Below are 72,089 nucleotides of genomic sequence, written 5' to 3' on the forward strand. Positions count from 1 at the left end.
CCAATAATTTTCCCAAGCAGGTTCACCACTAAAGCATGTTCCCACGTGCCACATACACACACCTTTTGAACATTTCCAAGGCTGCTGATTCCACCACTTCCCAGGGCAACCTGTTCCAAAGCCTGGCCACCCTTTCCAGGAAGAAATTTTCCCAAGTATCTAATCCAAAACTCCTCTGGCACAAATTGAGTCCCTTTCCTCTGGGTCCTGTCACTTGTTATCTGGGAGAAGAGACCAGGAGTCCCTTGGCCAAGGTGGTACCACACCATGACCAGATCTGGTCCCACAAAAGGAAACGAGTCGCTCTGTCCTTCCTGTGGCCTTGATTTATATCCCCAATAACTTTCTTTTCTTTATTGCCACCCTCTCTCATTCTCTTCCAAATATCATCATCATCCTGTGAGATGAAAGACATGCTCATCTAAGAAAAGGAGCATGCCCACATTCTTCCACAAATACCTATGTGTGTATGTTCCAGCAAAACATAGGATTTTTATAAGGGGGATATTTCCCTTTTGATTGGGTTTTTGTAAAATTGTGTTATTTACAGACAAGTTGGCTAACTTTTTTTTCAATAGCCCTTTATAAATTTTGAAAAAATAGTACATTAAAAATATGAGGGTAGGAGACAAAATACCAAATGTGTTATTAGTAATGTTTTAGCACATTGTAAGATCCATTTTCTCCTGCATTTATAATTAGCAGTATGCAATACATTTCTTGAGTAGTAGCCTATATCATGAAAGGATTAATTTCATAGAGATTTATTAGCCCTAATAAAACTGTGTGACCTGCGTAGCATCTCTTAAAGGAGAAGTTTACCTTAGAGCACAGGAAAGGGCTCTCTTGAATAAATCAGTAGCTGTGAGGAGGGAAGTGCAGCCCCAGCTTGCCTGTTCGAGTCCACAGGGTGGCAATATAGACAACACCTCCGAGCACCTGTGGATCATATTGGAGCTGGTGTCACTGCTACTGTAAGTCCTTCAGAAAAAGGCACAGTGCCTTCCAAGGTCATTAGCCATGCTATTTCACTGATAAAGACATTCGAGCTAGATGCCAGAAGCATATTCACTCCTGCAAATGTTTAACAACTGATAGATAACTAACAACCACTGGCACCTTGCATTACCAGAGCAAGATAAAAGTCTTCAGAAAGAGGATTTACTCAATGTAAGGCAATCATGACTGTATTTTGGATCCTGATAGAAGCTGCTTGCTCATGAGACAGCAGAGAGAAATTTTCAGTAGACCAGTTGCCACCTGACCACAGCTGGATGTATTCATTGAACTAAATAGGAGATATAACATGAACACAGAGTTGCAGTTGACACAACAGAAGGAAGGGATGCCATCCATGGTGACCTGGACAAGCTTGAGAAGTGGGCACATGAGAACATAATGGAGTTCAACAAGTCCAAGTGAAATGTACTGCATCTGGATCAGGTCAATCCCAAGCACAAATATAGGCTGAATGGCAAATGGACTGAGATCACACATGCAGAGAAGGACTGTAGGGATGTTGGTGGACAAAAACCTGGATGTGAGCCGACAGTGTGCATTTGCAGCCCAGGAGATGAATCAACCAACTTCTGCATCAAAAAAAGCATGACCAGCAGGCTGAGGGAGGTGATTCTCCCCTGTACTCTGCACTCGTGAGTCACCACCTGGAGTACTGCATCCAGCGCTGGGGCACAAGGAAGATGTGGACCTGTTGGAGCAAGTCCAGAGGTGTCCACAAAGATGATCAGAGAGCTGGAGCACCTCTCCTGTGAAGACAGGCTGAGAGAGTTGGGGCTGTTCAACTTGGAGAACAGCAGGCTCCAGCGAGAGCTTAGAGCACCTTCCAGTACCTAAAGGGACTACAAAGAAGCCAGAAAGGGACTTTTGACAGGGCATGCAGTGATAAGACAAGTGGTAATGGCTTCAAAATTAAAGAGAGAAGGTTTAAATTAGATAATAAGAAGAAATCCTTCACTACAAGGGTGGCAAGGCACTGGGACAGTTGTACAGAGAAGCTGTGGATGACCCACCCACAAAAAAAAGCTGGGTGGGTGTTTTGAGCAGCTTGGTCTGGTGGAAGGTCTGCCTGCCAATGGCTGGGAGGTTGGAACTAAATGACCTTTAAGGTCCCTTCCAAAGCATTCTATGGTTCTGTGATGGCTCTGGGAACAAAGAACTAGGTAAAAATCTAATTATGATAGTAAGCTGTGCTTGAAAGCAGAAATGGTTGTCTATGGGGAGGTTGCTAAGGCAGTTCCTGAAGGATCAGTTTAGGAATTATGTTTCATCATTCTTCTACTAATGATTAAGGACAAAAAAATAGTAGCATGGTATTTAAATGTTCTTGACATATTCTCAGAAGGATTGGGGATGCTGTAATAATATCATTCAGGAAGAGCTGTGCAGCTCAATGCACTGGAGTAGCAGAAATGGAATGAAATTGAACATATGCTTTCAACAACTTAGAAAAAGAAGTTCTGCCACAAACTAGAAAATCCTTAGTTGGAATCAGTAAAGGAGAAGAAAGTTGCTGCCCCAATGGTTAATCAGGAGATAGCACATCCACAGACCTGACAGGGTGGTGAAAAAGGCAGGTGCTATCACTAGCCAGAGTGAGAGGTATTTCAAGTCACATTAGGGAAGTATTAATACCATTACAAAGACACTGAACAGCCTTTGGGATCAACTTTGAATAAACATGATAAGATTGCAAAGGGATGCTACCATGTGTTCACCTCTTTTTCCAGGGGCTGGACTTACAAGATCTCTCCTAGTTCTTTACTTTGACCACCCTTTATCACTGCATGCAATGAGCCTGCAACTGACATTTCTTACGGCATTTACAGTGTTGGAGTTTAGATATAGTCTTCAGTGACAAGTGATTTATCTTTTGGAAATGACCAGGTTCAAAGGGAACAGTTTTGTTATGATTGTGCTGAAATAATGAGGATAGGAATAGTATCTGTGATATTTGTTAACCAGTGTCCTGTTTTTTTATTTTTGACCACGATATCTAGGGTCACTGAAAAGGTGAAGGGATCTTTGATTTCAAGCCCATTTATAAGAAAGACATGATGTTCTTCAGACCTTGTTCTGTACTGATTAGAGGTGTTGGGGTAAGCAGATTATGCTTATGACTTTAAAGGTCAGATTTTATAATCCCTTTCATTCTCCATCCTTTTGGTCAGAACATTCAGTAGAGTATAATCTATTACAGAGAAACATACAATTTTGCAAGCATACACAATTGGAAACTGAACGTGATGGTGAGTCACAGTCAGTTTATCTTCCTAATAAAAAATTATATGAACTCTCTATATTTAGTCTGATGCCAGTGGAATCCTACTATTCCTCATTTGCTAGGGCTATATTTGTATTTAAGTGAGTTTAAACAGGGGAGTGGCAAGGGGTGTTACAGATCCTTATAAGCGATTAGGGTTTATAGCCGAATTATCTCCTGAATTACATTAGCTGAAATCAATGTATTCTACTGGATGAACAGGCTGTTCAGTAAAAACCTTGGCAGATAAAGCATTAATAAGTGTCAGAGCTGACTTGGTCAATCGAATGATTTGCTGACGCTTCTTTTTACCACAAGCCTGCACTTACAAGTCCAGTGCCAAAGGTTCAGTATTTATAGCTGAAGACAGCAAATAGATGGTCTCTTTTTGAGCAGGGTTCTGACAAGCTGCCTTTCTCATTATTCCTCACTGGCAGCACTTTCAGGCAGGAAATTTAGAACATGGTGAAGCTGCAGCTGCCCAATCCTGGCCTGGAGGACAGGATACCTTCCCATGCTGAACTTGAGGTGCTTGAGAAAGAGGAGGCAGACTCCAGACCAAAATGGGACAACAAGGCACAGTATATGCTGACCTGTGTAGGGTTTTGTGTGGGCTTAGGAAATGTCTGGAGGTTCCCATATCTCTGCCAGAGCCATGGAGGAGGTATGTCTTTAATACATCTTAACTTTGGGTGTAAACCAGGTTTATTTTCTCTTTTGGTAAGCAAATAATGGAATATGTTTAGAACTGTTCAGGTCCTGTGAGAACAGTGATGTTCTCTCTAGAAGACTGTATAACAGAGAAGGCAATTTCACAGGTCATGATCATCCACACATTAGTGATGGAAGAAAAGGAAGGGTCTGTTTATATTTCAGGACACAGGATTGGATAAGTGAGTCTTTCACTGTCATGTACATGGTTTATTTTCTCAATCTAAACCTAATCTTGCTTTGCATACGTACATATATATAGTGTGTATTTAAAACATTAATAAACTACTTGGGACTATGATTCTGATCATAATACCAGATGATCTTTTTATAATAGGTTTTTCATTGGGCTTGGGCTGATCCACATATCACCTGTAGAGCCAGTGTTTGTGTAATTTGTGCTAGGATTAACACCATGAATGAAGTTAATATTAAGAATATTTGTTTAGCAGTTGGTGTTATTAAGTCATTTAAAATACAAGCGTATATTATTTACTGTATAATTTACTGGGACTCCTGAAGGTTTAGGTAAGGACTGAATGACCTTGTTAAAATTTTTATTTTCTTTTGCTGTTTGTTTTGAAAGATAATTTTAAGCTGAACCATTGCTTAAATATTTTACAACAACCTTAATTTTTATTTTCTTACAGACTTTTTTGTCTACTATCTGATTATTGTCCATGTTTCACTCTGGGATAGGTGAAACACATATTTGTGCTTTGTAATGTTTGGTCTTGGAAGAAAAATTTTGGCATAAGGAACAGAATTTCAAAGTAATATTCTTTTACATGTGCAGATGTGAGATGTTTAAAAATCGTTCTCCTAGTTAGAGTAGGGACAAGTGAGGGCTCTGTGGGGAGTTGCCCACACAGACTTAGGGGCATGGAACAACAGGTGGCTCAGCTGCAAGGAAAGATGCTTTTATCATTAAGATTTCTCTAGCATGGGCTGGTATTTAGAGTTGCAGTGTAAACTTGAGGTCATTTGCAGCAAAGTCAGCTCTTGTAGCAAAAAAGGTACAAAACACACACACACACACACACACACAGAGTCAGAAGCTATTTTCTATATTTGACAATTTTAATTCCTTGTGTTTTAGTCATGTGAAATGCAGCTGAAAAGCAAGCACCCAACAAATGCAAAGAACTTTGTATGGATCATGGTTTTATCACTGATGTCAATGAAGATTTATTAATTGCTCGTGTGTGTGTCAGTCTTCTGTCAGCAATTATTTTTCTTTCTCATGATCCTGTAACCTGTCCTTTCTCCTGTCAAGAACACTGACAGCAGTTAACCCTGGCTTCTTTTTTCTCTGGGACTGTCTCACTCAGATTTTAGGCAGAATTTTAAAGGGAGCACATAGCAAAGGAATTATAAGCTGATACACAGACATGTGTCCTTCTAGCTAGACTTGCTACCTTCTCTAATATTCTTCTGCACAGCACTAAATGCTGTGACTCATATCAATAAACACAAGAAAAATACCTTCCTGTGACTTCTTAGAAAGGGCTCCCTAATTTCATCGCACATGAGGATGGAGAGCTGTTGTGCAATCCCTCCTCCCTCTTCTCTTTCTCCTCCTCTGCTGTACAGTGCACCTCAGCCTCTTGTGCTAGGTCTAAATCCAATTCTTGCCACCACTGTCCTCATCTCTACAGTTTCTGTTCTCAAGCTTCTCCCTTAAATCAGGGAGAAAAAGAAACTACCTGCTTTTTGGATGGCTGCCTTTGAATTTGAACATGTGATTATTTGTATTGTAAAAATATAAGATAATAAGATCTCAACGTTTTTATTTCTGAAGGTATTTTGGTCTTGAGACAATTTCTGCCTTATGAGATTTTCTGTTTCCTGCATCTCTAATTCCTCATTCAGCGGTGTTTGCAGCATACCAAGCACCCAGTAGAGGCAGCACTGCAACACCTTGGATTGCAGCTGTCAGACTGCTGAAGGAAACTCCCTGACACCACTCCAGAGCAGGATGCTTGTGGCAGTGTTTGTGTGTGACATCCTACCTCAGTCGTGCTCCCTCTGTCCAGTTTCACCAGCTGGAAATGTGTATTTACTAGACATTTTGGGCAGGTTTTGCCTTAGTCTTTGCCCCTCAACATGGTGGCCAAGATGAGTCATTCATCTTTGCATTTGTGTGGTCCATCCAGGGGCACAGATGTGCCTCTATAAGGGTAGGGTAAAGCTGTGACATTATGCACTTTCCAAATTATCCACTAGAAAGCAAACATGAGTTCACTGAGAAAATTCCATTCTGCCCCAGTAGTTCAATTGCCTTTACCCTGAATGGTGTTTGTCCTCATACTTTGTGTCTTCAAGATATGTCTTCACTGAATCCTGGGTGCAGAACAGCAGGAATTCCTGTTCCTGCTCTCCCACTGGAAATGGGGATTATGGTCCTCCTCAGATTTTTCCTGGAGTGATTATTTTAGAGTCCTAAAGCTCAAATTGGATGTGATGGTGGATTATGGTTGTGCATTAAGAAATTAAAAAAAAAAAACCACACACAAAAAAAAACCCCACCATAAAACCAAACCAACCAGCTATTTGCTGTGCAGGGATTTTCTGCAGTGGATGAGAAAAAGTTCTGTGTGACCACATGTCAGATATCAGTGTGTGCAGAATCAAGGTTACATAGATTGTCTCCTGAAAATTGTTTCTAATTTCTCAGGACTGGCTTTGGTATCTTAATTTCTTTCTTTTTGAATATGAGTTATATTGATGAACATTTGGATCATTTTGGATGGTGGGGTATGGTAGCAATGATGTGGAGAATATTTCAGCCAAGGACACTCCTGAATGAGGCTAGATGTCCATTACTTTGTGAATCGGTGCTTGTGCATGTTACATCCCTTATGCAACATAAATGGACTACAGTGAAGTAAAAAATTTACCCTTGTGTGGCCACTTGGACTTAAAAAAAGGGGGATCTTTTCTCTGCAAATTGTCTGCAGTGAAAGTAGTTAGGAGCTCTGAGTTTATAAGTAATGCTTATTTTCAGATGTTGAACTTAAATCCGGAATTATTTAAGAGCTGCTTCTTCCTAAGCACAACACTCTGATAGTGTTTTCTGAGATACCCAAACACACAAAAATAAATTGGTGGTTGCTTACTTTTGTTGTCATAGATAATGAGTTTATATATTTTAAAATGGAATATTTACTCCAGTGAAAATTAGTAAAGCCAAGCACATTTTATCCTTTAATGTCTTAAAAGTTGACAATCCATTATTTCCAAAGGTGAAATAGAGTCCAATATGCACACAGTTTAAAAGGTGTGGTGTTTGCCTCAATGATTTCACCAGCTTAATGAGATTGAAATTTCCCTTCATTTGATAGCTCTCTGACATTGCTCGTAGCTTTTGTTTAATCTTTATTGAGCAACATGTCATTTAATCAACTGTTAAACATTTTCATTTTATCCCTGATGACCATTATAAAAAAGAGGATGCATATTTAATGTTTAAACCATTGATTATAAAAGAAGTCTCTAACTCTACAGCTCGCATGTGGAAACCTTGCCACTGCATGAGGGAGAACTTTTTTATCTCTGTGCATGCCATACTGAAAGAAGGGACAGTAATGACATCAGCAATTCCTCACTTAGCAGTGGATGAAATAACATGTTGCTACAGCTGAGGTCTAAGAATATATTAGTTCAGTAAAACATCTCCATCTGAAGTCTGCCTGCCTTCCGTTTGTGAGGAACTGTGTGCAAGCAATAACGATTTTTTTCAATTTGACCAAAGAATCTCTTAGATTAACGAGCCAATGACAGCTATACAGATGTTCAAACCAAATATTATTTGTTTTGAAATAGAGTATTGAACCAGGATGAGAATCTAATATCTCAGTTGCAAGGTTTTGGAATATCAATCATTGTTTGTGTACATCTATACAGTGTCTATTTTCAGATTTGTTAGAATCATAAAATTGTGGCAGCTTAAAAAGTATTAGTTTAATTTTTGTGCCCCATGTAAACCTGGAAGTGTTCTAAAGAAGTGTGGGTGTGGCACCTGGGGCAGGATGTAGTGGTGAACACTGTGGTTAGCGGTTGAACTCCATGATCTTAGAGGCCTTTTCCAACCATAATGACTCTATGATTCTATATAGCAGCTTTTCCAAGTCAAATTATTGTTTTTCCATTATAGCTTCTTTCAGAAAGGCTGGGGAGAAACTGATAGAAAGGGAAAATGCAGAAGAGATGGATTTCTGAGCTGGCTGCTAGAATTGAACCCTAGAAACCAAAGTTCCCAAGAAAGAGAAGTGTCATATATAATTGGGAGCTATCATTTAATTTCTCTTGAAAATATAACATTCCTACAGCTAAATATTGGTAATTTCAAGTATATAAAATGCTACTCAAAATGCTGAGTCCTTTGTGGCACATGCCACACATCATGATGAATGACTAATCACTGAAAATTGATTAGTGCACCAGAAAAGGTTTTTTAAGCTGGTTGTCAAAGGTAGGTGTTCAGACATGGTGTTCTCAGGCTTCTATAGAGCATGTCATTTATCCACACACAAAGAACCTTCTTACTAAAAAATTACCAATTTTCAAAGTCAGAGGGTTCATCTTGCTTGCATTAAAACCTAGCTACTACTGTAAAAGTTTAGACTGACAAACTGAAAACATTTCAGAGGAAAGCCTGAAGAAAAACGGAGATGTACTTTTTGTTCGTCAAAGACTGAAGGACTCATTATGATTTTGTATTTGTAGAGATGTTAAACTTCCAATTTGCTGACTATTCCTCTCTTCCTTCTGTGTCAGTCTATCCCTTCAGGGAAAGGACTATGTGGGCATCATCTCCAAGAAGAAGAGTATCTCATTTATTTTCTTCCTCACTTCTCACATCTCAGCTACATCCCCTTCTCAGGAGACCATTTGGTCCTTGCAAGAACAGCCTTGCATTAGTGTGGAGCAGCTCTGTGATAGATCTAGGAACCTCAGGCTGGTGCTGTCTCACTTTGCAGAAGAGTGGCTATTTTGTAATGCCCGGAAAGAATGAACTATGATAATCCACCCTAGTTTGAGAAAAGTGAACTCCCCTAGTTGCAAATTCAAATTTAGCGTTGTGGTCTCCGTTGAGATATTGTTACAAATGGTGTCAGTGCTAAAGCAGGCAATTCCTGACTCATGTCTTTCTGACTGTGTGTTTTCATGTCACAACCTGTGAAACACTGAGGACTTATTCCAATTTGTGAGGACCTAGGATCTCTTCCAAAACCAGGTTCTTTCCTCTGTTTCCCACCACTCCAGGGACTTCTACAAATTTACTGACTGCAGGAGCTACTACGCTGAGATGTGCCAGGCCAGCCCTCTCTCCATGCTTTCTTGACTGGCAGCTGAAAGGCTTCTAAGCCAGAAATGGCAAAGGACTCCTCATCCACCTGTGCCTGGCATCACTGTTGACAGTGCAAAGGTTTTGCTGTGTTGACAGAGGTTCTGGGACTCACTGAAACTGTGTCAGACTCCGTCACTGCAAGGAACTGACTGTCTTGTCCTTTCAGTTTCTAAAGGCTTGTCCCATTTTGTCTTTATAGGCTTCCTGAGATGTGCTGGAACATGCAGTAATGGGCATCTAAGGGCCCTTATTGATCTGATTAGACATGCAGTGCATGCAATTTTGGCTTCAAGTACTTTGTTCTCTGCTGATTCTCCACCCTCTTTCTGTGAATAACACTTCTCATAACTGTTTTATTTTTGCTTTCGTAGTAAACAAGATTTTTGCAGTGTATGCAGTAAGGACACCCTCACTGTTGCATTCCATCCCCTTACGTCCTGATGGCTTCCTTTCCTGATGGGAGGGAACCCATCCTCCCCCTCCTGATGGGATAGCTTCCACACACAGCCTCTGGCCTTTCACAATTACTTACAGTGCATGGAAGTGCAAGCAGCCAAAAATATGCCCAACCCCATGTCAGCCTGACACAATTTCCCTCGTGTCACACTCTGACCAGGAGCTCTCATGAGGGTAAGATCAGAGAAGGACACAATCATTGTGTTTAGACCAGCAGTTTTAAATTCCAGAGTATTCTCTCTGTTTCAAGCCCAAGACACCTCATAAGAGTCTGAAACCTGACCCTACAGAGTTTTTATGGATGCCTCATCTGGATCTTTTCTTGTTACCTACTCCTTCAGATGCCATGTAGGTCTCTGCTCTACCACACTCTCAATTCTCTCTGGTAAATTCTCAATTCTCTCTTGTGCAATGGTAACTGTTAAATCCCGAAGATGGATCTGTACAGCTACCTAATCCAAACTCTCCCCATTTGCACTGAGGATAAGTCCTTGTCACCCTTTGAAACTCAGGTTGCAGTGATTTTAGATAATGCCTTGAAACTTAAGCATGGGCTGGCAGTCAGCTCAGCTAAGGTGCTCGTAATGGAGACACATCACCTTTTTTTGTCAGGTCACGGTAAGATCACTTGAGGATTTGATTAGAAATTATCTCCCTGGTCAAAGATCTTATTGAATAAGGAAATGTACAACCTTTATAGTGTTTTCAAGCTATGACCAATCGCTCCTTATCATACCTATCTAAGAAAAATCTTTTTTGATAGCTACCATCTCTGTTGGCAGAAGGGGTGAAGATCAGGCTGTTTCCTATGCAGCTTTAGAAAACATTCAAAGGTAGTCTGAACCTTTTCCTTTCAGTGGACAACAGGCAGACTGATATTCTGATTTAAGCTCCATTTTTTTCTCACTAATCTTAAGTGCACAGTTCACCTCCCCTCACACAGTTCAGCAGTATGGGCAGATGTGGCTTTCCCTCCAAGACAGGGAGATTCAGCAGCAGCACAGTCCCAACACCACAGCTCTCCCTGTCAAGACCACAGTGTGTAAAATTTGCTGCAGGACTCTCAGAGTTGGACCATCTTCTATGGTGGACATGGCAAGAGTGTTCTATCAGCCTCAGGGAATTTCCTCCAGGTGATTACAGAGGTACCTTTTTGAAGATGTGTAGAAGATAGATATATTTAAGCATAATGTATCTATGACAGAGCAGTCAGATAAAGGGATCCCATGACCGTCCTTGCATAGACACAAAAAGAAGAAAGGAAAAAAATTAGAAAGGTGTGATGTGTGCTCACAGCTCAGCAGCTTTCTTGACAGCTTGGAATCCCTAGGAAGTAAATTTTAGTTTCTGGAATGGTTTTCATTCTTCAGATTTCCACTTTCACTTGCTATCTGATTTTCATTGCACACATGAGAAAAAGTCAGTAAATAACCAGATCTGAACCCTTAACATTCTGGTCTGCATTCTTTTAATTGCATTGAGATTACTCACTCCTGTTTAGATCAGGAAGTTAAAGCTGTTTTGTAATTACAGATAACCATAATTCTAATGTGTAGCAATATTCAGGCATTTGACTCTGCACTTTCATATTCCAGTGTAGTGTTCCATGTTAACTCCCATATCCAAGGTACACCTTGTTCAGGAAAAATTAATTAAGAATGCTTTTCCTACCCTAACCAGTTTTATTGTAATTAACAGGGTTTGAACCCTGTACTTCAAATATCTTCTAATCAAACACAAAAGTTGTAGGACACAGATGCCAAGAACTTATTGTTGTTTCAGGCAGACAGCCCAAGGCTCCTGCCTAATATTTAGAGGTACGTTGCTTAGCTCATCCAACTATTTATATACTTTTCATGAATCACAGCTATAAAACCATAATCTTTTGCAGAAAAAAAAAGGGGGAAAGTAATTAAGTAATTCCAGGAGAGTAGCTACCTTTCCTTCACTTGCAACTCAAAGGTGGCTTTTTCAAATTTTAACCTGGAGGGTGTATAATTTCTGTTTATGTGTGTCCCTTGGGAAGAATAAGAATTCCTACCTGAAACCACATATGTAATTGAGTGCCCTAACTGGGCAATCAGGAAAAGCATTGCTCAAAAACAGGGAAGGGTTTCCACAAAGATGCTTACAGGCTGCTTAACATGTCAACACCTCACAAATCTGATGGTTTTGGTTTGTTTTAGTAATTCACTGATCAGAATCGTTACTTTTCTTATGCATTTCAGGAGCCTTCATGATCCCTTTCCTGATTTTGCTCGTCCTGGAGGGTATCCCCCTGCTTCATCTTGAGTTTGCCATCGGTCAAAGGCTGAGGAAAGGCAGTGTGGGTGTATGGAGTTCTGTCCACCCTACCCTGAAAGGAGTTGGTAAGTCAAAAAGCTGCCTGAGAAAGGACAAGTCTCTGAACTGATGAGCTAAAAAACAAATCTTCCAGGTTTTATTGTGGCGTACCATGAGAGATTTCAGGATCTATTAATTTCCCCCTCTTCCTAATTCTCCATTGAAAGGTGAAATTAATAATGATGAAGCACAATGACAATTTTGTGTTCACATTCCCAAGTACGGCGGGCCCTGTTAAAACCCTTCTGTAGTCTGAGACCAATTTCAGGCTCAGATATTTTCTGTGTCATCCATACTGGCTGTTTTTACCATTGAATGAATCTTTAGGTGTGACAAAAAATTGTGCCGTAAGTGTTCTGTGGATAAAAGTGAGTTGAATCTTTACCTGACAGACCTCAGATCCATCTAGTTTTAAATTTTTTGCATCTGAGAGTTACCATTCCAAAAGCCATAGAAACACTATTTTCAGAAAATACTTCTTCACCTCTGTACCAAACTTCTGAGTATTGTTCGAGTACATTTGAAAATATAGTAAAAGCACCATTATGCAGACAGCATGAAAGTCTCCACAGCTGCCTCATTACACAGGAAACACGGGAGGTGCCTCTGGACATCAGGAAATGGCAAGGATGAGCAGGCGCTGGCACAGCTACCCAGGGAGACTGTGGAGTCTCCAGACTCAGAGACTCAAAGTCTGCCTGCACATGATCCTGGGAAACCAACTTTGGGTGGCCAGGCTTGAGCAGGGGCTTGGGCCAGGTGATCTCCAGAAATCCCTTCCAACCTCAACCACACACTTGAAAGAGAAGAAACAGGACTGTTTTGGCATCCACTGCATTTGTAAATCAGTTACGAAAGATAATTGTTCATTGCATCTGGAATTTTTCAAGATTCTTTAGAACCTCAGAGCTCTCAGGAGCTAATGATTAGCATTTACTGTCTGCCAGAGAAGTCATCAGAGGTTGATTACTTGGGAACAGGCAGAGGAGGACAGATACCAGCGTGAATTCTGTACCTGGTCACAGACCATGCCTCCTGGCAGCCATCCATTCCATACCAACAGCACCTCTGCTGACCTTTGCAGGGACATTGTGGAAAGAGATATTTCAGACTCAATTAATCAAAATCCCAAGTCAGTTGAGCTTTTCATATGCCCGGCATCCCAAACTCCCTGGACATCAGTTGCCAAGGCTGTGAATAGGATTGTGTGGTGTCTGTAGGGAGTTAGTCCTCTCATAAAGCTGGCTCCTAAGTGGGCATCACCTTCAGTGTCAGAGAGGTTTTAGGATGTAACTCTGCACAGGACTCACCTCTCCAACCTTTAGACAACAAATTCACAGTGATAAACCTACATCCAGAATGTAGCAGGCAGGAAGGAAAGGTGGAGTCTGCTGCCATATACTTTGATATATCTTGAAGATGAGAGTGTTGCAATTTACACGGTGTTCTGTTTTTTGGTTTTTTTCAGGAATAGCATCAATGTTTGTGTCTTTCCTGGTGGGCTTATATTATAATACTATTATTGCCTGGGTGATGTGGTATTTCTTCAACTCCTTCCAAGAGCCCCTGCCTTGGAGTTCCTGTCCTATCAGTGCAAACAGAACAGGTATATTTTATAAAATATTGTATTTTGTTGCACAGCACAGATTTCTGTTTCTAACAGTCACCCTAAATGAGTCTTTCTGTGAAATAGCAGTAAAGCATGGCAGTCCTGTCAGGCACATTGCACTATTTGATACTTGTGTTTTATACAAACTCACATTAAATAAAATGTGGCCAGCACTTAATCTTTGAGACAAATTTTGGTTTTTTAATGAAACTTCATGGTAGACTTTGACAGACATGTTCCTATACAGAATATTGCCTAAGTGCAGATCTAGTATAAACATTAACATTTTCCAGATTTAGCCAATGTGTTTCATCCATCTCTTCACCAGCAGCCCTCTGTTAGCACACTGAAAAGGAAAAAAAAATACGCATAATCCATTTGGAACACCTGTATCTGTTAATATGACACCTCTAAGCTCCTTGGACACTGCTTGGTGACAGCACTTTGTTTTCCACAGTCAGCCCTGCATGACGCTGTGTGAAGCAGGCTTTTCTGCTGGGTCTGGGAACAGCTGTTCAGGGTGCTCTGCTCCTCTCCTCCCAGGATAAGCATGGAAAGTCTCATTTAAGGCCAGGATAGGACAGAATATTGCACAGGCCAGCACCGTGCAGGGAGCTGAGGATTCAGCTTGAGCTAACAAGACTTTGAAAAATGTCCCACAAAACAGAAGACAAAATATAGCTGAAGGAGGTGCAGGAGAGGAAGAGCCATTGTATTAAAATAAATCTCTCTTTTAAATCTCTCATTTTGCCACGAAACTAGCCTCCAAAGATCTGAAAATTTGCTGACAATAAATCCATTGACATTAAGTGGAACAATTTAAAACACTGATGTTTATTATTGAGCTTCCTTTTTTCCAGGTAAATAAAAGACACACAGAATGAAAACCATTTTGTGGTTACAGGTTATATAGAAGAGTGTGCCAAGAGCTCTCCTGTAGATTACTTCTGGTACAGAGAAACACTGAACATCTCCACTTCCATTGAGGATTCTGGCAGTATCCAGTGGTGGCTTTTGCTGTGTTTAACATGTGCATGGGGTGTGCTGTACGTGTGCACAATCAGAGGCATTGAAACAACAGGAAAGGTACTCTATCTTGGAGGGACATTTTATGAGATGATATTAATCATGCTGTTGTGATCCCTTATTTATACAGAATTAATAATGCTGTAGAAACTGTCTGGTTTTTGAGTGAAAGCATGTAATATCATCACTGGGACTGCTTTTTGAAGAATGGAGGTGAATGAAATGGAATCTGACTTAATTTGATTTATGTGGAGATTTTTGTGACCAATTTGTTGTGAGTCTTCCTTGTCCTTACAGGTCCTAGTAACACATTTTTAGGTATAATCACTTTAACACTAATACTAATTTTTAATGTAGGATCAAGGGACTGTCTTTTTATCATGGCTATTCTTTTCAAAACATGCCTATACAGGTTTATTTGGGTTTGTGCAAGTCCTACATATTATCTCTATGGAAGAGTGACCAATGTTCTTGTGCCCAGCAAAGCCCTGAGAGCCCATCCTCGCATCAGTCTGGTCTCAGGGTGTAGATTATTTTTGAATGATCTGAACTGAATTTCAACAATGACAATTTCTCTTAAATAGACTACCATTGTTAAAAGAAATGTTTATTGTCAAAATGTACCACAAATACTATTTCATTACTGAAAGTATGCTAAATTACTGTAGTATGCTAACTGTGACTCACTTGAAACTTGCCATTATTGTTAGTCACCACTCCTTGATTATTTCCCTATTTTCTTCTCTTTTTTTAATTCAAGTGCTTTGTTTTATTTGAGTGGTTTACTTACTTTTTTTTTTTGGTGCAGGCTGTGTATGTGACATCAACTCTCCCATACGTGGTGCTTACCATTTTCCTGATCCGTGGCTTGACACTGAAAGGATCAACCAACGGAATTGTGTATCTCTTCACCCCTAATGTAAGTTACTGTCTGGGTCATTGCTCAGTGAAACGTGGTGTAGTTCTTCCTGTAATTAACAACTGATTGGAAATTACTCCTCCCCACTGGTGCTTTTCTAACTATCCCTCAGACACCTTAAAAATCTTGATTCTGTGAAGTGAACCGTCTGCATTGGATATAACAAGTGTACATATACACAAATATTTTTTTTCTCTCTCTCCATCTTCCATCAAAACATGTTCTAACAAATTGAATGATCATCACAGAGCAGCGGGGTTGTCATTTTCTTTTTTGCTTGATTTATTTTCTTGCATTCTACCTAAGAACCAGCCTAAATTTACAGCATAAATATTGTATTTGGGAGTAGCACCCACATAACTGCCATATGAACAAGAACCTGAGAGAATGGTTTAATCATACAACAGTATTTAAACAAAATTACAAGTGGCATAATTTTCCATAAGCAGATCTCTGAATGATCATTATTAATGCTAAGCAATAAACACCTTTTCTGAAAACAGGCATGGCAGCTGTCAGCTATGCAAAGTATTTTTAAAATCTTTAAAATTTTTAAAAAGTAAAGTAAGCTTGACAAAAATATTGGCCTTTTTGTTGAAATTCTACAAGAGCAGTAAGTTTTGCATGGTTAATGTTCTTGTTTTAATGGTTGCTTTAAATGTCTCATGATCAGTTTAAATAGCAGTGTTGGATGTGCTTAAAGTTGTGTGTCTGATGCCTCAGGTTACCGAGCTGGCGAACCCAGTGACATGGCTGGATGCGGGAGCTCAGGTGTTTTACTCCTTCTCCCTGGCCTTTGGAGGCCTCATTTCATTCTCCAGTTACAACTCTATTCAGTAAGTAGCCAGGCAAAACCCAAATTTTATATGAATATTTCATTCTTTCAAATAAACCACCTTTATTTTGCCCCACTACTGTGCTACTTGGGACTGGGACAGCCTCCCCTGAGACATGTAAGGTGTATCTCCTCTGGCTGCTCCTAGCTCTCCCAAACCAAGATTTCAGGTGCCTGTTCTGGCTGACTTGCTAGAGAAAGATGTGGTGAAGCAGGATAGGAAGAAGGGGTCTGGCTGCTCACCCCCAGCTGTTGAGCAGGAGTTTCCTCTGTGGGAGTGCTCAGTGCATGGCCCTTGGTCTCAGAGCAGGTGGTAAATCACATATTTCAAATCGATTCCCATAACACAGTTTAAAACTTTAGGTTTGAGATTTAAATTCAGTTCCTTTATATGTGTGCTAGGGGGCCAGGGAGTGAGAAATCCCATCACCCAGAGGCTGACCCAGCCTGCAAATTATGATGCAGTGCTATATTCTACACTCTCCCTCATAAGTATTGGAGCAACCACCAGTGCCTCTTGATGCCTGCCATCCCTTCAGCACTCTTGGAAGGAAAACTGTGTGGCATTCACTGAACCTATTATTTTTGATAAACATCTCTGAACTAAGTTTTGGATGTGTGATTTGGTCATGAATTCAGAAATCTGTACTTCAGTTTTGGCTTGGGTTCAATTACACCACAGCAGCATTTCAGTCACTGAGGAAGCTCCTTTCCACCACGCTTGATTTTGGGTGTTTTTGAAAAGATCACCTGGAATTTTTGGTGCCTGCAAGTCTTAGTGCGAGGTGTTTCAAGTCTCAAGCCTTGCTTAAGGTCCAAGTCAAAGTCCCACAGCCATGGGGTCAGAGAGCATCCACCTTCCCAAAAGACACAAAGAAAAGGAGCAGTGTCCTCTCAGTTTTCCAATACACAGGGCAGTTGCATTCAGGCCAGGTTCGTTCAATGCTCAGTTATTCGTGACTTAAAGAGGAAACTGAACAAAGTCATTGAACTCCCAAGAAATATAATTTAAAAATCCCCATGCAAATTTCACAGTGTTACACTGTGGTGTTGGGTCACCTCAATCCAGCACCAGCTGGACCAGGTGTCAATGACTCTGCACCTGGATGGTTTGGGAGTACAAAAACACCAGAAAATACAATAAGGTTTTAAAATAATAAGGTTTCAATGCCATCAAGGATTCACTAATTCATAATAAGAAGGAGCTTGGGCATCTTACTTTCTTTAAAAGAAAGAAATATTTTTCAAGCCTGTCATTGAGAATCTCATGTTACATTGCAAAAACTGACACAAGACTACAGCAAGGAATTTCCATTCAATACTCTACATCCAGCAGAAGCCTGTTTGCAATGCTATAAAGGGGGAAAGGACACAGTGTGATAGGTCTTGGTTGGACAGGCTTGTCTCTCCTCTTGGACATGTTCAGAAAATTAAATATGACAACATCAAGTTTATCTCAATACTCCTGACTCGCCCAGGAGAAATAAGGCATCTACCGTTTTACAGCCTTCTCTTAAAACCATTAACTAATTTAATATTGATATTTTATTTTGTCCCTCAGATGAAAGTCTGTTTCAGGCTCTGCAAATTCTTTGTATTAGCACAGGCACACTGCCAAAAAGTGCTTGCAGCAGAGACATTTCCACACAGTGTTTTCCTGTCCCATCTTAACAACATAACATTTCACTGTTTTTCCAAAACTTGAGAACATTTTGAATCATCTTTTGTTCAACAGTCAGACAAAACTGTTCCTAAGTGCTCTTGGCTACTGCAATTTCACCATACCTAAGTGCTATGAAAAGGTAACTTGTGCTCACTTTTCCTGTCTGAGTATTTGAATTCAAGCCCCAGTCTTCCACCTTGCAGCACAATACACCAGAAGTGAAGGCACAGCCCATGGCAATGTGTTTCTGCACACATCCATGACAAGCTTGAAAAGGAGGGGACTCTTTTGCCCCTCACATTTTAATTCCCATAAGACAAACATGAAAACAGCTCAGACAATTATTCCTTATGAACAGGGTTATTTGAAGGGAGAAAAATCACCAAAAGAAACCAAGACCATAGCTGTTAAATTGCTTAAGGCATCAAGTTTCAATTTACTGAATCTAACAGCACTACTTGTGTGCTTTCAGAGGGTACACTGATGTAACTATGCATCCTAGACTACTTTTTTCTTAGTCTTGGCAGCCAGTTTTACTATTTATTTTGGGAATGTGATTGACATCCATTGTTTCCTCTCTTTAAATTGCAGCAACAACTGTGAGAAAGATGCTGTGATCGTTTCAGTGATCAATGGTTTCACATCCATCTATGCTGCCACCGTCATATACTCCATCATTGGATTCAGAGCCACAGAGAGATATGATGACTGTTTTGACAAGTGAGTTATTGGGAAAAAACCCCCACAGAATATGCAGGTGTTTGTTTGACGGAGGTAGCTCAGTTAGCCTGCTGATAACAGATTTATCATTTCTGAATAATTGCAGCTCTTGACCCACATGGCATCAGAACCAGTCATTACTTATAAAAATATGGAATTTTGTGGAACAAATCACATAGAAAGTGCTAATTGTTTAAGTCACCTTATTTCCTACATAAATGTTGCATAAGCAACTATATTTTACATTATTCTCCATGCTGACATATAGTATGAATGCAATATTCCCTGGTTCCCGTGTTAGCTCCATGTTTAGGTTTCCTCCTGGAGAGCTCAAAAGCTTAGGTCTCATCAGAGATTTTACCAGGGCAGTCAGACTCTGTGGTTTCCAGTCTAGTTCCTCCACATTGAACTGTGAAACTGCATGATTCACAGCTGCAGAGAGCTTAGACAGCCCCATAAGCTGCCCAGTCTGGGGACTGGTGTTTAGTCTGCAGTGCTAAGACAGGCTTTCAACTCCTGCACAGGTTCCTAGAGTGTACATTCATTCAGAATCATCCATGCCATGAAAGAGTGTTATATTCACCTTGGAAGGAAGAGAATTGCACATGCACATCTGCTGGACTTTCCAATGTCAAATCTGATCTTGATATTGTACTCTAAATAAATTGTTCCATGATGTTAACGAATCCTGATGATGCTTACAAATCAATAATTTCAAATTATTTACATTTCCCTTTTTTCAGAAATATTCTTACTCTGATGAATGCATTCGATTTGCCAGAAGGTAATGTAACCCAAGATAACTTTGAACAAATGCAGCAGCTGTGCAACATGACTGATCCTGCAACTTTTGCAACCCTCAAGTTTGAAACCTGTGATCTGGAAACTTTCCTGAATGATGTAAGTTTAACACCCCAACACATACTGATACCTTAAATATGGTAGGAATGCATAGCAACTATTTAATTGTGAGTCTAGTGACTACCAATGCAAATTTAAGTGCTGTGTGATGTTAATGATCCTAAATCTTCCCCAGGGAGCTGAAGGAACTGGCCTAGCCTTCATTGTCTTCACTGAAGCTATCACCAAAATGCCCGTCTCACCTTTGTGGTCCATTCTCTTCTTCATCATGCTCTTCTGCTTGGGTTTGTCATCTATGTTTGGAAATATGGAAGGTGTGCTCGTACCTTTACAAGATCTCCAGATTATATCCTCCAGAGTGCCTAAGGAACTTATTACTGGTAGGTGCTTTTTTAGAGACAAGTGACTGCCCCACCCTCCCCAGAGAGCAGCTTGTGTGTTGAAAAAGCAGCCCACCCCGCTTCTACCTTCTCATCTGGAATGGTCTTAAGACTCCCAGATAACCTACTGAAGATTTTCCCATGTTCCCAAATGGGGCAGCCCATGTGATGCTCCTTCTGAGCTTGCAGGCAGCTGTTAATCCTTAGGTTTACTCATCAGCCTGCTCATGATGACCACTGTCTCCTGCTTTCGAAGGAACTTGGAGAACCTGAATCCTTCACCCAAGCAGGTTTCTCTCAGAGCAGCATTATCCCACCAGCTATGAGGAAGAGGACCTGTTTTATCTCCTCAGTTTTCTCCCTTTTTGTTTGCAACATCTGCCACCTGTGTAATGTTAGGAGAGTTTTACCCAAAGAGAAGCCAGCCTCCCCAGAGTGCCATTAAGAAATAAAGTGGTGGCTTTCAGGGTGCAAGAGTTACTTTTTAAGCTTTATAGCTGGGGGAAATACTTTTCTTTCTCATTTTGGTTTTGCCTTCTTTGTTTAAGTGTGCTGTTGTTTTGGTTTTTTCCCCACAGGTATCGTTTGTTTGGTGTGTTATCTCATAGCTTTCATTTTTGTGCTGAATTCTGGTAATTACTGGCTGACTCTATTTGATAGTTTTGCTGGCTCTATTCCCCTGCTGATAATTGCATTTTGTGAGATGTTTTCAGTCGTCTACATTTATGGAATAGACAGGTATGAAATACAGCTTAACCATTACTTAGTATCAATGCATAAAGTGATTATTGTTGTATAGCTGCAATTTTGCTGCATCTCTGTGCGCAGTATTTCTGTTGTAGAAATCAATGAAATGATGCAGCTGTAATTTTGGGTTGCTTATGTGTTTCAGGTTTCGTAAAGAGTTCTCAGCAGAAAGAAATAATGCTTGTTAAGAATTTGTATATAAAAGCTTTCCACTTTATTAATACATTATATTAAATAATGCTCTTTAATAACCAGTTCAAATAAAGACATCCCTAGGATATTGCAAGAGAATATTAAGCATCAACAAGAGCCCTGGAACATGATAGTATGAATGCAAATAATTTGTTTTTGAAGTAGGCATCACAATGTAGATATTTGCCACAGTTACTTAAGAGCCACTGTAGCTCATTTGCCTTTTAGTTATGGTGACATTTATAATAGCTCTTTTTCACGATAATTGCACTAAACCTTTAATTAGCAGAAGCAAAGTACAAGCACGTTGGCACTGAGCTGGAAGTTTAACACAGAGGGAATATCCCAGGAATTTTTACAGGGTGTGCTAAATGATACTGTCCAACACAGGGATCTCCAGGCAGGCTGCAGATATTAGTTTACAGCAGCTTGCAAATCCAAGGCTACTGAGATACATTCTTAGCTGATAAACCCAGGACTTTATCAGTTGTAGCAGTGAGTAATTATCCTCTCAACTTTCTACAGATGTAATAAATCAAGTTTCAGCATCTTAATGTTTATAATTAATACACAAGAAATGTGAAATAAAGAACAGGGAATTCAATCACCCACAAGTTCTACTTGAACTTGTGCCAGATTCAGCTGCAGCTCCTGGGGTGAATGCCCTTGTGGCCCATTTTGCCTTACTTCTATACTGCTCCAGGAAGCATGAATCAGATTAAATAAATTAGACGGTGTACCCTTGGGAAAGAAGGCTTATTTTAATTTGTTAAGGACAGAAAAGTCTATGTTGATGACTTTTCCTTCCCTTTAAGATCTCAGAACTCCTTGCAAAGTAAATTAAAATTATTCCCAGGACACAAGCATAGGATGACTCCATAAAGTGGGGGGCAATGTGTTTGTGTTTGATTCAGAAAAGAGCCTCATACCAAACTTTAATGCTCCTGGCCAGCACGCTTCACTGTAGCCCTCTTTGAGAACAGAGCTTTTCAGGGCTGCCCAGAAGTGGTGTTGTCTGCTCCAGATGAGTTCCTGTGACCTTCCTCTGAGAAAGGGATATTGGTAGAAAGATGGCTCTGTTGCTTGAAGGAGAACATGTGTGATATCCATGACACATGAACTACAGCTGAACCTGCCCTGCAGTCAGGACATGAGGCTCCATATCATTTTAAGCCACCTAGATCTCAGAGGTTAGGGATGAAAAGATAAAATAAATTTACATAGTAATTGAGAGTCAAGTGGATTCAGTGTGCTGTTGATAGTTGAAGGAGCAACTTAATAGTCCCCTCAGGCTTATCCCCATAGGATGTGCAGGAAATGCAGACAAAAGGACTAAAACAGAAAACCCAAACTTCCAAACTAACTATTTTTTAAGAAGTGTGTGCACAAGGTGTGGCATTATATGGAGAGGCCATAAACTGTTTCAGGACTGATGCAGACAGTACCACTCTCAGTACAGGGATTGTTTCTTCTTGTGGAAATATTTTTGCCCCATTGACCACTGCATGTTCCATGAATAATCCAAATAACACAATTGTTATTAATGTGTTTTTAATAACGTGTAAAGCTAAATATTGCTTCATTATTCAGCCTGAGAAAACTGGCAGATATCCAAATTAGGCAAATGTTATATTATAACCTAATTAATAAATTACTTCTATTTGCTTTTGCTCTTTTTAAAATATTGTGTCACTCCCTTTAGTTAATGCAGTACTGAGATATTTATCAAAAAATTGTGAAGCAATACTGCAATATGTTCTGAGGAAAATCCATCTGCACTGACTCTTTCCTGTTGAAACTATTTCACATATGCCTCATAGACATCTTCAAGATAGTACATTTCCAAAAATAATTTTCCAGACTTGCAATGATGTGTGCCTTAATTTGAACTACTGAGGGCTAACACCTGGTGTTGTCAATTCTGGTCTCAAACTGACATTAGCAAATTCCTGACAACCACAGTTAGGGGTAATTTGGACTTCCTTGTTTATGAGCAGGCATTCTTTGATCTTGACCAGCTTTAAAGTCTGAACTTCCTGTTTTTGTTTCTAGGTTTAACAAGGATATTGAGTTCATGATTGGACACAAGCCCAACATTTTCTGGCAGGTTACCTGGAGACTCGTCAGTCCTCTCATTATGTTAGTTATCTTTTTCTTTTATTTTGTGGTGAAAGTCAGCGAAGAACTGCTCTACAGTGTTTGGAACCCTAGCTACGTAAGTGTGTAAACCAAAATATTTATTTCTAATTATATTAAGTCTTCTTCTTTAATGTAAGAGTCATTGTCAGTTACAGTCATCTTCCATCTGAAACAGTTTTCTGGCAAACTTGCCACAAGACTTGCTCCTTTGCAACCTCACTTCCTTCTTAATAATGTTCCAGCCCTCCCTCACCCTTTGATTTCAGCCTTCCCACAAAAAGGCTGATTGGCCATAAGGCTCTGGTGGCCTGTCAGGCCCCTCCATTCCCACATTCCTTTGTGCCAAGGAAGTGTTCCAGTCCCCCAGTCTCCCTTCCTGGCTGTTACTGCTTTCATGCCATTTTCCTTACATCATTTTTAAGTAAAAATGAGTGCAAAACAGCTGAGGCTGGAAGCCCTTGAGCTGAAAGCTGCTGTGGAATTGGCAAACTGTTGTGCCATTATGGCTGGCCAATGTTCTAATTACATTTTTGATCTCTTGGATTATTGAATGTGTGCACGTTCCCAGGCTTTTGCTCCTCGTGCCTTTCTACAACTTGGTTGTTTGCTCTTTCAGGAGGACTTCCCCAGAACAGAGAAGGTTGAATATCCCCCCTGGGTGTACGCCATCATTGTAATCCTCGCTGGAGTGCCCAGTTTGACCATCCCTACCTTTGCTATCTACAAAGCCATCAGGAACCGCTGCCAGAAAAAAAATGATCGTTCTGGTCTTATGGCTACATCTGAGACTTCCATTAATGGAAACTTAAAGTATTTATCGTAAAACCTTTTTTTTTTTTCAAATGTGGAAGGATGCACTTTCAGTGGGGAAAGTAGAAAAAAATATTTTTTTTTTAAGAATCCAAATTTAATTTTATTTTTGTGAAAGGATAACCATGTGCTGTTTCCAGGTAAACATTTGCTTAACCATGCAATGCACTGTGAAGAGTTGATGGCCTGGCCCCTGGAGGCAAAACAGTGACATTTGCAAGTGATTGGGGCACCAGGCCAGATCATTTGTCCCCTTTCTAGTTCTGAAGCCAACTTGTTTGAAACTGGCTTCCATCACCTCTGCTTGGGGATGCACTGTGCATGAAATGCCATAAGTGACTCTTACATGTGTAATCATTCTGGTTGGGTGGCCAATATGAAAGGTGACTTAATGCTGTCCTCTCTTGCACATTAAATTGTTTTTACTTTACATGCCACTGTATTGCACAAAGCCACTAATATTATTTGTCTCATAGAGAAGTTTAAAATATTTAATAAAAATGTTTCTATGTATGAGAATGACAGCTTGGTTAATTTAGAATTCTCTATATTTTATGAATTACCTATAACTTCCAAGTTCCTAGCAGATAGTGCTGCTTTTGCTGATGACAGCAGAGGCAATCTTGCAATGAGGCAGCAGCAGTTCTGGAAACAGCAAAATCTCCCTTCTGTGGCACCCATGAGCCAGGGGTGTGCACCACTTGCCTGGGGGATCCGTGCTGATGGGACATCCAAGGCACACAAAGGTGCAAATCTTGCTCTCCTCTGTTGCCATCAAGGTAGGTGGCTCTGGCTCATTCACACACACACACACACACACACACACACACACACACACACACACACACACACACACACACACACACACACATACCCACCACATTTGCCTTACAACTATTTGAATTTTTTAACTTCCATGTGACCCAGTGGAGCTCAGTGAGGAGTCCCATTCCTCATGTGGCCACTGGAGAGGGAAAGTGGCACTGTTAGAGGACCCAGGCAGAGTGCCTAGAGCAGACAGTGTCCATCCCCTCTGGATGGGTGATGCTCTTCATCCAACACTCTGTGTATATGGACTTGTATCACCTTGCAGCAATTCCTACTCCCACATTTTGAAAGGAGAATGGATCCAATTTAGACCCTCATACTGGCTCTAATCAAAACACTCTCTTAAAAGAAATAGATACACTTAGGGTATATTTACTCCAGAATGTACCTTTAGTCTATCTCCTCTAAATTGAGAGTAAAGTGCAGACATTGCATGTGTACTTCATGGAATCATAGAATCAATGGTTTGGGTTGGAAAAGACCTTGAAGATCACCCTGTTCCAACTCCCCCACCATGGGCAGGGACATTTCCCACTTGGCCAGGTTTCTTCAAGCCCCATACAACCTGTACATAAAGACTTGCAGGGCAACCCATTCCAGAGAATCTGAATGATTAAACTAATTTACATTCAATTTCCGATTTTTAAAAAATTACATTAATGTAAGTAACTATTTAAACTATTTGAAGATGTTGCTCTTAAATGGGAATGACATTTTTTGTCCGACTTTTCTGCTGATAAAAAGCTCAGCCACCAGGAATAAGTAACACCACGTGTGAAGTGGCTGGCTGCAGGTGCCAGGTGTGGGATTCAGGGTGTTGCTGGAAGAGCCCAAGCCCAGCCCAAGGCATCTCCTGATCGGAAGAGCAGCAGGGGAAGGAGTGATGGTGTGGGTGCCCTGGTACCACTGATGTTGTGCAAGCGCTAACAAACTACCCTGTGTGTCCAGCTCGTGTGTGCCCTCTGAGACAACCCTGATAAGACGCTGGGAAGTTGCTCCATCTGTGAGTGTGGATATTTGCAGAGGTGTCAGCAGATGAGCTGTGACAGCCTAGGGAGAGTCATGTAGCCTTGATCTGAAACTGGCTTCTGGTTAGATGATCTTCAATCTGATCATATTTGTGTGTCTAGCTGTAGAGCAGGGCTTTTATTCTGGGGAAAACAATTCACCTTCACTTGGAAAATCTTCCCCTTTAGAGAGGAAAATCCAGGCATAAACTGTTGATTTACTGATGCAAGCAAGCTGACTGGCTGCTCTGTTCGGTGTGGAGTGAACTGATTTGGCATGCACACCAGCAAAGAAAACAGAAAAATATTCTCACATACTTTCAATTGACAGAAAACACTTAGCTTTTGCATTCATCAGTAACTATTTAATGAATAAAAAAATACTCACTGGGGATTCATTAACAGGTGAGAAGTCATTAACTTCTAGCAACTATTGTGAAAATGGACCAAATTCTAATGTCTGAACAAACAAGGTCTAATTTTTTTTGGCTTTTTTTCTAATTGACATTTTGCATTTGGAAAAGATGCCTTCATTTATTTGCTTCTATTAATAAACAAAGAAAGGAAATGCCAACATATTATTCACAGATTTTTACAGGTATTTTGCAATTTCAATTAGTCCACTGCGAAGGTTTCTTTTTAATTATATTCAGTGTCACACTTCTCTGACAGAGTCTCATAAGGAGAACAGAATATAAAAACCTGCTTGATCCTGAGTTACCCATTAACAACATATTTCCAAGCTGTCTAACTATAGAAGGAGCTGCAAAAAAGGCAAGATGTGGTAACTCTCTATATAATAATAATTCCTGGTTTTGTCTTTAAACTGAAGCCTTGGCAATGGCACAACCCTTTGCATCAGATAAAAAGAAAGCTCCACCTCTTGTCCAAGATCCTTCTTGTTGCCCTGCATAAAACCTGTAGGAGAGACAGGTTTTGAAGTATCTTCCCATTTTTAGGGAAAGGTGCTAAGGAGCCTATTTCATTAAAATGTCAAAAGATTTATCAGCAGCGCCCGAAATGCCCAAAGAAGATGGCAGACCCAAGTGGGACAATAAGTTCCAGTATATCCTGAGCTGTATCGGATTTGCCGTTGGCCTGGGGAATGTGTGGCGGTTTCCATACTTGTGCCAGATACATGGAGGCGGTAAGACTGGAGCGGGGCTTTGCCAAAATACTGAGCTGCAATTCTCGTACAACTTCTGATGGGCATGGAAATTGTATCATTTGTATCAGTTATATCCCTTTTTTAAAATACACTGATTGTCATTAATGTTTTGCACCAGTTAATCAGCTCTTTCTATAGAAGTATATTTAATTATAAAATTATACATTTGTTTAGGAAGACCAGACTGATAATAGAACAAATCTATGTTAAAGTTTTTATACTGCTACTACAGCCGCAAAGGAAGCAGGAAACTGAACCTGCAGCTGGCTACCTTAAGGAGAAATGAGAAGTCCTGGGAAAGCCTGAGGGAACTGGCCCCTAGACAAATGCGCACTGAACTTCCCTTTGGGATGGGGAGTGAGTCATTCCCCACTCTCCTCTGAAACTCTTAGGAGCCACCTCATCATCTGGAATCGCCTCTGCACAAAACTAAATTGTGCTTTTGGTTGTCTGTGAGGCTGTTTAAAATGCTCAGCTGATGGAGCAGCAACAGGAGCTTGCCAGGTGTCATGAACAGCAGCCTAAGCCTGTGCCTGGGCACCACTTCCACACAGAATTGCTTTAGAAGCAGACAATTTGGTAAATATAAATGGGTCTGAAAAGAGTACTTGGTAACTCACCATTCACAGAAGCTTTTGAAATCTGCCACAATAAGCTGTCCAAAGAAGAGTGAGCAAATTGTTTCAGCCCAGTATTATTTGTTATCTTTCAATTAATTGGGGAAACCAAAAATTCACACCTGGAGAAAACTGTCAAATGACAGAAAATATTATCACATCCAAGTTTGTTTTACTGAGGTGTTTGTATTACTTGATGAACTACACATATTTCAATCAACCAAGGAACCAAGAATGGATGTAGCCTGTAATGGAAGGTGTTTCAGAGGGAAGTAGCCACTCAGGGACTATGATAAGTGGTTCAATGAATGAGCTACAGCATATTGTATCAAGAGAAAGAACCTTGGCAGATGTCAGCAGAACACTAGGAAGTGGGTAGAGATACTGCTGCCTGTAGTAAGACAACTTCTGAATCTCTGACTTTTTCTGAAAGTCCACTTTTCAAAGTCAACTTTAAAAATGCAGAAAAACCCCAGGAATTATTCAAGGGTTAGAAAACTTCTGGGACAAGAAAAAATTTAATTCAATCATAAATTTGAAAATTAAAGAGTATGCTTATCATAGCCTGTAAACAAGAAAATGGAAATTATTTTGGTGGCAAGGAGCTTTTTAAGGCAGAATATGCAACACCTGAGTTACAGTTACACAAATAGAAATAACAAAAGACAAGAAGCAGTAGTTTACATTCTTCTCAGGACACTTGATGGTTTCCACCATTTATTTTAAAAATGTGACACCCAGTGAAACTCCTTCAGAAAAGTACCATCACTGGGTGGCTAGAAAGCCAGGAGTGCACACTGTTTCTCTATGTTTATCCATGGGAATTATTCAAAAAAACCCTATCAAATCAGTTAATGATACTGGCATTAATGAGACATGATAACATCTTTAGAGAGATATCCCAACGGCAGATATGGCATGAGACCTGCAAGGAAAATATTCTTATGGAGCAGGAGCTGTAGGTCAAATCCTCTACAACATGTCAGGTGGCTTTTCTATCTTGGAAAGCAAGGGAAAAAGCATTCAGGATTAACAAAGAACATAATGAAGCAAACATAACGTGATATTTCTGTAATGTAACCCTAATGATTAACACAAAGTGCTCAGTGGAAAGTTTGAAAATCCCAGGCCATAGCAAGATGCAGCTCCTCCACACATTTCATTGCACAGAGCAGCTTCTGGAGCCACCAGCTGCAAGAGACTGCACAAAAGCTGTGCAAAATCGGGATTAAGGCCTGCATTGTTCCTTTGCTTCCTGAGTAGTAACGCTGCCAGTGAAAAAACAGCTTAAAATAGACACCAGACTCAGTAATGGCAAACAGCTACTTTGCATCACTACCAAGGCAGTGGTGAATTAAGGTCACTGTATGGATGGGCAGCCAGGGTTTGGCCACTGTGCTTCAATAAAGGACTCGAAAAGCTCAATAGCAGGATGGACTCTGTAACAGAGTGCAGTGAGATTTGTGAATAATTTATCCTAAAAAGCTGGCATTGGAAAAGTTGAGTGAGTTATGAAGATCACTGAGAAGACAGAGCTCTTGCATTTACATCTGTGTGTAAGGTAGTTGCATTTTTCTTCTGTTAATTTAAAGCACTGACATGGTTTGGGATTGCATTTTCAAAAGCAAACAAATCAGGTGCAAAAGCCCAATAGATTTTCAGGGGCACTGGAGCATAAATCCTGCGTGTGTGCATGTGAAGATGTGCACATGGGAGAGACCAGCAGCACTGTGTTTAACTGGGAGCCCTGAGAGGCTTTCTGCCCACAGCCACAATCACAAGCATGAGAAACCAGGTATGGATATGGCATGGACATTCTTGAAGGGTGAATGGCTTCCAGGGTAGTTTTACAGCTGGTTCAGGTGATACCCTGGTTTCTGCATCTTTTCCAAAACAAGAGATGAAAACAAGTGCTTGCACATTTGTCTCATGTCAGCTGTTCCCATCAGACCTCTGGCCCTGATTCACTGCACATTAGCGTTACTCAGTAACTTGTATCTAATATAATATCATTTCTGCTGACATTTATCACCTGCTGCCGTTACTGATTATTTGGATTTATTGCCTGAGTTAAGTTAGTTATTTACTTTTCATGACTAATGGGTATGAAGGTTGTTTGCCACAGTCAGTGGAGACAAACACAAATGTTCCCAGGCAACTGGGATTGAAAAGAAGTCTCTAAATAGCCCAGTACAGAGTTTGTCACTTAAAACAGAGACACTAACAAGTCACACATCTATATGTGTACACACAGAGTCATCTGAGTGTACTTAAAGAAACCAACCCAATCCTAGCTAGAACTGACTGCAGTGATTTACTTTTGATTATAATTAGTGTGTGTGTATATATATATGTATATATGTATGTACATGCTTGCTTAACCCATGGGTATTAAAAATGTGTATAGTGCCTGAGCCTATAAAGTGGCTGAAAAATATATTTAATATAAAATACAGTTTCTTTCTAGGAAAATAAATACACATAAACACTACAGTCATGCTACAATGGAACAACTGTTTACTTCTGGGACAACCATTTACAGACTTTCATAACCCATGGCCTACTTGACCTTTTGCTCAAATTTGAACTACAACGTGCTGTGAAATGCCTGGTTCACTGTGTCCTCAAAAGGAAAACAAAACCTCAGAAGAACAAATTGTGTAACTGGAAGATTCTGTAAAAAAACCCTAAAAACAAAACAACCGAAAACCAAAACCAACCCAAACAAACATAGTATGCTGGGATGAGCAGAACTGTTTACTGTCTGACAGAAAAAATGGGTTACAGCAAGTAACAAACTTAATTTTCTGGTTTGTTGCCATGTCCTGCTTAAACCCCTCAAGCTGTGATATGTGGAATCAATCCTTTCATAATTTGTTATATTTGATTGCCCTTTACATCTCAGATTGGTGCATGCTTGTATTTGAAAGCTGCCTGCTTGCATCCTTCACATTTCACAGGGGAGTTCACCAAGCTTATTTTATGAGTTATCTGCAGGTATTACCCACCTTCATTTGAAATGGCCATTGTCCCTTGGGTTTTCTGGACGTGGCCTTAGCTCTCTCACTGTTGCTCAAGGAGATACAGTCATTTACCTGGGAAATTCAACCCTGCCAAGTTTCAGTCACTAAGACGCGTAATGTGGTCTGCAAGGCAGTATCAATGCCATCATAAGTGTGCTGCACAAATACAGTGCTTAGAGTAACTCATACTTTTCATCTGGATTGAGGCATGTGCAGAGGACATAAAAGAGGTCATGAAGTGGTGTTTTCTAGAGAGGGGGCTGAGTGTGATTGTTTTTTTTCCTATCTGATGTCTTGATGTAATTCCTTGATGTGTTAACTATACCACACTGCTTAGCTGAACTGCCATGGAGGGAGTGGGACAGGTCTGAAAATCCCATCTCAATAGCTATTGTCTTTTTCTCTGTACCTGAACAAGTAAGTTCCTACCTATTTCATAAAATTACATAAATTATCACAGGTATCTTGCCATTAAGTTCATAGTCTTCTGGAAAAGTGCACCCATCATCATTCCTCCAATGCACCAACAGAGCTGATGAAGTGGATCTCTGAATGCATGCTGCATTTTATCACATTGAGATGCGTTTTCAGAATTTTTCAGACTCTACAGATGCATTTACTTCAAAATTACTATTTTGCCACTTTCCAGGTCTTTTCAGTCTTCATTATGATTATTTTTTTTCTACTCCTAAATCTCTGTCTGAAGAAGAAGTATTATTATGTTCCAGCCTTTCAAATGCTGTTGGGTCTTCAAATCATCATTTCATTTGCTTTTCTTCTGCTAGTTGATGCACAGGCACTGGTAAGATGCAAGACTGAACACAGGGATCAGTCCTTCCAAGTTTTTCTCCACCATTTAGGAAGTCTTAATAGCCCAATATCAAGAAAACCCACTGGGTCTTCTTCTCTGCTTCTCACTGAGGTACATCAATTTCTGCTGTTTTTGGTACACGTAGATTAGGAGGTCTCCTGGCCGATATTTCAAACTGCTTTACATTTCGACTAGTCTGGTCTGTTGGTGCCTCTTTCCAAGGATACACACAATTTGGTTGCTTCACTCTGCTTTGCTGGTCACTGAGAACCAGCTTTAGACTGCATTCCTTCCGGAGCCTCCTGGTCTCTCTGTCCCGAGGAGCTCTGGCAGCTCTCCCCAGGCTGCCCAGTGGTTCATGCACTTCCCAGACTGTCACGTGCAGGTGACAGAGCAGAGGTTGTGCCCTTCAAGCATCATTTTGCTGGATATGGTCAGAGAGTTGCTATTCTGACCTGCCTTGCCCGTGCACTGCAATCAAGGGCTCAGGTTTTAGTAAAACCCTCCATGTATCCTGAGCGCACCTGCTCCTTTCTCTCCTACTGCTATGGCTGTGGAGCTGTCCCCACTCCAGTGGTCCTTCAGAGATCCTGTCACACACTGGTGCTCCTCGTCCCCTGGGACTCTCTGGTTAATGACACCAGCTCACCAGTAGTGCAGTGGTGCAGCTGTTGATAGCCTGATTTGAAAGAGCTTTTGTGCCTTCTCATGTGCACAGGGATTGTTCCATAGCTTTGTGATAGCCTTGCAGGATGCAGGATTCTTTCCAAAACAACTTTTAACTCATGTAAGTTTTGGAGAGTTTTGTGGTTTTCCCCCCCGTGACCTTCTTTTAGTACCACGCGTATCTACTTGCAGGATGGATACTTTATGAATCTTCAGTGCCTTTCTGACAGAAGGAATGTTGTAGACTAAAATTTTCCTAAGTCACACCCCAGGGATGCAACTAAATCATGCTTTGGCAATAGTTCGATATTTTATGGGCATTTCTCCAGACTTTTAAAGTGCTTAAGAATGCTTCACTACTATCATTTTCCTTTTCACAGGGAAAAATTCGCTAAACTATTTTTTTTTGTGGAATGTGCAGATACAAGATACTTTGTTATTTGTGCTTTATGATTTTTTTCTGCTAAATTTTCCTTTTTCCATGCCCCATGGAAGCCAAATCTACAGAGTTCTGCTGTGCCTGAGCTTAACATCTTATGGGTTCTGCTAAGGTTTTGCTGTGCTTGTGTTTAAATGCTCTGGTTTGTGATACCTGCTGTGTCTCAGGTTCTCTGCTGCTTGGATTTTCTGCTTGCTTTCTCCATGGTTAGATTTCTCACGGCGTTTTTTTAAAAAGGTACAATTTTTTGGCATTCTGGCACATCCTCCTCTATTTATTAGTCAGAGCCTTGACCATAAAGTACTAGAGGATTCCTACTCACTATTCCACATCTGACAGCTTACTGTTAATGTTTCTCCATGTTTTTCTATAGGTGGGGGATTTTATTATGGAAAAGAGTAAGTTTCAAGTGCTTTAGCAGACTGTCTGTTCTTTTCCCTTTTTTTTTTTTTTTTTTTTGCCTAAAAATATTGTAATGCAAAGAAATGAATAACTAACAACTTACTTTACACTACAAGGTATTTACTTGAATTAGGTTTGAGAAAGATTAGTTTCATAAACTATTTCTTGGTAACCCATTCTTTTGCCATATTTTCATATTTGCAGATAGCAGATTACTTTATATCATTCTCATGGAAAACCAGTATCCTTTTTCCAAGTGTGACATTATGTTTTGCTGTGCTGTAAATGTGCCTGGAGATACACACAAGCCAGCACAAAGTAAACATGCTTTTATCAGCAGAATGTCTAAACATGCTCTGCTGCCAGTGGTTCAACTAGCAAACAGAAAAGGGGAGAGAGATAACAGCTTGCACTAATTATTATGCAGTTATTTCCCAGGAGATATGATACGGGAGATAGGCTGGTCTCTTATAGAGTGCTCTTCTAGAGAGGGCTCAGCATGAATTGCAGTGAGACAGCTGCTGCCCAGAGCCTGTGGAGGGCCTGGCAGAATGCTCCATACTGCAGTGCTCTGGTCGCTTGCCTCAATATTTTGCTCTTCCCAGGAGACAGTCCAAGACATCAGACTGTCAGAAGGGCTGGGCTGTGGAGAGGGATACTGCAGCAGGTTTGAAACAGACCACAGGTCTGAGCATGGCAAGAGGTTACTGGGTTCATTTGGAAGAGAGCTCAAACGGAGGATTTAACATGCTGGGAATTAACTGTGAGGTTCCTTTTTTAAATCTGCTTCTCAGTTAAAAGCGTTTTAGGAATAGAGATCTTAAGGTGAGACATTTATTTCCGAGTTTGGCAGTTTAAGAACAGTTCTTTGCTGAGAAGAGCTGTGTGATTGTTCCTGTGCACAATTCGATAAAAGGCTAAACCATCCAACAACACACCTTCTCTGGATGCTGTATGTATTTATTGCAGCACCTAGCAAGAGGTAGCAAAGTTACTGCAATACAAACTAGCTCAAGAGATTAGATTTTATCTGCCCAGCCTTTCTAAACAGCCAGTGATTGCAGAACCCAGGCGCCATTCCAGGTGGAGAAATCCTTGTGCATTCCCTCACCTCTCTCTCAGGGCTGAAGACAGAGCATAAAGAAAGTTTCCAGAGCTGGAAGAGCAGAGCTGAGCAGACCCAGACATGATGTCTGGAGACAAAGCAGAAATGGTAGAATGAGGCACAGGTTTGTTGATAAAGCTATGAGAGGCACAGAATCTGTTCACATTTGTAGGAGGATTGGGAGGTGGCTGAGGCAGGATTCCTGTCTTTGTTTCCCTGGAGAAAAGGGGCTTTGTGGTCACACTGGTTGTTAGTCATGGCAACAAATATCAATCTATTCCAATTTAATGGGACATTTGGGCAGGTGGTACAAAGACACTGATGAAACTTCTGACCTCTCGAAAATCAGCATTGGTGCAAAAGAAAAGGAGACCCAAAAGTGTGTCCCTTCTGAGGGAAGGAAGATGGGGAAGTGAAGCATTGCACACAGTTTAGCAGGAGTCAGCCAGGCTGATTTCTTGGTAGGACTGGTCCCTTCCCACAGGCAACCAGCAGGACACGCTGCTTCTGGCCCAAGGGAGATGATGTGAGGAAAATGGAAAACAGGTAAAGAATACAAAGAGGAAGAAATGAAGTTTCATGGCTCACACATCTCAGAGAACAACTTCAGCCTTGCTTTCAGTTTTTCATTAAAGGCTTTGTGGTCTGAGCAGAGCATCATGCAGTAAAATAACCTGGTCTCTTGGGGGCATACAGCACATAATTCTGCTTTTCTAGTGCAGGACAGAGGAGCACAGGCCTGAGAGCTTTAAGAAAAGAAACAAGGCAATGCACTGAAGGGAAAACAGATGGTATAGGGGACAGGCAAACCCTTATGCTTTATGAGAAGGGGGACAAAAGATGATGCTTAAAAGAAAGGGAAATGCATGAAATAGTGAGGCTACTTATAATGGGCTGTAGCAATGCCTGAGGGAAGGGTCCTGCAGCATTAAGCATCCCAGTCTCTTCATCCTCACTACCAAAATTACCAGCAACAGATATTACTTGGTAGGAGTCCCTAGCAATGATCCCTCTCTCAACACACCCTACAAGGACTTTGTTAGGCTCATAAAGCAGATTAATTACAAACCAGTAATCTCAGTGAGATGCAGATAATCACGTGGCTCAATCACACTTAAATGTCTTTTCAGGGGCTTTCCTGATCCCATACTTCATCGCTCTTCTCTTCGAAGGAATCCCATTGCTCCATCTCGAGCTGGCCTTAGGGCAGTACCTGAGGAAAGGCAGCATTGGAGCCTGGAACACCATCTCTCCTTACCTTGGAGGCGTTGGTACGTCTCTTCAGAGCCAGCTCAAGGAACTGCAGACAGCTCCCACCCAGCACTCACTTCCTACAGACCTGTGTCTGATGCTTTCTAGGATATAAAGAGAAATGTGCATTAGGAATAAAAAGAAATGTTTTGCAGTGAGGGTGGTGAGATATCGAGGGATGGTATCCCTGGAAACATCCAAGGCCATGTTGGATGGGGTTCTGAGCAACCTGGTGTAGTTGAAATGTCCATGTCCATGGCAGGGGGGCAACCCAAACCATTCTGTGATTCTGTAATTCTGTATTGCTCTCATCAGGCATTCCTCCAGGCACATTTTAGGCTCATTTTAGGAGTCTAAATTGTAAACCTAATAACCTTTGCTGTGGGGAGCATAATGAACACGGGCTCTGCTGTTCAATGCTGCCCCATTCCATCTATACCCTGGAACTCAACAAGACCTGCCTGCCCACAGTCCTCCCTCAGAGCCCCTTCAGCACCCAGTCTTCTCTGTCCATGAATAGTCAGACTTGAAGGACAGAAAGACAGGAAATCAAGGATCCTGCTACTTCCTAATGAGTCCTAAGCATATGGGAAGGCTCCCCTCCACAAGAGGGTGGGGCTACTGAAGGGACTTTATCAACATAGCTGGGCATGAAGGACAGTCCACATGGTAGTGTGCATCAGACTGGTGTGCCAAATCTTTTCTACTTATTGAATATATGAAAAACGCATCTGGTGCCCTGTGTCCACTGCTAGGCTGCAAAAAGTGATCCGGAATGGCCACCATGAGGAGTCTAAGGCACTGATTCCGCTGGGTATTTGAGATAACACCTTTGTGCCTGCAGGGCAAGGGGCAATGCCTGGATGCTTCAGCCAGCCCTGCTGTATCATGACCTGCTTTCAGCAGGTGCCTGAAATGGGCTTGGCACGGACAGCCCTGCCGTGGGCCTGTGTGGGAGGAGAAGGGATGAGTAAGAGGTGTCATCTAAGGGCCAGAGGGCAACAAGGAAGAAATACCAAGCAGCAGGTGGTGCTTCCAGCTAATCCCATCTCCTACAATCAGGCACGTTCACACTCCCTTAGCAAAAATGCAAGCAAATGGAAACTGTGGTGTTGATATTCTTCCCTCCTCATCACAGGAGTAAAACAGTTACCAGCTTAGGGCATATGTGTATGATTTGGGACAAGAGTGGCCTCATGCAGCTACAGCACACTATAAAACTTTGGTCTCTTTTGCTCTCTGCTATTACAGTTGTCCAATATTGTAGAAAACAATGGATTACATACTAGAGCAAGGATTTCAACCCTAATCTTCTATGTAAGTAGAGAGTTGAGTCTCAGCATTCCTAGAGCAGGGCTGTTGATATGGGGGACTGTGCACAAGTGCACAAATGCCCATCTTTCATGGGGAAAAGCTCAGGATGGGGTAGGGGGGATGGAGAAGAAAATAATGAAAAAAATAGGAAATGCAAGCTTCTAAGAGCTAGTGCTGTGACTGACTAATAACTTTTCCCAAAGTTTTTCTAACGTGAGATCTTGGGCTTTCTGCAGGAGTTGGTTCGTGGATGGTGTCAGTTCTGGTGAGCTTGTACTACAACACTGTTTTAACTTGGGTGATGTGGTATTTCATAAACTCCTTCCAAGAACCTCTTCCTTGGAGTGTTTGTCCTCTAAATGAAAACAGAACAGGTAAGTACACCTCCATGTGCACTGCTAGCAAAAGAAGGATCACAAACATCAGACTCTGGACTTATCAAGAAATCACATTTTATTTGGCCCTGTGCACAAGCCCTGTTTTGATTTCCTGTTAAAAACATACAAGAGTCATGCTATCCTACCCAAATTCATCATCTTCACAGGAACAACAATAGCCAGAAATTCCATGGGTCCTTTTGTTTGATTTTAAAATGGGAAACAAAATAAAGAACAACTCCTGTTATCCATTACAAAACCTTTACTAAGACTAAAGAGAGACAGTGTGCATTAGCGAGATAAGGAAGAATGCTCTCAGGTTTTTTTAAACTATTTTTCAGTTTCCTTTTTTTCACAGAGTATGAGAGAGAACATGTTCCAGGGTACAGCAAGAAATATCACCTGAGTAAAAAGCTAAGAAAAAAGACAAAACATAGAGGAATTAAACTTTCTTTGGAGGCCTTGGGACTGTTCTAGAGTAGGAAGGCAAATAGACATCACAAGTTGTGGTGTATACCACGCACCCAGTTCCCTGTTTTTTCAGGCACAGAGCCTGGTTCGGGAATGCCCACACCCCTGCATGTGGATGCCTGAGGTTCCTGTTCACATAAATCCTGGGAACTCAAACCAAACAGGCCAAAGCCTGAGTCTTTCCCCACCACAGGGCCATGACTTAGCCTGGGGAGCCGGGACTTAGATGTATCCTTAGATGCCTGAAGTTTGTTATGGCTCCACCAACTTGTAGCTATACAGCTAAAAAAATTCATCATTTTCATTACATTAGTTTAGATTTTACCTTATACTGGGTACAACACTGTTCCTAATTAGGAAGTTATCCCCCATATAAAATGTTGGTGATGTTCTGATGAAGGTCTCATGTAAGTCTCATAGTCTCAGCCTGCTGTGAGAGTTTGTCTTGCTGCACATTACAGAGAGTACAGAAAATCCATCTCTGTACTTGACTTTGCAGCCCATAATTTATTCTAACACTTGCCACTTTTTTTTTTCCCCAGGGTTCAATGAAGAATGCTATGAAAGCACTGCAGTAAATTATTTTTGGTACAGGAAAACTTTGAACATAACACCTGATATTGCTGAGAGTGGCAGGTTACAGTGGTGGCTCATTTTGTGCTTAGCAGCTTGCTGGGCAATTGTCTATCTCTGCACCATCCGAGGAATTGAAACCACAGGGAAGGTATGGAAAGGGCAGGGAAGGGATTATCCCACAGTTTGAAATCTTGCCCTCCAGACACTGAGTTTTTACCACAAGGAAAGCCTTCCCCATTTACCACAGTGGCTCTATTCAGTGTGCTCTTTGTCCAACAAACTGAGAAGAGCAATACAAGTGGCTTAAAATGATTCTTCTCTCCTTTTCCATTGCAAACACTTCTGTCCTACCAGCCTCCTCTCACAAAGTTTTAAGACCCATTTTGTCACAAATATATTCTGCAAAAGTACACCCTGCTTATTTGAAAGATGGCCATATTCATCTGTACCTGTCTGAACTAATATTATTATGATTTTGTGTTGCAATAATTTAAATAAGATTTATTGAACTTACTGCCAGTAACTGTCTGTCCTCTGACCTCCTTTAGGCAATTTATGTGACAGCAATTTTTCCGTATCTGGTCCTGACTATATTCCTTATTCAAGGACTCACTCTTCCAGGAGCCACTGAAGGTCTGATTTACCTCTTCACCCCTAATGTAAGTATTAGTAGTTTTTTTCCTTTTACCCCCTCTCAGATTTCATACTGTATTCATACTCCATTTTCCAACAACTCCTGGTTTAGATTTCTATCAAAGAGCTCAGCTAAGCCCTTTTTCTGAGATGAAATTACTTAAGTATTTTAATATATTTTCACAAGAAAAGAAGCAGCAAAGAATTTAGCAATTCAGTAGTAAGCATATTAGAAAATACTAGAAAATTAAATTTAAGAATGGTATGGGTGCCTCAGTCTTGAATGTGTAAGTGAAGCTGATGTACTTCACAAGTACGTGAGAAAGATGGGATTTCCCTGCCACTGCTACAGAAGTTACACAGCTTTAATCTTTTAAGAAGTTCACAAAGAAAACTACTGAGGAATTACACTGTACAGTGATTTTTTTGGAAGGTTGAAAGTAAATTTCTCCTGCCCCTGTTTCTTCATAGCATTTCTCCCCTCCCCAATATCTCTTCCTAAAAGACAACACTGCTGGAGAACAGCCCCTCTCTCATTTTTCTAAACTTCTCATATGGACAGGAATTCCAGATCCCTCCACATGCTGGCCATTTCAAAAGCACCTTTTCTACACTGTCCTTGGCAGCATTCCCAGACGCAAAGTCAAACTATCCCACTAAGTGGTTGCTATCCACTGTAGGCTCCTCACAACTCTGCCTTTGTGGCTAAAAAGCTCCATGAAGTGAAGGGTATAGAGGAGGAAAAGCAGCACTGACTGACACATTCTCAAGCACCCGCTGCCTCTGCAGCCACAGCAGTGCTTCAAACACAGCAGCACTGGGATTTTCCTGTCCTTTCCTTTCCTTCAACAAGAACACAGACATTAAAGAAAATGAGCCAAGAGTCTCAGAGATACTTGACATGCCAGGCTAGAAATGAACAAGAGCAAGAGAGAGCTCAAATGAGACATGGTTTTATCCCTCCTTCTACAAGCCCAGAGGCACAGACACCTATGTAAATACTGTCAGAACTCCAGGACAAGCTTGGTTTTTACAGAAGATCAGGACATACATTTTTGAAGGGCCCAGACAGGACTGTAAGAGCTTGGTGCAATGCCTTAGGAAAGAAAGCAGCTTCAAAAACACAAACAAAACACTCCTTGGCCTGTCATCATTTGATCTCTGCTGGGCTGTCAGGTTTCTCTGGAAGAGCTCAGGCATTTTTGGGTTTTAGTTTGCAATGATCCTGAACTGAATGCAGAAAACTAGATTTGTGTGTACTCACAAACCTGGAGGTATTGCAGTGCTGAGGAGGAGCAGATCATCGTAAAAGAGCTGGATGGATTTGTACACTGGCAACGGAAGTCAGAATAAAAATCCACCTGCAGTCAACCTGCAGTTGATGGTTAGCTGGTTTGAGGAAGCAGATCCTGGGGACATCCTTGAAAAGTCATCTGAAGATGGTTTTAGCGGTGTTCTTATCTACAGATGTGGAAAAGCTGATACAACAGCCTGGTAAGTGATACCTGCTATCAGTGCTGCCATTGCACAGAAAGTTGGTGTAAGACACATGGCTTTGTTAAACTAACCTACCAATGGCTACACAGGGTTGTGGCGCTTCAAGGACTTCAAAAGGACAGTAAGCACACAGCTCCAACATTGCCCTTCTCTCTTTGTCCCCTTATCCCACGACTGCAGTGCCAGTACTGCCTTTGCTGTTAGGCTATTCTCACCCCTGCTGTGAGCAAACACCGGCTTTTCTTTTGCATTTCTCCTCTTCTTATCTTTGGCATGTCCCAAAGTGAGTTGTCCAGGAGGGCTGTTAGGTTTTTTGGCAGAGATTTTCTTGGCCCACCGAGGCCACATCAGTTTACAAAACTGCAAAGCATATTTCTTAAATGTGTGCTGATGTCTTCTTCATTTCCTGTCTTTTTGTAGAAAAAGTTTTATCCAAGTAAAATAAGAATTAAATCACCTACTGTCTGTTTCAGCTTGCTTTTAAAATAAATAAAATCAACCTTCTTGACATTCTTCCCTGACATTCTTCCTTGACTGGAAGCAATATTTTCTAACTTCTTTCCAACTTTACAGTGCAGCAGAAATTGTAGTTTCTCTGTAACAGCTGCTACATCCATTATCTCATAACTGTGACATCTCAGTGTTGTTTCTGAAGTCTATGAAAAAAAGTAATACCTAGTACAAAAAATCCCATCTTACCCAGTGTCAACATCACGACCACCTAACTGAATTTAATTTTTTTCCTAAACCACAATTTTTAAAGTTTATTCACTTTCCAAGTTTGTATTTTAGTTCTTGTTAGTAAGTACCACAAATAATAAAAGCATGCATATGGATTTTAATTTTGTTAGCTGTGTTTTTATTTTCATGAAAAAATTCATAATCAGCTTTTGTCATCTGACACACTTTCCACCCTAAATTTCAGAATAACTAATGACTACTTCTTCGCATTCACTTTCAGACATAGAGAAGTCTGATGATTCACTCACCTTCTCAAAATTCTTGGTTACTTGGAAAATGCAGCTGCCAAGAAAACAAAAAAGTATCCTGAACTGACACCGGAGGGGAAAGCAGAAGTTGTACAATGATGAAGCTACACAGGATCTGGAACAGATTTTTGGAAAGATTTTTGGAAAAAATAAATAACCAGAGGCAGCAGAAATGAGATTCTATCATGCATCAGCAACTGTCTGCATGGTTCAGCTTCAGGGGACACCTGTGTCACCTAAGGAATACAAATGTCTCCTTCTCCAGTTTCTTTCACATTTGAAAGAGCTTCAGAGATTGTAAATATTTGGAGGTTCTCTGGCAATGAACAATTCTTGGCAATGGAGAACTTGGTTGGGCGACTGTTGCTTGTGCCCAGAACTCAGCAGCTATTTAAGAAGCAGTGAGGATGGCCAAACAAAACAAACAAACAAACAAACAAACAAACAAACAAACAAACAAACAAAAACCCCCAAAAAACCAAACCAACCCCCCCCCACAAAAAAAAAAAAACCAAACAAAAAACCACACCAGGCTCCAAATCATCTATTCACACCAAAATTATACATCACAGCAACCCCAGTAATCTTAAATTGTGTTTCTGTCTGTGCTTCACATATTCAAGAATCCAAACATCTTACAGCACACGAGGGAGCAATTATATTACCTTTCCTCCTTACTCCTCTGTTCATTCATTAACACTCATTGTATATATTCATCCACATGTTTCTGGCATCAGCACATTTTTTATCCCGAAGATATGCTTAGAAGATCTGTATGCCATATAAATATTAAATAACACTTTCATTAATTTGCTGAAGACCAGATAATGACATTGCCATGGCATGCTTGCCTGTCTGTTATGTTTTCAGGTTTGGGGGTTGATTAGTATCTTTTGGAGTCAATAGAGGCACTGCACCTAACACCAGTCTAAACTATCTCCAGACTCATTTGCCAAAGTTCCCAGTCAGAAAGCCAGACTTTTAGGAGTCACATCTGTCAGCACCAGCTGACTTGGCAGCACTTAATCAAAGTGTGAAGGCCACAGAGCCACGTGAGTGCCAAGTTTCTGCACTGCAACGGCACCTTCACAGGTCCTGCCCGTGAGTACTCTGGCCTTTGAGGGCTTGACTATGATCCTTCAAAATAAACCTCCGGAAGGGTTTGCCTTTGCTGAAGCGTTTCAGCCAGCAATGGCTCCATGAATCTGCTTGCTATGTGATGTTGCACAAAAGGTGTCACCAGTTCTGCTGTGGTCAAAGCACTGGCCTCCCTGTGGAGAGAGCACCTGCAGCAATGGCATTGCCTGAATCCAACCACACTGAGGTGGACCCATTAGTCTTGCTCTTCAGGCTCAGGCCAGGTTCAGAGGAAACCCAAAATGCTGTGAAGGATCTTTTGGCGTACTTACCTCTCACTCCTACATATGCCCCCAGTAATGGATCACTACCACAGGCATACACAAAACACACAATCCTCTGCATAACTAGGATGCAGATTTGACTCAGGTTGTTGTAAAATAAAGTGAAATTGTCTACAGTCCCAGCATCACTTTTGAACTAGCTGGCTTTTAAAATGTTCTTGGCAAAACATTCTTATATTCCCCCTCCTTGATAATGGATCAGAGAGCAATTCACATGGTAGGGTATAACATACCACTTTGTAGTTTCTACAGGGAAATAATTTCACTGATTATGTTTACATTTGTGCATTACTCATATTTTATCTCTTTCTTTTTTATTGGTTTTGAAGTCAAGATTGCTTAGTGCAGCTATTTAAAACTGCTTAATGTTCTCTGTAATTCATCAATTATTGTTAATTAATTACCTTATCATAGTGTCCTTACAACAATATTCAAATATTCAAATTTCATTGTCAGTTTCTCCTTTTTTTTCTTGTATTTCCTATGCTGACCTTCTATCTTTTATTGCTGTTTAATCAGTACTTTGAATTGCAGATGCTGTTTTTAATAACTCTTCTCTTCTTGTCTGCTTTTAGTTGCTTCTATTAAATTATTTTTAAAGCAAATTTGGAAAGCTATGGAATCACTTTCTGTCTTAAAACAATGTTTATATAGTTTATATAGTTTTGTTATATATATATATATATAGTTTATATAGTTTTAGGAAGACCATGTTCTTTAACTGCAGGTTAAGTATGTGAATTTAAAAGAAAAGAAAGTGAGGAAATATGTATTTTCCCAATTGTGTTCCTAGTGTCTATCATTTAGAACCACATTTTTATGATCAAACAGACAAAATGGTCAATAAAGAAGATTCTATAATTGTTGCATACATTTAAATAGCCTCAATTATATTCTTGAAAACATTTGTTTTACTGACCTGTTTAGTACCTATTCCCATTTTCATAGTATTTAGATGGCAACAGAGCTCAAAATTTCAGAAGTGAAATAACAGATGAGCTATGAGAATTGCAAGAGAAAAAGAAATTTTAATGTAAGCCTAATACAGGCATTTCTTCCAATTGTTTCAGCTGAACACTTTGAAAAATCCCCGTGTATGGCTTGACGCAGCTACACAGATTTTCTTTTCTCTCTCTTTGGCTTTTGGGGGGCTTATTGCATTTGCGAGCTACAATCCAACAAAGTAAGTAAAACTACAACCTTTATTGGCTGGCTGAATTCTTGCTGCATTTTGTGCAGTTACTTTAAATTATCAAAACACTTCCCTTAATTTTTCTAAAGGATCTTTAGAAAAGTATCTGTCTTTCTAAAAGGCCCAGTAGATTTTCTAATAGAAGAGAGAAGGGGAGGGAGGGAGGAAGAATTTTTTTTAAAGAAATTGTTTGCAAAAATGTCATTTCTTGAATTGAATTTTTTATCACAGATAAAAAACCTGCTTTTTTTAATCACTTCACTTGTTTGAATGCTATCTCTAGAAATGACTGTGAAAAGGATGCTGTGACAGTAGCAATTGTGAACAGCATGACATCCCTCTATGCTTCCATCCCAGTCTTTTCTGTTTTGGGGTTTAAAGCAACCACAGCCTACTGGGACTGCTTGGACAGGTGAGAAAGCTGTGTTCCCAAAGTTATACTGTGGTTTCAGTGCCTAAATAGATACTGTCATGTCTTATCTGAAAGACATGTATTTAGAGAATTTATTTTCATTAGAAAGGAAAAGTATCTGTATGAAGAAGTTTAATGTAAAAATATAAAGTACTACGGGACTGAGTCAAGGATGATCATTTGTAAGAAGCAAGACAAATTATAAAGCAACCCATTTCAAGTAGTGTGTCAAGGTTTGCACCCTCCTCTTAGGCTAGCATTAGGAAAAGTAAAAATCCCCACCTTTTTCTACTTCACCGGAAATTTATTTCGCTAACTTATTAAGCACAGGTAGTGGAAAGGGTCTGGAGACCTGATAAGCTTTAGAGACTGCATCTGCATAAACTACTCAGAGTGTTTGTCTGAGACAACATTAAATTGTCTAAATATTTTCTACTATTCTATATATAAGCTGTCAATTAATATTTTCCCTTATATTGCAAATAGCACAAAAAGTAAACACAACTTTGGAGTAGCATCTGAATACACAGCATAGCATTTCCATCCACATCATCTGCAAACTTTTGAACTGAAGTTTAAATATGTTGACTTCTCTGGCAGGAACATTATCAATATCATCAATGAATTTGATCTTCCAGAAGAAAGCATCATGCGACAGAACTACACATCCTGGATTAGTTTTTTGAATTCATCATATCCAGAAAAAATTGCTGGAGTCAAACTGAAAAGCTGTGATCTTCAAGAATTTCTTGATCAGGTACTATAACTGCTTTCAACGGGTAATCCTTAAAGTTATGTAAAAGGATCGGTATCTTCCTTTTTCTTTCAAGTGCATGTACTCTGTTCTGCTATGTGGGCAGAAACTGCTGGTTCGAGATTAAGTTTACAACATCAAAATTTCAACACAAAAGATTATAGAAGAAGGATGCTAAATGTGAATTTACCTAAATCTGTATTTAGGGAAGTATCAAAAAATCCATTACCATGTACACAGTTCACCACCAAAATACATCATGCTCCTCTTCCTCTCCTTATTTGCCAACATTTACCCTATACTAAACACAGATGTTTCTTCTCTGTTTTCTTGGCCTACCTCATTCCACTTGCTGCAGGGATGCTGTTTGGCACAGTCAGTGTGTGCCAACGCAGACAGGCCCAACTTACCATAATAATGGTAAAGCAGGCTATTTTACTCACATGATGGAGAAGCTAAGGACAACATTTCAGCCCTGGTACAAGTCAGTTTCTTTTGTCTCACTTCTTCTGATGGCACCCATTTCTGATTTACAGTTTGAAATACTTTACTTCCAAATCATAACAACATTAGCATTTTTCCATGCTTAGATTTAAATATCCTTGTCCTTGGGAGATTAAATCAAAATAAATTTGGTTTAAATTGGCTTTTTCGCTATTAGTCTTTTCTGCCTTGGCCATTATAGGGGATTTTGTGGCCAATGATTCACCAATTCTCTTGGTGTTAAGAGTGATTGGTAATCATATCCTTATTTACATCTCTTTCCTTCCAGAAGTTACTACACCATAGATTTTTAAAACACACATTTAAGATGGTATTAGCAAAACAATTGCTATTACAATTACAACTCTCCAATGTGCTTTATTCTGAACCCATCTCTGTGTGCAGGCTAAAATTCTGCTCCATGACTGTCTAGATATCTCTAGTAGAACATTTAAAATTAAACTCCACACTGGCCCTTTTCTCAACTGCTGGCTGCCACGGGCTGACCAGCAACCTTGACTCCAGAGAAGGACAGCAGTGTGTTATAATTACAGTAATTTCATGACTATAAGGCGCACAGGGTTATAAGGTGCACCTCCAGGAGTTGGCAAATTTCACAACTTTGTACATTATATAAGGCTCACCGGACTATAAGGCATGCTTTTTTTTTTGCAGCAAAGATCCATGCCACGTGCAACAAAGTAACGAATTAGTAACGGAATCCCGCGATCGTGGCGTTTACTGGCAGATGCTCACTTTGCAAACATTTTTCACAGACTGGCGTAGCCTTTAAACGCAGCCCCAAGCGTCCTCCCTGTGCGCGGGCCCCAGCACTCCCGCCCACCCCTGGCTGGTGAGGCGGGGCTTGGGGCAGCCGCAGCTTGCAGCTGCTGCAGCTCGGGGCGGCCAAGGATCACACCTTGGGGTTGCTGCAGTTCAGGGTGGCTCAGGGCCGCCACAGCTCGCGGCAGTTCGGGGCTGCCCGCTCCCTCCCTCCCTGTGCTGCTCCTGCTGGCTGCGGCCGCCCGCTCTCGCGTCCCTTGCAGCTCGGCTCACAGCTTCCACTTCCAGGTTGGCAAATTTCCGAACTTTGTCCATATATAAGGCGCACTGGACTATAAGGCACACTTCCGGGTTTGGACCAAAATTTTAGTCAAAAGGCTGCACCTTATAGTCATGAAATTACTGTACTTTATGCATGAGAAATAACACTGTAGTGTGTATTTTTATCTGTTTCTGAATTCTGCAGAGCGTCTCAGGAACTGGTTTGGCTTTCATTGTTTTCACTCAAGCTATCGTCCTCATGCCGGGCTCCCAAGCCTGGGCCATCCTGTTTTTTATAATGTTGTTCAGCTTGGGCCTTTCTTCAATGTTTGGAAACATTGAGGGTGTCTTCACTCCTCTTCTAGAGCTTCAAATTATATCTGAATCAGCACCTAAGGAGTTATTATCTGGTAAGGTATAAGCTTAGTTCAAAGAAGGTGGTTTCCTTACAGATGCACAAACTATCAACTGCTTAATTAATTATTAGGAATTAATAATTTGTATTAATTTAGCTAAATCTCACAGTGTAAGGACAGTTGGTTTTGTTTGCAGATGAGCAGAGAGATGAGGTAGCAGTTATGGCAGATATCAGGTGACAATATTATATTGCCTTTGACAGTTTTTTTCTTAGTTTGCAAGCCAAGCTGTTCCAGTCAGAGAAAGCTTGTTAAATTGCTGTTCCTGGAGTCAAGTTCACTCTGAGCTGCTGCAGTCATCAGGAGGAGCCTTCTCTTCCCTTAAGTCTTTGGCACTCATACAAATCACTTTAAAGCACCCACTGACATCAGTTGGTCTGCCATAATCACCTGCACTACTTACCCCTGTAAGAGAGGTCATTCACCCCCATTTCACCCACTTTTATGCTGCTACAGATTGTTTCACATTTACTGTGAACAGAGTAGAAAATTACCACTTGGGAAATGAGGAATGAAGGTGTGTGATCCTGTTTTGGCAACAATGCCGGAATCTTTTTAACCAGAGATGGTTACTATACCAGTTACAAGTAATGGACTAATATTTCTGCAATGTGATCTTTTAAATTCTTATGGGAAATCTTGCTGTCATGCCTTTTGTAGAGTATTCCTCCAGCCTCTAAATTGTATCCCTAATTTTACAATTTTTCATGTAGAAACAAATTTATTCCCAACCTTGATGAGTTAAGAATATTATTTTAAAATTGATTTTCCAACTGTGAACTTCGAAAATAAAAATAAAGTCTGGAGCCAATATTTTACTAAGTTGAACCAAAGGCCATCTCAGAGTTAGAAGCAATTAGCAACACATTAGAAATATACACAAATTGATTTGTAGCCCATGCCTGTGTCCAGCAATACCTTTATTCTCTCCTTTCCTTCCCACTTTTTTTTTCAGTTACCCAAATCTAAATGTTAACTAAAGGGGAACTGGCTGTACAGAAGTGTGCTGAAACATAAATGATACATGCTGGAACACAAGGGACACACACATTTGTAGCTCTGGGCTCTCTGAGGAAATGGGGGCAGAAATCCAGGGAGTCCTTACACTTCCAAGTTGCCACCTGCCTGTAGTTTAGGCTTAAGGCTGCATGGAAATGAGGCACTTGAAACTCACTACAGCAGTCAAAAATTAACGCTGAGCCACAGCACAGCCCAGGCTGTCTGATAGAAGGAAGTACCAAGAACTGAAGGATGCTCTGAGTCACATGAACGCAGTCCTCCTGCAACAGTGGTGCTCTTGGCCAACACACAGGGAAAAATTGAGTTTGGAAAGTGGTATTAGCTCCCCTAAGGAGAAAATAGCTTGTTGTAACTCCATAGAGGGAGAGAGAATAAAAATTCTTAGAACAAGAACAAAGCAATTTAGAACAAAAATAAACCTACCAAATTCAGTACTCCAGTAACAAAGATGTCTTTTTTCCTTCAGGTATAATATGTCTAATTAGCTTCCTCATTGCTCTGTGTTTTACACTGGGTTCAGGGAGTTACTGGATTGACATTTTTGACAGATATGCAGGCTCAGTGCCTCTTCTAGTCATCGCTTTCTTTGAAGTAATTGGAGTTACGTACATCTATAAAATTAAAAGGTATGTTGGAAAGAGATGGAATATTTTTATTGTAAGACATAAATGCAGCTCCTTTTACAGTAACTTTGGCCCTGACCTGATTTCATTTGGTGCTGGTTAACTGAGACTTCTTGCTAGTATGCTGTGTTTGCTCCCTTGGCAATTTTGTCTTTTTATTTTAAATATCTGAATAGTTTACAGAACTGCTGCAATATCATAATTTATTTATGCTTAGAAACCTTATACTAGGTGCTCAGGTAATTAAATTGGCAATGTAAATTGGTCATTCATCTCTGGTATGGATCAATAAAGACCTATTTGAATTATATTATTATTTACTCAAGCAAGTAGTGAATTATTAAAGAATAGTGTGGAATAGAAAAGATTTACAGTGCTGTACTCTGCATTTCCAACTTATAGGAAACTATAAAAAAGGGAAACTGTTACTACTCTAGATCTGACATAATCATAAACATGCCTTCTTTTACAAGGTTCAGTAAAGATGTGGAATGGATGACTGGACGAAAACTCAATCTCTACTGGCAGATCACATGGAGGTTTATTAGCCCTCTGCTCCTGCTAATTGTCTTCACGGCCTTTGTTATTCTCCAGATGCAGAAGCCACCAAGCTACACAGCCTGGAACCCTAAATACGTATGTTGCCAAATATTTTCAGAACTTCTAATAAAAGGAAGAATTATCTTCCTCCCTTACCAGATCCTTTAAGACCATTGTTATCTACTGCTTACCCACTGAATATAGCTTATCCACTACATAGTGTTGTAGTGCTCAGAAAGAGAAAGCTCCAGTTTGCAAAGAGATTACACATACTAACAAGTCTCTTCTTGAGGTGTCCTTGCTTTGTCCATTTTCCATATTTCTTATGGATGTATGGAACACTCAGAAGTGTTGAAGTGAAACATGTCACAGGGGGTTCAGAGGTAGAACAAATGCCTGAGCAGAGCTTTAGAGCTGCATAACAGACATCAGGGATGACGGCATTTCTCAGTGAGAACTACCAATATCACTGGGGCCCTGGTGAATATATGAATGTGTACTTTTGACAGGCAGACAGGGAGGCAGTGATCTGAGAAGAGTGTTGGTTAATCCAATAACAAAGACATGTCCATGCTGAAAACATTTGATCTGGATGTCACTGTCTCACATGAATTGCAATTTCTTTGACCCCTCTCAAATACACCTCCTTGTGCAGGGGCTTGAAGATTAATTCTGGTCTTAAACTATATGAGACTTACACACCAGCAGTGTCTCTCCCAAATGCCATCAAGTATCTATCATCCCAAATAAAACTTACAGCCATAGACTTGCAGAAATTGCTCTATCATAATTTTCTTAAAATCTGATATACATCTTCCCCATTTGATAAAGAACATGCGCAGTAATTGCTGAAACCAGGTAAGCTTTGAGTGAACAAGAATGAACATAGCTTAACCAAGAGAGGGTGAAGGTTTGATAAGACTTTGTGCAATCCCCATATCCCTAGGAATGTGCCACAATTCCAGCCATACATCTTTGAAACTGTAAAACATTTACAGCAGTCTCTAGACCCACAAGAAGGGTCTGCAGAGGACACAGTCACTGAATGCTACTGCACAGAGTAAAACTTTCACTATCCTTACCAAAATAGCATAAGAAAATAAAAATAGAAATCATAGAAAAAACTAAGTCCACCTACAAATTATTTCTTTTGCTTGCTTTTCTATCTCCACAGGAAGGCTTCCCCATGAAAGAGGAGAAAGTTTATCCACCTTGGGTACAGGCTATTTGTGTGCTGTTGGCTGCCCTTCCTTGTGTGTGCCTACCTCTTGTAGCACTCTTCCACCTGGTCAAACAAAAGTGCAGGAGCAAAGACCCAAGCTTTGTACCACCAGAAGTCTTCTCCTGTCAGGGGACTAACAACACCATCTTTGCTCATCCAAAAGAATAAATATCCATTGTACCTGTCTGTAAGCAAAAATAAGACAGCCTTGGTTAGACATTATTAGCTGTCATTTGGTATCATCCAACCAGCCTGGCATACACAGTTCATATGCTTACAGCAATCACTACACTCTGTCAACAATGCTATTGTTTCCTTTAATTTCAAACAATTTCACAGCTTCATGTATCTCTCCAATCAGAATTTAAACTTGGAAAGCCTGTTAAGTATTGCTGCTGGCTTATGTCTTTCTTCACTTTAAAAAAACTGGTCTGTTCCTAAAGATCAGTAACATAAACTGATAAACACAAGAACCTTCAGTTTCATTCACTGCCCTGCCCCCGTGCTCCAGGAGATGCAGAATGGGAATTCTTTAAGAATAAGGACTGCTCTTTTCTACTACACTCTCATTTTTGTAAATCCCTATACACACTTAAAACAGCAGTCATTTTGTGATTATTTCATATTCTCAAGCATTGCAAGGAGCAAAGAAAAAGCATCAGCAGATAAAATAATGTATGTTAAGTAAATTTGAGCAATTAATTGTGCACAAATCTCTTATCTTGGCATGTTCCAGAATTTAGTGTAGTGGAAAATACTGTAAAAAAAATTTCCCCATTTTTTCCTCTTTATTTCTAATACTGAACGCAGTAGCTGAATAGCATTAAAAAAATGCAGATGCATAGCAGCCTTTCAGTGAGCTGCAACCTTACAGGACATGAAATTAATCTTTATTGAAAAACAGGATTTCCTGTACTTGGCTGCAGATCCTGGCCAGTGTGTAGTGCTGGGAGATGAGGCTTCCTCTTGTCAATATACTTGAGGAACCAGCAGCCTCTAAAAAATGTGGGAAAGTATGTGAGGATTAAGTATGACAACACCTTCAGGCTGAGTCAAGGAAGAGAAAGGATTAGGGTTATAAATCTGTAAATACATAAATAAGAACTTTTAACTAACTAAAGCATACATTTTATATGCACGTTTTTGACTACAGTTAGCTAAATGTTCGTTACAATCCTATAGGCAACTATATGCAGTAGATTTAAGTAGTCAGAGTTCTGTTCTTAAACAAAAACATATCCAGCTAATATAGATAGATGCTGAGAAAATAATTAAACTACAAGACTTTCAAGTCTATAAATCCATCTTGCGTTACTGTCATGGTATCCAGACTTGACTTTTGAGCTGTCCCTTCCATTCACCAGAAGTGAGACTTTATGGATCACCAGACATGCAGTTCAGCCCAGGACAGGACTCTGAGGGAGGACAATTTTCAGCTCCAGTAACTACAAATGATGGCTGGGAAACACAAGCTGAAGTTACTGTTTAGCTCAAGTAGGCATGTAGAAAGATGTTTTTAGCAACTCTTGCATGAACACTGCTTTTCTGTTGTCAATGCACTTCTGATGTTACTTCTACCAAAATTCCTGTGCCCAAATTCTAGCCTTATCCCAATAAAGTTCCCCTTCTTATTCATGAGAATAAGATGATATCGTAGAGGTACATTTTTCTCCTGAATAGCTCAATTGTGTTACTTGAGGGAGCACATGTATGCAAACACCTTCAGCTCACTCTTTTCCCAATCTTTTATCTCCATATTCCATCAAATCTTCTTTGCTCTAACAAGCAGCTGTGAACTCACAACGTTCTGACAGACAACTTTCCTAGAATTGTCTAGGCTGCAAGAACCACCTGGGTTCTTTGGGAGTAAATCAGTAAAAAAAGACAAAAATCCAGCCATGGTGATGTTCAGCCTTAACCAGAATCCACAGCCCTAAAATGGAGATCAATTGCCTATTAAAGGAAAAAGCCTCAGAAGGAGCATTGGAACAGCACTATAAATAAGGACAAATCCAAACTATCATAATACAACAAACAGAAAACAGATGCAGAAAGAAAAGCACAATCCTTCTGGAACACATGCAGTTTCCTACATTGTGAAACTTGATACCTACCTCAACCTGAGATTCCCAGTCCATATTTCCTTCCCAAAAGGAAACAGAGGGGAAAGAAGGACGTGTTTGACAGAGGCATCGAAAATACTTGTGATCTCCCCTAGAGGGGCTTCTGTCAAATTCCTTCCTTATAGCTCTGTAGACACACTAAAAACAGTGTTCAGCCCTATTTCTCCCTCTCCCCATTTAAACCTTCCAGCAAGCTCAACTTCTTGAGTGGTTTGCAGCACTTGCAGCACAGGTTGAGTGGGGAGTTACGTTCAGTGGTTTAGCTCTCAATGTCTCTACTTACCTTCTCTTAAATACCGAGACCTTAACCTTCACCACAACCTCTCAAATATTTTAAAATTTTCCCAGCTGTACAATGATTGTTGAAAATCCACATTACAGATTCAGAATGCTCGTAAGGTAATTCATTTAATATTTCTAGATTCAAGTTGTTCACTCTACCCAAACATTTCCTGTCAGCAGTTGCTGTTTAACGCACTGCCTTGCTACCAACTAAGTCGAATATATTTTACCACCATAATGGATCACACTATTTCTTTTAGAACAGTTCTGTGCTAGAATAGCTTTGTGGAATATTTCAACCTTCCCAACATGATAAACAGCTATTTTTAGAGCAAAAACCATGTGCCCCTGCGATGGTTAATCTATTCCTTACACATATACTCATAGAATTTTCTTTCCAATTATCATAAGCCACAGCAGCAACTTCAAGTTTCCAGAATAGACTGCCAGCTCTTCAAATCCCCAAATTCTCCACTTGCTAAAACACATACCAGTTTCAACTTTACTTTCACTTGCCTTTTTGAGGGAAGGATATTTTAAATGAAACAATCTTCTCTTGTGATTTCTATGCTGTATTTCTGTCTGTTTACAAACAGCTACTCTGTAAAACTGATGACTCAGCCAGTAATTGTTGGAAGACAAATATCAGCTAGGAGAACTGCAAACATTACACAGTATTCATTTTATACAACTACGCCTTCAGCTGAGACCACATCATGAGTTTGCATTCTCACAGAAAAAAATGGGCTAACCCAAGCCAGTGGTGAAGTTTACATTGCCTCTGTTCTTCATGTTAGACCATCTTGCTGTCTCTTCCTATCACATGATCCCATAAAATAAAGCTTTCTGCCCTGCCAGGTCTCTCATGCAATGTTGTTCCTGATAGTGTTCCCTCATCCAGTATCACTGCAGACCACTGAGAGGCATGGCTGGAGAGCAAGAGTGTGGTCCTTCATCTGTAGTAAGAACAACTGCTCTGACTTTATAAAAATGTATTTTAAGAGTGCCACTTCACAGACCCAATGACTGTACATTTTGAACTGAGTTATGATGTTAATGCACAGACTGAATACTGCAAATCAGTCACCATCTGCATGGTGCGGATTTGCCAGGGATGAGGCAACCATGACTTCTCTGGGAAAGCTCTTACAGCACCTCAACAACCTTATATTGAATGTAAACCAACTCCCAGTTTAAAGCCATTCTCCTTTTTTCTATCACTATATATCCTTGTAAAAATTTGTTTTTACAGAGCCAAAGATATGCAAATAGAAAAGCAATATACTTGGTATATTATCTAATCGAACTTTTATTTTGTAGGTATAAATGCACCAGCATCATTCTGTACAACACTGTAGTAAAAATATCACTAAGTATTCAAAATAAATACAACATATCAAACATAATCAGCTTGGACCGTGAAATTTTGGCATATATTAGTTGTAATCTGCAAAGCACAAAATTTCTAGCCTCTGCATCTTGTAATGAAATGCATTTGTCCTGTGCAGGTTACTTCTTTTCATGACATAAACCAGCATATTAAAGATTACTATAAAATAAAGGTCTTGGAAACAAATACATGCTATTGCAATTAAACAACCAATTTATTGTAAAATAGTCTGTAGCACAGAAGTTAAAAAAACACTCTTCAAGACCCTTAGTTGAACTGAGAAAGTAAATAATTTTGTACAGAACACTGTTTAATGATTCCTTCATCAAGAAAATGCAAAGCATGGAACATAACCAAGTAAATTACTTCAAACAGCCTGTAGATTTACAAAAAAAACCCCCACAAACAAAAAACCCAAACAAGAAGGTACTAACAAAACTGTCTGGTCTTTTTATGTCCTTGTACGGTACCTGAGAAACAGACACAAAACTTCTGAGTGAACCTGCTTTTGGCCCTACAGAGAAGTCACCTAAAAACATAGCATTTATTTTCAAACCCAAGAAAATTATGAAGTAAACCTCAAACAGTTAGTCCAGAATAGTTTTGAAATCTTGACAAAGAGACGGTTCTGTCACTGCCCGCAGTAGTGCCACTGTATCCCCTGGGATCTTCCTGATTAGCTGCCTCTTACCTACCAAAATATCAGACACAATTCATTACAACTGCAAATAACTATTAATTATGGTTTAGGGATAATGCTAACGAAGCAATGAAATCAATACTAGCTAAAACCAACTAAAAAGTTTAAACACCTGGAAAATGGGGACAAAAAAAAGCTACAATAAATTATGCTACTGTTCTTCCACATTTAAATGAAAAATAAAAAGGTTCAAAATTGTATGTGAAAATATTAACAAAGAAAATCAAGGAGAAAATTCCTCCTACTTTGTTTTTGCGACTTTTTTTCAAATTTTTGAATTTGAGAACCTCATTAAATTTTGGTAAGTATAAGCCCATTTGTCCAACAACCTTACCCACCAAATAAGGCCTTCCATTAAACCACAGTTACTTTGAAAGACTGAATGTCCCATCAACAGAAATACAGACAGTAAAAAGGACTTTTTACAGGTTAGGAAGAACATGTAAAATCCTAGCAACTGTTTAAGTCCATCACTAAACAGAGTCAGCAAAATTGTCAATGGTGCAGAAAGCCAGAAGTACTCAATAAACATTTTCCCTGTATCTGAAAAGGAGACAGATGATGTATTTATATCTTATCATGATAAGGAAAGACTCTTGCTCCTTTCCACAGTGGTAATAGCAGGGATGTTAAACAATAACTGTGTTTTAAATACTTAACTCTGAAGAATGATGACAAATCATGACAAGCATGATGTTGATATTTAATAGGTTTGGGAATACTGGAAATAACCACCTCCCCAAAAATCTATGAGCTTGATATCGATTCCCCCAGAGTGTAATGGAAAGGCATGTGCAGGGACACAAGAGAAAACCAAATTTATATCAATTTGTGTCAATAACATGATCTTACAGAGGCAATAGGTTTTATACAGCCCAGACAAACTCCAAAATGACAACAAAAATTGCAGCTGTTAAGTCAACACCCGAGCTTTTACCAGCCCTGGTTTATCTCTGTGCTACAGATTATTGCAGCATACAGAGATACTGAGCTAACTTCACAGGATCCCACTCGAAAGTCAGTGACTTCCCTGTCATGACTACTGATATCCACACATGCTACCTGATTTCCGCAAGACAAAACTTAAAATACCATGTTTAGAATTAGCTCTGGTATCTCTACATAAATTTTAGTTCTCTAGTAACCTTTTCTACAAGATGATGTTCTGATTACAATAACATTACCCAGGACTAGGTCTGGTGCAGGGCAAACAAAACTAACTTGTAACTGCATAGAAAACTACCAATATCTCAGTAAATGGATTTTAGTGCATGCCCAAAGGATCAGGACACTTACTATTGTAGTAAATTCAGAAGAAAATATAAACATCATGTACAATCAGGGACTGAAAAACAGCCTTCACCTATGCCAGAGACTTTGGGGATGCAGAGATAATGATGCCCCTTCACACCAAGGGTATGCATGTGACTCGTCACCACAAGATGTCTTTGTACAGCTCCACCAATTATTGTTATCAACCCTTGCTGCACTGGTGAAACAGGACTAGTGGAAGTACAGGTAAGATTTCAGGTGGTTATGAGTAAAAGGAGAGATAGCACTTGAATTACTTGGACCCCAGTGATCTGTCAACCAATCACAGTGGAAGTTTCCATCTTAAAAGTTTCACAGTAAAGCCACAAGTTACAAGTCACAGCCTGCTAACAGGCAGCTGTTAAGCAAAGACTTCTGAAGTCTTGATCTCTCAGTAATGTGCTTGGAGTCTTAGATATTTCCAAAAGAAACAGGACTCTGTAGATAAAAAGAGTGGGTTGTCTTAACACCATGGATGTGAAGAACAGATTCTGCCTCAGAGAAGGCAAGATTTATGAAAGAATGTCTGGAAATTACTCTTTTCAAGAGAACATTGTCACTGACTTTCTATAGACCTTTGGACTTTTCCTGCTCCACCTCCACAATACTCAGGAAGTACAACATTAAATTCCTGGGAGAAATTAGGGAGAAAGATTGGTCAGTTTTCCCTTCCTGGGTTAGAAACTGCTCAGAGTTAGTCCTGGACCACATGCAAGTTTCTGGCCAGTATTGCAGTTAGGCAAGCAGCTCTATGGGTACAGCAGAAGGAACCTACTGACAATTGCTATTCAAACTGGGAAAACTTCACCTCTACTTCCCAGCCAATCTTCCCTGGCATCTGTGGTGGCATGCCTCTGTGGACAGCAGAGACCACTTTTACAGCTGATGCATGCAGCCATGGAAGGTGAGATTCTGCTGAGATTCTGATTCTGAGCAATAAAGCTGCCTGGGGCTGTGCCTCCACCCTGAAAGTATTGTCAGATTAAACAGCAAAGCACAGAGAAGAATGGAGGAGCTTTGGCTTGGATTGTGGTCTGCCAGTCAAAGATCCCAAGAACAAAACCTTTAGCATTAGAGATGAAAATTCAAATGTGTCCTATATGGATCTTAGAGAAGTGAGGCAGCTACCAGAGAACCCATTGTCCTACTGGTTGTGTCCACTGCATTCTTTGCTTAGTTCTTCAGTCACTGTCCCTTCCAAGTGAAGCAAGCAGCCCTGCCCTGGTTTCTCAGCAGCAGTAAGATTCAGGGCCTCTGGTTTTGGTGTTAGTGAGTAACTCAAAAGGAATTCCTCTGGGAAAGGCTGTTGGAACTCTATTCCACCAGAAAGTCCATAGCTCTTAAGAATGCAGTTGGCAAAATCCAAACCATCAGTTTGTTTCCTGTAAATTGCAAGTGTCATCCTGATAAATTCACACTGCACCACCAAAAATCAAGCCTCTGCACTCAGGTGTTGCTACACACCTTTGGTATGGGAAGGAATGCTTCTCTCCAAAAGGAGGGCTCTCTTTTTGGGGCACTGCACCTCAGTGCAGCTAGCAAAGGAAGCTTAGGATACATTTCAAATCAAATAGGTGTTACTCTGGAATGAGACCCAAGAACTTATTGGTCTTGCATAACAAAACTGCCCAAGCAATGACTCATTCAGAATGCAAATTGCAGGTCAACAGCCTGGCCATCACCGCAGCTAAATTAATCAACAGTACTGGTTGCTTCAAGAAAACCTTATGCTGTCCACTTTTAATATCTTAAAACTGAAAGTTCTATTTTTTATGGGGCTGGTCTGCAGGTAAACTGCACAACTGCTTAAGGAAAGAGCTCCCCAGGGGCCAGGGACACAGACAGCTTCTTTCACTGAATGGAAGTGTCAGAGATATGCCTACACAACTCCACAAGAATACACATGCAGTGGAGCCAGTGCTTCTGTTTCCAAGTGAACCTGGTGACACTTTTTTGGGTAAGAGTTTAAATTGTAGGAGGAGCTTATTTACTTGCCAGTTAATCTACATTTTTTAAAACAGAAGCTTGAACATTTGTATTTCATTTAGCTAAACCTGCTGAGAATACTTACATGATTAACAGAGTCTTATTAACCCTTCTGAACTGTACAAGCTTACTGAGTGCTATCAGCTAATAAGGCTCTAGAAAATGCAGTGCTGAAAAACATTTTAATCTGCCTACTTAGTAAATTTGAATAAAATCAGAAAGGTCATTAATGTACATCTGAGAACAACATTTTTATATTAGAAAACTTTTAAATTCCATTAGTTTTTAAGCTTTATTACAATTAACCATAGACAAAACTGTAAAAATAGTTGAATACTTACAGACTTTTAAGGCTGTAAGCAGACATTTGTAAACAGCTTCATGATTTGACAGCTTGACAGTGAAGGCATGGTAGCAGAGCCATTCTGCTACCTGAATAGGGAACATGTTACCTTCAGCAATCCCTAGAGATAGGAAAGGAAAATAACATAACTGAAAATGATGAACATTACGAAGTATGTCTGGTCTCTCCTCTCTTTCTGTAAAATCACCCAAGGATTTTTTTACTAGAAACCTGTAGAGTCAGTGAAGTCTTGTATATCAGCAGAAAACTAAAAACTAATGCCTGAAACTCAATCTTCAGAAAACTGAGTTTAAGAAAAATGCAGTGATTCTTATCATGCACTTCACAATATCAAATTGTGATCTTTATCCCAAAAAGACACCATCAGACTGCACATTCAATATGTTCTATTTGTCTAAAAAAAAAAAAAACCCAAACAAATGCAAACTCCACTACCAAACAAATGTAAACCCCACTACTTCATTACCATTAACATCCTATACCTGCATTTATTGTTTTCAGGACAGCATAGCAGCATGATGCAGTCTGAGAGATAATCCTCAGGAAGAAATAAGGATTTTTTCTAACTTGCTGGTTGAATGGAAATTGGAGAACACAGGCATGGAACCTGCTCACAAAAACAATTTATTTAATCAAAAGCCATTTGCAATTTCAAGTGAAACTATGATTACACAGCTTATGCACTACACAACATTTAACAGCAAACATCAGTCTTTAGCTGTATCACTGTTACTGCATGACACCTCTTCCATATAGACACATTGCAGGAATGTCAGACATATGACATTTGTTTGCAAATTTTATGCTGAAAGATGATCTTGAAGCCACCTGCCTTAGTAACAGACTTCTCTGAGGACAGCATAACTGTGCTATGTGCAAAGAGAATTAAACTACCCATTGTCATCAATTCCATATCACATACAATGCCACCAGAGAACACCCACATGAGCGAGTGTGAGAGGAAGAAGAAACAAAGCAAAACCCCCCACCATAAATTCTGTTCAGGAATGCAGGAAAACAGACTTCCAAATGATTCCACAGACCAGGATACTTGCTCCTTTGCCTATTTGGAAGCTAACACCATAGAAATTATTTCTATTTTATGCTTCCTTACACCTGTTTGAAAATATTTTAAAACAGCTGACTTTTTTTACCTTCAGATTCTGGCATTATAATCCTGCTTATGCTAAATATAGCCAATAACAATGTTGATTTTTAATTAATCAATAATGTATATACTTGTTTATTAAATTAACCCAGCATATTGCAATCACTTAAAGAAACGGTGACATTTTCAATATTTAAAGGATAGACCCAAGTACCATGCTGCATAACAGGTCTTTGGCTGAATTAACCTGACATGCAGTTAACCATGGTGGACAGTTTTTTAAATAACATATGAAGGCCCCTGTAAGAATGTTACCATAAAAACAAACAGAAGTAACTAAGTGATCATATCTATCAGAAAAATCTTACATCACCCACAACACAAAAGTTTAAGAGCTGGACACATCAGTGCTATACTAGACAAACGCAATTACACTTCTTGGACAAAGAATACAGCTTGAATGTGGACCAAGATAAATTTAAGAACAAAACCAAAATGTCCCTTCATGACAAATGTGAGCATAGCAAAAGAGCAACATCTGATTTCTGTGAAGAACTTGTTATACATTTCCTGTGTTAAAGCAATAAAAACACTATTACTTGCTGCTACCAATCATTCAAAATTTTCAGTGTTCATAGTTTAGTATTTTCCTCCAACTTACTCATTAGTTTTGATTTCTTTCCCTTATCTTTGTTTAAAACATTCACTTCCTCTGCTGATGAAGCCCAGTTCACAAATGTCAAGATGCTACCAGCTAAGGAGCAGTTAAAACATTATAAGCAGTAAGAAACTGCAATTAACTTGGTAGCATGAAACCTCACTTTACCTAAAGTTATACTGGTCAAAGTTCTATATGACTTTAACAGCTACAAAGTTCTAACTGACCTAAATATAAAATGGTTAATAAGGCTTCTTGTAATACTCCTGAAGCAAAACAGACTGGTTATCTTGAGGTCAGCTGTCAAAACCAAGACACTGAATATCCATTTGGAGAAGTCTCACTTAAACACACACATCAAATATATTCCTGTATCCTAAAAATAACAGTATTACTTGAGAACAGTGTTGAAACAAGAATAACTTGGACTACTACTGACATCTACTACTGCATACATCACACATATATAGACACACACTGGACACACTTTTTTCTAATTCATAGCTCCTCCATGTGTCAAGAAAGAGTAATGAAATGCTGACACCTACTTCAGAAGACAGTAACCGACCTGTAAGCCTGGAGTAAAAATATCTTGTAGATGTTAATGAGAACTGTTCTAAGGCTGTTGATCTAGAAAAGAACAGAAACAGAGCTATAAGAATATTTAGTCTCATAATAGGATTTGTTGACGATCTAGACAAAAGACATTTTATGCTGAATTTTAAAGATTTATTTTATGCAACTAAGTTAACAATGTTGTGAAGGATCACTTCTGGAATGCTACATTTTATTTGATGTCACATTTCCAGATAAAGTGGATTTCCTCTCAAAATAAACTTTCATGTTAGAGCTCCAAGCAGTTTTAATGCTCTTCATCACTAATCACAATATTGCCAAACATCCATTTTCATATTCCCACCTGTAAATCAAGAAATAAACTATGACACTTCAGTTTGAGGACTGCACTCAGTTTGTATTTCATGTTTTTCCCAGCTGTTATATTTGAATTGAAGGAAAGACTTGATCTGATGGAAGTGCAGCTGTAACTAGAAAAAAAAAGTAGAAAAGTAGTTAAACTCCATGGTTAATAGGCTAAATTAAATTCTGTAAAGTAAGTCTCATTTAATTTCCCATGTTACAGAGATTTCCTGCTAATCAATGAACCAGTAGCTAAAAGATGACCATAATTAAATTCAGCACTGAAAGGGTATTAGCTAAGGGCTGACTTCAACTCCTCAGGGCTGAAAAACTCACCCTGCTCCAAAAAGTCAAATCAATAACCTTAAAAACAAATTCAATGTATTTCTTAAACACATTGTCTAGCTAGAACATTATTAATTACTCCAGTGAGAATCATCTTATCTATATCTATGACCCATGCAATGCAGGAGTTTAGGCTTGAAGGCACCTTAGTTATTGGAACAATCCTGATGTCCCAGCTACTTAAGTCAAGCTTATCAAAAGCAAAGCCTTGAAACAAACACTGTGATGGGCTTAGCAGTGCTGGGTTAATGGCTGGACTCAAAGTTCTTTTCCAACATAAACAATTCTATGACTTTATGACTCTGATTAGTGTCTCCAAGACCAGTAGCATCAGTACTCTTTTCAACATAAACTGTTTCTTTCAAGAACTCAGCAAGCAAATAAATCTCTTTGGCTGTTGACCTTGGTCCTTTGCTATGGGAAACCATGTCGTACAAATTCCTTTCCTACTGAAGAACTTTACCATCCTATCAGTGGAAAACCTTATCCTAATTTTCCACTTTAATACTTATGGGCTGTTTATACAAAAAATGGTCGATACTGCAGCAATATTATCCTTGAGTTTAAACAGTTATTTCTTCCCAATCTTTAGCAAATGTCTAATTCCATCTCTAGTATCCCATTAAAATATCTACACAACTTTTCAGTAGGATACATTATCCTGTCCTGAGTTCTATGTTACTTTAGACTGTTTTGTCTAAATGGTCAAGGTTGCTAGTTTAAAGAGAAGTTCTCTTCCCCACACATTCTTTCCCATCTGAAGTGTATCAGAGGGAACACCTCTGATGTCAAAAGGATTGCTAGTCCCTCTTCTCTATAACAAATGAATCCCAAACTATTTTGCAATTAATTCACCTACACAATTCCCAACACAATCCTTGTGCTTCTCCCACTGTGCACAAGATACTGGAAAGTTGACACTGGAGTGTACAACTCTATTTACCTGGAATAATCGCAGTAAACCTCAAGTGTTTTTATATCTAATAACAAACCACACCACGGGATCAAACGACAATCTGGCAGCTGTTTAAATTTGGAACATCCTGGGATATCATCAACAGGAAAATTCACCACTGTCTTATTTGGGTTTATTAAAAGGCCGTACTCAGGAATATCTGATGTTAGAGTCCTAAAACAGATATAAACAGTTAGGCTAAGCACCCCCCAAGCAAAGCAGACAAAAACTGGCACCATGCTGCAAGACAAGATCTTGAACAAAAAGGCAGAAATCAAAGAACAAAGGGAACCACAGCCAAGTCTTCAGGTTAAGGAACACAGCTAGAAATAAAGACATTAGAGGTAAATAAATACATAAAATAAATAATCTTGAGGATTACACAAAAAAAATTTTACAGGTTAATGTAAATTAAGCATCGCAGCCATGCAATACTTGAGACAAGCCGCGTGAACCACACTCACAAACCTCTGAAACAAACACTGGAAAAAGGCAGATGACAAATTATTGGTTTTGAAGGTCAACAAAACCAAGGAGAATCCATGTAACAGGAACCTCACTTATCTGATAAAAAGGTTTGAACTTTGAGTGGAACATTTTCCCTAAGAATATTTTCACTGCCAGAATGCCTGCTGATTACCTGCTACATACTGGATCAGCAGTGTCACGGACAAGGAGCAGTTTGTCTTACTTGGCAATGTACTTATGTGCAGGTTTCATCCTTTCAAAGAAAGGAAGAGGTAGGTTCTTCTTGGGAAGTCATAGGCATAATGCTATCTCCTCAAAACTAATTCATTGAGTCCCTCAGTTCTAATACTACACTAGGAAACACTGGTAGAGAGAGTTCATAGGATCTGGTCTGTAAACCGTTATGGAAATCTCTCACGGAAAAGGTTACTTCTCTACAGAAAATCAACACAGTTGGTACAGAAGTTGATACAGAAAAAAGATGCAGCCAACTTCAAAGGGCAAGAAGGACAATATCTGCACTGCTACCCAAGTGACATTGTGCTGAAAAGATGTTACAGAGATTAATAGCTTGAGGCCCTCACTGTTAGTTAGATTTAGAACCGTAAACCTAGAGATCCCACAAGTTTCTTTCTGTTCTGATAAGGAAATGAGGACAAATTAAGTCTTCAAAATACACAATCCACTATTTCATACAATTTATACTTCAAACTGTACTTAATTGATTGCTCCATCACCTTTCAGACTCACAACTTTCTGACTACAGTAATTTCACGACCATAAGGTGCACTGGACTATAAGGCGCGCCCCCCGGGAGTCGGCAAAATTCACAACTTTGTAGATCATATAAGGCGCACCGGACTATAAGGCGCACTTTTTTTGCAGTGAGGCTCCACCCCCAGCTCCCCCCACGCGGTTGCTGGTCGAGGTCGTGCCTCAACCCGGCAGCCATTGGCCCCCAGGCCCGCCTGTACCCGGCAGGGCCGGGGCGTGCCCGCCGCTGCTCCGTGCCACCTCTCCGGGGCCGGGCTATGGCCACCGCCCCTCCGTGCCCCCTCCACGGGGCAGGGGCGTGCCTGTAGAGGGGCTGTCCCACCTCCACGGGGCCGGGGGGTGCCCGCCGCCGCTCTGCCCTGCCTCCACCTGGCAGCCATGGCCCTGCCGGCTCCCCCTGCGGCTTGCAGCTCACACTTCCGGGTGGGCAAATTTCTGAACTTTGTCCATCAGATAAGGCACACCGGACTATAAGGCGCACTTCTGGGTTTGGGGAAAAATTTTAGTCAAAAGGGTGCCCTTATAGTTGTGAAATTACTGTACATTTTTCTGACCACTGAAAAGTGTGATGCAACTGACTATACTGCACATGCTAAGCCTTTCTTCAAGCCCTGTCCTCTGGATCAATTTAAATTTATTTTGGCATCAGCATAACTCCCTTAGGACTGACTGTACACTCCTACCCTCAGTAACCAGGAGCCTCCTCTGAGTGTCAATTTTTAAAGAAAAGGTAGTTCTGAAGCACAATAAAGAACTACTGTTTAAAAACTTCCTGTGAACTGCATACTACCATGCTATTGGTATCTTCAGATACTCATCACGGAATGCTAATGACAAGAGAATTCTTAGCAATATTGGATCAGACCAGAGCTACATTCCTTCCCTGGGAACAGAAAGCAGTACCATGAGTGTCCAATAAAAACATTTTGAGAATGCAAATAAGACATCTCAATTTTAGAGAAAATTGTTTTGAAAGACAACTGTCACCATGCTTTGGTAAGGCTGCAATACTAATTTTTGCTTGAAGCTCCATTAAGGTTATTAGCCCTAATTCAAACTTAAGCAGGAATAGCCAACCATGTGAACTGCAGCAGACTGTTAACTGGCGATCAAGAAGGCAATTTCAAGATTCTTCCCAAGCACAGACCATTACCAAGGACTCCAAAACAGCCCTTGACTGATAACTCATAAAATCAATACCCCTATAAAGACGAAAAAGAATTACATAAAAGGTAATAATGTTTACTGCTTTGAAGACTGTCTCTAATAGCATACCTTAGAAAAGTTCTTGCCTTCATTAAATGTGGTGTAAGCAGCAAAAAATCATCAATGAGCCGTATTAGGACTCTGTAATCAAGAAGAAACCAATGTTAGATTTTTCAATATGTAGTCCTTTCAAAGGTTTTTCATACACTTCAGAGCAACAATGTGCCTGCTTATTTTAATTGACAAGATGGTAGAGGCTGATATGAACTCCAAATTGAGACTCATGAAGAAATAGTCAGTTTTGCCTCTTTCCTAAAAATAAATGAAAAAAAAATAAAAAAAGCAATGAGACTGGCTAGATGAAATATGAAGGAATTTACAACACAAACTATTCCACAGCTGCTTTCCTGGATACAGGGGTTTATACTCTTCCAAGGGAAAACTGGCAGTATCTTTCTCTACAAGACAAGGAAAAGACGTGCCAGACCAGGTACACAAGTAGATTCTTGATGGGTTCCAACTCTTTGTTTACCACGTAATAACTTGTTTATAAAGCTATAGTTTGAATGTACAACAGAATACCATTTACCACTATAAAGGCTGAAATTTTCCAACAGAATTCAGACCCCAAGCATGCCCCTATTTTTCTGGTAAATCTTGCCTAGCAGATCACAGAAGTAGCTCTAGAGATGATGATGATGTACAGTCTCATCTTCAAAGCAAGAGTACTGCCATCACTATGATCAGATCAGCTGCACCTTAGCCCAGCCAAGACAATAATCACCTATTCTTCTGACTTAAAGGACAAATTAAATTATCAAGATCATTCAACAGACACCTAAGCAGCAATCTAAAATCTGCTCTACATAAAGACAGCTGCTACACTAAAAGAGTGCATTCTTCTGAACCAGTTTCATAATTTCCATTTTGTAAACAAAGCAACAGACAGCTTTTCAGACTCACATTAGAGCATCCTCAAAAACCTGTAGGAACTACTACTTTTATAGGGAAATGTTTAAAATTCTGACACCCAGTAAGCCTCCCAAGAACAGACCAGACAGATGCACTTATCTGGAGTATTCCCACAGCTCTTTTTCACTCTTTTGGGGAAGAATTCACAGCAATGAAGGGAGATGTCTGAACATAAGTTTCAGGGTCCAGCTCATGACTAAATATGCTAATTCAGGATTCAGTTGGGGATCTGTTTATACAAAGGTAAAAGGAATCTTCAAAATTTTTACAGCTAATAAAGAGGTAAAGCTTTTATCAGGCTAGCGTTCTGTCAAGCTCCTAAAGAGCAAGCACATGCAGGGTATAAAGACTGAGAAGATTTACCAAAAATCACACATGGCTTCAAACATGAACCAGCATATCCCATAAAAAAATCTCCTATAAAGCTCTGACCTTGATAAAATGTTAAGATTTACCAGCAGTGGATTGGAAAGCCCTCAGGCAGAAGCCTGGAGCATCAGAAAATCTGTAACAAATATCTCATCTTGTCTGTGGTGAAAAGACCTCAGATGATGTGGTAATAAGTCAGGCATAGCCATAAACTTCTCAGAAGTACAAGAAGTACTGGTAAGACTCCTTATAGCATCCCTAAATATGGTGCTCAGAAAGAGCAAATCTCCTACCAAAGAAACAGGAAAGTTTCTCTGCATTTTCTTCTCAATCTTGTAATAGGAAAATTCTCCCAAAAAAACCACCAATATTTCACTGAAGCTGCAGAGGTGTTTATGTGTTCCACACTCTTAATGAAGTTGGAAATCCTTGAAATTCAAAACTAAACATCAGAGAAAATGACTAACACATATACTGCATATTATGAATTACTGTAACAGAGCACAGAACAAAGCATCCCTACCCATCCTGCTGTATTCCAGAGAGCAATTTGTTTTCCATATCTCCATAGAATAAGCTGCAAAGTAAGGTTGACAAAATGGAGCCCTGTGGAATTCCACAGCACTGTAAGTAGTACCTATCAAAGAACAAAATAAAAAAAAATCAAAACATGCAACAAGATCACAATAGTTGTTAAATATTTTTTCCAAGTATAACATAAGAAACATACTATATTTTTGCCAGTTAGCTTTAAATTTTTTTTGTTCTTTCTTCTAAGACTCTACACAGACATCTAGTTTTAACTTTAACAGTGAAAAAATCCCCCCGACTACACATAATCCTTTTGCATTAACAAACTCCAGGAGACAACTGCCATCAAATGAAAGAAATCGTATAAGTGATCTCAAACCACAAAGCCTCCTCCTGCTGCAGACACATCCTTCATTGAAGTTTTTACATTCTGTATGTTACATCTTACTTGACAGCTTCAAGAAAAGCATTCCTATACGTAAAACGAAGTGCCCTAGGAGAATTTTCTATGCTGGCATCAACCAAATGGGTATGGCTCACAAAACCCAAGGGAATTGTTGTCACAACATTTCTTTGAAGCAGTCAGATACTGTAACGTACATTTCACCCCTATTACATTAATAACTTGGTGAAGTTGAAGAGAATAAATCCAGACCACAGACTACTTTTGAGCACTGATCCTACCTGTATTTTGAGTAATCTGAAAATACTCCTTGCAGGAGTTTTATTTTTTTTACAGACTTTTGTTAAATGTATCAAATGTTATTAGAAAATTTCTTAGAGGTCCCCAGCTCAATGATCAGCATTTTTCTCAAGACATCATGTTAATGTTGACTGTGATTTTTTAATGAGAAAAAGAGTCAATTTATTTACTGAACATATGGGGGTTTATTTTGGACAAAGAAGAACAAGTACTTAAAAGGCATAAGGTCATTTCAGGACACACAGTATTTTTTCAGTCAAGCTGTGACTGAATTTGAAAGTGTGAAGCTGGTGCTTTCTCTGTGCTTTCTGTGTGCTTTCTCTGAAACTATTAAAATTCCATTAAATATACTCACGTTGGTTAGTCATTATTTAAGTATGCCACAAGAGCATTCTTATGATCCTGCCAAAGGGAGTGTAAGCATCAATGCCAGAAAAAGATATAAAAATGCTTCTATGTGACTCCTTGAGAGCATTTCTAAGTCTCCCTCAGTCCTGTGAGATTCTAAAATAAATATTCTAAAACAAAAGTATTTTTTCCAGAGCAAGAAGCTATTCATTCTAATATAAATCACTCTGAATTTATAAATAATGATCATGTACTTCCTTTTTTAGACATGGTACATATTTGCCACCTAGAGGCAAAATGTAAGTACTAAGTCAGTATCTGTACCAACACAAGAAGAAATCTGCATTACTACCTTCTGCAACATCTCAATCTTAATTTTGGAGTTGTCAATAATTTAAATTCCTATTGCTACTGCATTTTTATTGCAACTTACCAAACAGCAAAACCATTGCACTATAGGGAAATGGCTGACAAGGCTTTTGCACGACTGCTTGGATGTTAGTCTTGCTTTTGCTTACCAGTATGGATCCCATCATTTTCAAGTATATTTCTTTGGAATTACACTTGCAGTTTTAAATGAAGGTTATTCCACATTCTATGGAATAATACATGATAAGGTTATTCCATATTCTATGGAATAATGCATTGTAAATAGTTAACATCACCCAGGTAGGAAAGTTTTATTCAATATAAAGTTGACTTTTCATGCTTTTTTGGAGTTTAAACCGATACACAAATTTCTCATTAATATTAAATAAATCTTTAAAAGACAGCTATCAAAGAGTCAATTAAAGGTATCCTCTTAACAGAAAACAAACAAACAAATCAAGCAAGCATGTTATATAAAGAATAACTAATTTCACTTTTACCTGTTCCTAATCTTCAGGATGCTATTATGTATCATTTGAAGGAAGAAATTAAATAGGCTGGAACTTGTCTCATGGAAAGTTAAGCTCTAGAAATGTGACAAAACAAGATTTGAAATTAAAAATACTATATAACTTTGAAGATACAAAAAAGTCTTTTAAAAAGTAGACTGTAGCAGCTCAAACCCCTAAGTGAAAAGACGAATCCTAAAACCAAGATCTGAGCATACATACTAAAAAGCTGCTCACATCCAACAAGTTAATTTTTGTTGGATGTTGGTGGTTTTTTTGTTTTGTGTTAGGAGAAATCAAATATAACATCTAAACTCACTTTAAGTGCTGGCATAATATATTGGATTATTACAACACATAAGACTCTGCTCTTTTGGCCACTTTCTATCCTGTATCTATCTACTTTCTATCCTCTATTTCTGTATGTCATGATATTTATGATTTCCAAAGTCCTGATACACTCACTTGCCCATTCTGCTGCAAAACACACACTTCTCCAGGTATTACCAACACTTCCATGCACTGCTGTCCACCCAATACTTATGGAACATTTTGTTAAAAACTATAAGATAAAAAAATCCATTTACAACAATTTAAATACCCTTAACAATTACTTAATTCAAATTAAAATAAATTACTTACTACTTGCATGGATTAGACAAATGCACCCAGCTTTTGACAGAGCCATGCAAGATCACAATTACTCACATTGAAAAGATAATGTGATGTACCAATGGTACAACACCCAGACTGGCATGACACTTTTTTCAAAATACTTTGTTATTTTAAGATAATGACATACAAATTGTTTTCGAACGTAGAATATTTTTAAATAGAATGCTGCTGCTCATGAAATATCTAGTATAGTTCCCTAAATCAGTTTGAAAAAGATAACAAAATGTACTTAATACATCAGAGATCCAGCTAGTTTCCATTTTTATCCAGGTACTCATTAGACTTTTTTGTAGGATCCTAGAACTGTACATCAGCCACATCATATATTCTCCTCTTATGTCCACAGATACACATTCTTGTATTTCACTTGTATGTTAGGAATCACCTTTTGCCAACCTTGTCATTTTCCACTGCCAGGTTTAGAGAAGAAAAATTTAAAGAGGAATTAGCCTGAAAGAACATAACTGTCTGCTCATTTGATGCTCAAGAAATCTTGTAGGTTGCTATTATGGAACACCATGATTCCAAACAAGGAAATGCATGAAGAAACTGTCTGAGCCTATCACCTACTTCGATGCCTTTATCATGCTCCTTGCGTAAGAGAAAGTCATGAGAACAAACACTTGTATCACAAGAATTAAAAGAGAAGGATGCTTGCTTCTTGCAAAAAAAAAAAAAAAAAAAAAAAAGCATCAGTTGGAGTAAATTTAAAGTACACGTAATTTTTAACCATACTTTAATTCACTGAAAGCAAGAAATCCCTTTAAACAAAAGCTTGAAGAGCTGATTTTGTGTTGCAATTAACTCCCCTAAAGAAGAGTTCATTCTCATCAACCTTGACAGGTAATCCTTAAAACCAGTTTTCAATCAGGCATAAAATAAGATTTTAAAACAACAACAAAAAAAGCTGTGCAGTTTGCTAGTCAATATCCCACATCCTTAGGTACTTGGTTTATAATACATTTTGCTCATTTTTACTTCCTTATGTTTTGGAGATAGGAAGTATTGATGCCCGCTTATACTAGATAATTTCTCTCTTGAGAACTGTTGCAAGAAACAATGAAATTAGGAAAGGAAAAAGAAAACATTGGTTAAAACAAAAGCTTGATAAAATAATGAGAAAATCTGGGAAAAGTCTAGACTGATTTTTTTCTTGCCCGGTGCACTCCTCCCACTGAACACTCAGCCTGTTGCAAAAATCAAAGAAGAGATCACAGAAGTCTTTCTACAGAGGGTGCTGGTTAACTAGATGAGAAGTAATGTCATCATATAATATGTACATACAAGTAAAAAAACCCATCTTCCTCTAATTCTTCTGTAGTTTTCTTTTTCAGTTGAAAACAAGCCTCACAATACTTACCTGTTCAACTACTATTGCATTTTGCAATGAGGCATTCTCCTGAAGCTGGGACACAAACTGCTTCATGTCTGGCATAAAGTCCTTGAAAGTAGAAACCTGTACAATTGTTTAAATTGTAAGGAAACAAATTATAAAAGCAATAGAAAATTCAGTAACTGACTTTTCTACTCAGTGGAAGTCAAAGGACCAGCCTTACTGCATTACTTTAATCCAATCTTCTACCATTAAAATGAAATGTCTCACCCACAAATCTCTATTTCCACAACACATTTACATTTATTTTTAGTAAGAGCAAGTAAAACCTTAAAAGGTATGGACTAAAAAAAAAGCTTTTCTACCCCTGGAAAATATCTAACAGTATTTAAAAAGGGTTTATTAAGTACTTAGTCAATTCAAATTGTGAAAGAAAAGCCATAAAGGAAAAAGTTTTCCTCGAACCAAAATATGTTTACAGCAGCAAACAGAAGCAATCAGAAAGTCATACATGTCTCCTATAGAGCCTCTTGGCTTTTCCACTTGGGGTTATCATAATAACAGCATAGCGCCGTATGCAGTACACGGTTCTCTTCTCAGGCTTCAGGATCCGCGAAATCACTTCCACAAGTTTATTGTGAGGAATGGTATCATAAGCCCTGGATAAATCAGCCTGAAATAGAAGAAATATATTCCACTACATATTTAGCAATATTGCTGCAAACATTGTGGTAGTACAGAAGTATTGCTGTAGTATGTAAGCAAGGTTGAAGGATAGATCTCATGGGAGTAAAATTATTGCATCATTCAGGCCAAATCCATGACAAAATAAAAACTCGCTGCTTATCTGAAAACATTTCCCTGCTCATTGAGTATACCCTTAGAAAGGAATATTCAAATCATCGGTTTTAACACAATTCTTGTTATTAACAGAAGATTATACCATATGTAACCTTAAAGCTAACACTAAACACTCAATCACTTAATTTAATAGTTGGTATTCTTATGTTTAAATATTTTAAGGAACTTGCCTCACCACATGGCCAAGGAGATGACATCTTAGACTTCTGGAAAACCGCAAACCTACATATTTTACCTTTCCCTTCCTTTCCTTCTCATTTTGGAAGCCTACCTCTGCTTTTACTTGTCATAGTAACAACAGAAAACTTTCTGTAGAAGCAACAATCTTAGGATTATTATAACACAAATTATGTCAATGACATGACCCTTTGGCTCGAAAGGTAACAAGACAAAATTATGGAAGTTATTTCAGGGTAGGATGACAAGCTGAGAACAGAGCCCCCCTACAACACATAAAACCTGTGCAATTTACATATTTCTGTATGC

The 72,089-nt window shown here is 39.5% G+C and overlaps 3 protein-coding genes across 3 annotated transcripts in view; 2 read left to right on the top strand and 1 right to left on the bottom strand.

The window, feature by feature from the left end:
• The first annotated feature begins 3,712 nt into the window (after nt 1-3,712).
• Nucleotides 3,713-24,090, top strand: SLC6A19 (solute carrier family 6 member 19). Its single transcript, XM_033066647.1, has 12 exons — nt 3,713-3,944; nt 12,029-12,169; nt 13,612-13,749; nt 14,657-14,838; nt 15,587-15,697; nt 16,421-16,533; nt 18,787-18,915; nt 19,659-19,815; nt 19,952-20,156; nt 20,735-20,894; nt 23,148-23,310; nt 23,851-24,090. Exons 1-12 carry the CDS (start codon nt 3,743-3,745, stop codon nt 24,055-24,057), a joined length of 1,908 nt encoding a protein of 635 aa, XP_032922538.1. The 5' UTR covers nt 3,713-3,742; the 3' UTR covers nt 24,058-24,090.
• Nucleotides 24,091-26,869: 2,779 nt separating this feature from the next.
• LOC117001631 (sodium-dependent neutral amino acid transporter B(0)AT3-like) lies at nt 26,870-50,513 on the top strand. The gene is made up of 12 exons (XM_033070077.1): nt 26,870-27,026; nt 35,241-35,381; nt 36,912-37,049; nt 38,066-38,247; nt 38,648-38,758; nt 43,710-43,822; nt 44,115-44,243; nt 44,844-45,000; nt 46,730-46,934; nt 48,427-48,586; nt 49,057-49,219; nt 50,298-50,513. Exons 1-12 carry the CDS (start codon nt 26,870-26,872, stop codon nt 50,511-50,513), a joined length of 1,872 nt encoding a protein of 623 aa, XP_032925968.1.
• Nucleotides 50,514-54,122: 3,609 nt separating this feature from the next.
• Nucleotides 54,123-72,089, bottom strand: part of TERT (telomerase reverse transcriptase) — a 30,551-nt gene continuing 12,584 nt past the window's right edge. Inside the window, exons 6-16 of the mRNA XM_033081806.1 lie at nt 71,254-71,415; nt 70,770-70,865; nt 68,726-68,811; nt 66,798-66,911; nt 65,003-65,074; nt 62,474-62,659; nt 61,187-61,313; nt 60,836-60,897; nt 58,984-59,108; nt 58,479-58,601; nt 54,123-54,831 (exon numbers count right to left, since the gene is read on the bottom strand). Coding sequence (XP_032937697.1) covers nt 54,728-54,831; nt 58,479-58,601; nt 58,984-59,108; nt 60,836-60,897; nt 61,187-61,313; nt 62,474-62,659; nt 65,003-65,074; nt 66,798-66,911; nt 68,726-68,811; nt 70,770-70,865; nt 71,254-71,415 — 1,257 coding nt within the window. The 3' untranslated portion in view covers nt 54,123-54,727. The remainder of the gene's footprint in view (nt 54,832-58,478; nt 58,602-58,983; nt 59,109-60,835; nt 60,898-61,186; nt 61,314-62,473; nt 62,660-65,002; nt 65,075-66,797; nt 66,912-68,725; nt 68,812-70,769; nt 70,866-71,253; nt 71,416-72,089) is intronic.

Source organism: Catharus ustulatus, chromosome 1 (assembly GCF_009819885.2).
Source record: "Catharus ustulatus isolate bCatUst1 chromosome 1, bCatUst1.pri.v2, whole genome shotgun sequence".
NCBI lineage: Eukaryota > Metazoa > Chordata > Aves > Passeriformes > Turdidae > Catharus > Catharus ustulatus.

What these genes read in the sequence shown, in the direction of transcription:
- SLC6A19 (XM_033066647.1), top strand. Translation starts at nt 3,743, where the DNA reads ATGGTGAAGCTGCAGCTGCCCAATCCTGGCCTGGAGGACAGGATACCT. An exon ending in TATGATGACTGTTTTGACAA is followed by an intron (nt 18,916 to 19,658) that starts GTGAGTTATTGG and finishes CCCTTTTTTCAG; the next exon opens with AAATATTCTTACTCTGATGA. An exon ending in TGGAAACTTTCCTGAATGAT is followed by an intron (nt 19,816 to 19,951) that starts GTAAGTTTAACA and finishes AATCTTCCCCAG; the next exon opens with GGAGCTGAAGGAACTGGCCT.
- LOC117001631 (XM_033070077.1), top strand. Translation starts at nt 26,870, where the DNA reads ATGTCAAAAGATTTATCAGCAGCGCCCGAAATGCCCAAAGAAGATGGC. An exon ending in GAATTGAAACCACAGGGAAG is followed by an intron (nt 38,248 to 38,647) that starts GTATGGAAAGGG and finishes GACCTCCTTTAG; the next exon opens with GCAATTTATGTGACAGCAAT. An exon ending in TACATCTATAAAATTAAAAG is followed by an intron (nt 48,587 to 49,056) that starts GTATGTTGGAAA and finishes TTCTTTTACAAG; the next exon opens with GTTCAGTAAAGATGTGGAAT.